The sequence below is a fragment of the Canis lupus genome, chromosome 27 (genome assembly GCF_003254725.2).
Source record: "Canis lupus dingo isolate Sandy chromosome 27, ASM325472v2, whole genome shotgun sequence".
NCBI classification, from domain to species: domain Eukaryota; kingdom Metazoa; phylum Chordata; class Mammalia; order Carnivora; family Canidae; genus Canis; species Canis lupus.
The window spans coordinates 35,321,135-35,393,223 of record NC_064269.1 but is presented as its reverse complement, the minus strand read 5'-3'; the positions used below and the strand labels follow the sequence as shown (position 1 = coordinate 35,393,223).

Genomic DNA, 72,089 nt, shown 5'->3' with positions numbered 1-72,089 from the left:
TTAGAATACTATTGATTCTTTCATAACAGAGAAGATAAATTCCTACCATATCTAAATGATATTAAATATGCAAAATCTTTTTGTAAACTCCAAACCTATACAAATATTTAATAGTTATAGATTAACCAGGTCAATTCATTCCACAATTTGCATAATAACAGATTTTATTATATGAGATTTAATATCTTATCTCTTGGATGTTTTTAATGGTTTTATTACAAAGAGTTCACAAACATTGACACTTGGGCAAAACTTGCAGAAGTACTGCAGAGAGCATATAGACTAAATATCTGAGGTCAAGGCAGAATGGAAATACACATTCAATTATCTTTACAGAAGCCTCCAAATCAAAGGCTTGTGCCCATTTTAGGCTGAGTATATTTTTACTAACAGCCTCCATATTCTTGTCAGCAACAAAGTGAGTGTCTAATTTGCTCACATAACCAAAATGATCCACATTTTCCAGGAAGCTGACAAACTATTTTACCTTCTGGGAGCAGTAGGAATGCAGGAACTGCCACTAATCTGAACACAGATCCTGGGGTCCCAGTCTCACATCTGACACAGGCAAACACAAATACTCATCTTACATCTATGAGATACAAATGAAAAGGTGTCAGGACACCTGGGTGGCTTAGGAGTTGAGCATCTGCCTTTAGCTCAGGGTGTGATCCCCAGATCCGGGATGGAGTCCCACATCAGGCTCCCTGCATGGAGCCTGCTTCTCCCTTTGCCTATGTCTCTGCTTCTCTCTCTCTCTCTCTCTCTCTGTCTCTCACGAATAAGTAAATAAAATCTTTAAAAAAAAAAATTAAAAGGTGTCTAGTAGACCTGATCACTAGCATATACCATAAGCCTGCCTATTAGGCCTCAAAGCTTCCGGAAGGTGAAGAAATAATAGTAAATCATGCAATCTTTCATTCAAGATTCTCTTCATACCTTTATTTTTGCTCTGAAACGTCCTATTTGTAAAGAGTAAATCCTGTTCCTTTTTCTGCTGAAGCATTTCATTTTTGAGAATGTTATATTCTAAACTCTTATTTGTCAAAAGTTGGTCCTTTAAGTAGCTGTCATTTTGCAAAATGTGGTACTCTTGAGTCAGGTTTCCTATCATTTCCCCCAGGTGATGGTTTTCTTGAATAAACTGAAAAACTAAAATAAATATCACAGATATAATACAAGAGTGCTCATAATGCTTCAATGTTAAAATTTAAGACAAAATAAAAAGTCTCACTTTGACAACCAACCCCTTCCATTACCTTAAATGGTTATTGTGACATTTAGAAAGTAACACCTCTATAAACCGACCATAGAAATGGAAACATCAAACCCCACACTATAAACAACTTACCTTCAATCGGAGAAGAAAAACATTATATGGTCTCATTCATATGGGGAATATGAAAAATAGTGAAAGGGAATAAAGGGGAAAGGAGGAAAAAATGAGCAGGAAATATCAGAGAGGGAGATAGAACATGAGAGACTCCTAACTCTGGGAAATGAACAAGGGGTGGTGGAAAGGGAGGTGGGCGGGGGTTGGTGGTGACTGGGTGACGGGCACTGAGGGGGGCACTTGATGGAATGAGCACTGGGTGTTATGCCATATGTTGGCAAATTGAACTCCAATTAAAAAAATCCCCCCCCAAAAATAAACAACTTACCTGTAGATTAAATAAAATAAGGTGTCTGAATAAAATTATGATGGTAACACCTTAGCATTCAGTTCAGCTTCTTTTTAATAGTTAGGACATTATTTATAAATAGGTACCAGAGTAAAAATGAGTCAACACTTAGCAATACATCTTCTAAGTATGAAAATCTGTACTAAGAAACATGAAATAATAGTATCATTGCTATTGGAGTAGATCAAATATCCACAGGAGAAAACAGAGGAATGCTTAAATATGTACATTTATCTTAGTGTCACACGTTAGTGATTTTCTCTAAAGATGTCAAGAAATTCAAATAAAAGATAAAAGTTGAATTCATCTTCATCTAAGATCCACAAATAGAATCAATCTTTTTACTAAACTATATTCACATTACATACTTGGAAAAAAATCAAGAGAACTTCATAATTTCTTTTGAAAAGTTGTTTCTCAAAGAATGTGTATGTAAGATTCACAATGATCTAAACTCAGAAGGCATTAAATGACTAAGTCCTGTACCTGAAGGAATGTTATCATGTATTATACAGAACGAGACAGCTCATTAAAGTACAGAGTCATTGGAATAGGCAAGTAAAATGAAGGTGACACCATGACATGTCTGGGACATTCCCTGATGATAGCCAGGGAACAAAAAATGGAGCGAGGTTAATATTTGCACAACTAGTGATCACTGCTATTACTCAAACTTGAAGCATGTATTTTAATTACTTACTCTTTGTCCCCAACACGGCAACAATGATCAGTAGTAGTAAACACAGGATCCCAAGAATCACTACAATGAGATGTCTTGGCACTGGAAACCCTTTAAGTAAAGAAAGAAAATCATCAGGAATAGAGCCTAGTCTACTACTAACCTTAACCTGAGATGCCATTTGAAACAAAGAGACAATCTTCTCTAAATTTTTACAAAAAAAATCATACAAATTGATATAAATTTGCAACCTAGTAATCACAGTTTTAAAGTCTCACATTTCTGACTGATACACACCCACTGTAGAAATCTACACAAGAACAGTCCTTTAGGATTTTAAAAGAACTTCCCCTACTAAAGCACAGATGGCATAATAGAATTGTCCAATCACTACGCTGTACACTTGAAATTTGTGTACATTGTGAATCAACTATAACTCAAAAAAGAATTCAACCAACTTTTTTTTTAAAAAAAAAGCACAAATGAGAATAAACATAATACTCATTTATAATAATTTACACTGATGTGTTTACTCTTCCCTGTGATTACAACTCATCATGAAGAAGAAGGAAAAAGCAGTCAAAATTCTTGAGGAATTGGTAGTCAATAGTGGGTATTGTGAGGCTGGAAATGTAACTGAAGTCCATCCTTAAAAGAATTAATAGAAATCAATTTTCCTTTCTTTTCCATCAATCCTATTTTTCCCTAGCCAATATTACATTTATCCTCATACTTTTGAAGTCTTGCACCTGAAAATTCTATTTTTGACTGTCACTAAATTAAGACAATAAATGCTATTCTCAATTTAGAGGTTGTGACAATATTTGAAGGTAGAAAGCTAGAATAGAAAAGACAACAGAGTGAATGCTCCTTTTGAATAATTTTCTATTTCGTCATTGCCAGTTAAGGATTGGTAAATAATTAAGACACTTGAAATTTTTTGTCTGAATTAAAACATTGTTTCTAATAAATATTTTCATTTTTCAAGAATTCTCTAAGACTTTTATTTCTCTAGGAAATTCAGTGTTTTCTTGAGACTCTAATCTGTCCTTTATTTCTAAAGGCCTCATGGATTCCTCTTTACCAAATTTAATTAAAAATTTTTATTGGCCTTGCAAATTTAAAGAATTTGTTAATTTCTCCATTTTCACACACACACACACACACACACACACACACACACACACACACAAAGAGGCTTGTTCTCCTACTCTACACCATTATGGCTTATTATTACCATTTAAGAACCTGAAAGACAGACAGGAACTTTTTTTGAAACATCAAAGTCTGACAATCCATAATAGATGCTTAAGACATATACCTTTGCCATCCTTTTTCCCAGGGCTTTGAGTCGTATCTGCCCTTAATCTATTTTGTGACTCTGGAGACTGAAGAAATCTCAGGGAAGAATAAATTACTTTCTCATTGCTCATCTTTACAGTAAGAAGGGAAATATGCTTGGCATTAAAACCTCACAATGGGATGACTTCTGAAAAAAGAAAAATTAAAATGTCAAGCAGTAGAAACATACCAGGGACAAGTCTAGAAGCATGTGTGTGTATCTGTATGTGTGAATGTGTGCTTAACTCCTTCAAATGCCTAAAGTATGTAGACTAACCCTGATTTATATAAGAAACGGGAAACCTTTCAATCTTTCTGTTAAACTCATTTATGTTCCTAGTGATTTTTTCCATGATTATTAGAAAATATAGAAATAATTTTTTAATATCTCAATGGATTGAATAGGCTGGGTCCTATTCACCCAGCCAACTTAGTTCAAAATGTTGAACATACGTATACAAATGTTGGGCAAATCTGGCACCAGTATAAATCACTGAGACACTTTTAAAATTATCAATTCAAACAACAAAAATTTTGTTGAAAATTTATAAATATATAAATTTTTATATAAATAAAATTATAAATTTTATATTAATATAAATACTGATTTATATTATAAAATATAAGTATCCTGGTTTTAAAAGCTTTACTGCACATGTTCAGATCTACATATAAATATTTAAAAGTTTTTGTATTCTTTTAAATTATGACATAACTCTACCAGAGTGTTTCCCAAAGTACAACCCGTACACCATCTATAAAAGAATTAGAGGTTAACGTCGCAGATTGGTCAACAACACAGATTCCAGTGCTCCATGCAAGATATGCTGAATAAAAATCTCTCAGTTGGAGCTAAAACATCTGTATTTGTAACCCGTAATGATACCATGTATATTTGAATTTTAGAAATAATTTTTAGTGTATAATGTTGCCAGAGAAGCCTCTGTGAAAATAAAATTTATCAGTAGGTAGTCATTTGTTAATATCCATAAAGGATTCCATCTCTGAATGGATATCAATATAAAAAGAAATTATTAAATAGTAAATCTTTAAAATTTACCTTCACTTTTACATTAATCAGTATGAAAAGATAATATCTGAGAAACAGAAGATAAAGAAAACAAATTGCAAATGTAACTATTCTCCCTAAATTTTTTTGTTAATTTTACAAAATGTTTTAAGCTTACCTACAATCTTCCCTAATTACCTAAGGAAAAGGAGTCTTTTCTATTATAAAATCCTTTAAGACAGATAATATGTAAGTCATACAACACAAAGTAAAAATCTTTTGAGAAATCTATTGAGAAAAAAAATAACTTTTCCTGAATGTTGCACTGCAGTTTTCACATCCTTTAGAGTTAATACAGTTCGAATGTAATCAATACAAAATGCTTTTCTATTAATCCCCATATTTACGCCAAGCCATTTGTAACAAAATATCTACTTCCTAGAATATTGTTTTCCTAGAATCTCTTTATAAGTGAGACTAGTAGGATACTCAGATAACAAAGATTTGGGGGCACAAAAGTAGATGTTACCTGTGTCTATGCCCTGCTGGGATACAGGCAGAGAAAGATGATCCAAAAAAGATATGGAAGAAGTTGGCTTTTCCAATCCTGGATTCCCTTACGTACCTGAGGGGCTGCTGTAAGAGAGAGAGCCGAAATGATTGTCTTTAATGGTACTCCTACTCAAAAATTTACTGCCCCTCCTCTTGACCAAAGTGGTGAAAGGAAATTCTATGAAAAGGCTGATATTGAGGTATATCTTCCTCCATTTCAAAATAACCAATCACTTCATACTCTTTGCAAAATAACATTCAAATTCAGTATTTGTGGACTGAAAATATAAATTAACAGAGCTTTGGAAAAAACAAGAACTAATATCTTTAACAAAAACTAGCATACTTAAAAGAAACTACTAGAGAAAACAAATGATTAAAATGTATAAGTATACATATTCATAAGAAATACTATAACTAAATTCTAAAACCCTTAAGGAGCCTGTCAGAAACTTTATCTTACATGTTGCTATTTGAAAAAAAGATTCATTTTTCTGTTTACTGGATACTACAGATATATGTATTTTAGAAATTATTTTAAAACACCCATAATCCCACTATAAAAATTTTGGTGTATATTATTCTATTTTTAAACCACACACTATGTTTACCCTCAAAATTGACATCATTCTATACATAATATTTTTGATCTATTATTTCCTAATAAATGTTTTCTCACTTAAAATATTCATCTAAAATGTGATTTTAAAAACACATATAGGGAAGCAAGATGGCAGAGGAGTAGGGGGTCCTCATTTCATCTGTTCCCCCAAATTTAGCTAGATAACTTTCAAACCATCCTGTATATCTATGAATTCAAGCTGAGATGTAAAGAAAGAATGCCTAGAATTCTACATATAGAAAAATGACTATATCTTGCAAGAGGTGTGGAAAGCCTCCAGGGAACAAAGACTTTCCCTGGCAAACAGTTTACACTAAGCCCAACCACCTGGCAAGGGGCAGTGCAACCCTGCCCAGATACAGACACCTGAGAATCAGTATAGCAGGACCCTTCCCTAGAAGACTACTAGAAGAATAAGGAAACATCAAGTGTACTGACCAAGCAGCACTGGAAAGGTCCAAGATGGGGGAAAATAGTATATAGAACTAGAGGTTTCTTTCTTATGATTCATTTATCTTTCAGGTTAAAATTCTCCAATATTATTTCTTTTTCCTGTCTTGACTATAATATTTTATCAACTCTTCCTTTTTAAGTTTTTTTTCTTTTTTTGACTTTAATATTTTACAATTACATGTTTTAGATATATTCTTCATTTTTGGTTTCTTTCACCATATTCAATTTTATTTTTGTGTATATATATATATATATATATGCTTTTTAAAATAATTTTGGAATTTAGTACCTTATAACATACAAAGCAAAATACACTCAGAACAAAGTGGATCACCACTTTGGTGAGATTATATTCTCTTGGTCCACTCTGTGAGATTATATTCTCTCTCCCACCATTCCCCTTCCTCCATTTTTTTAAAATTTCTTTTTCTTTTTCTTTGCCCTTTTTCTTTTATTTTCTGGTCCCTGATCTCTTCAGAATTATCTACTGTGTATTTTGCGTAAGTCGTGGTTGTTATTTTTTACTCTGCTCACTCATACAGCCATTCTGCACTGGAAAAAATGACTAGAAGGAAGAATTCACCACAAAAGAAAGAACTAGAGGTAATACTCTCTGCCACAGATCTACTGGATATGGATTTAAGTAAAATGTCAGATGGAGTTCACAATTACAATTATAAAGTTACTGGTTGTACTTGAAAAAAAGCTTAAAAGACTCTAGAGAATCTCTTAGTGTAGAAATGAGATCAGATTGAAATTAAAAGTCCTCTGAGATGTAGTCTAACTGGATGCTCTAACAAGTAGGGTAAATGAGGCACAAGAGAGAGTAAGTGACATAGAATACAAGTGGGTGGACAGAAGGAAGCTAAGGAAAAAAGAGAAAAACAACAAAAAGACCATAAGGAGAGGCTCCAGGAACTAAGTGATAGTTTGAAAAAAAAAATAACATTCATATTATTGGAATTCCAGAGGGCATGGAATCAGAGAGAGGACCATAAGATATGTTTGAACAAATCACATCTGAGAACTTCCTTAATCTAGGGGCAGGAATCCATCTCCAAGAGATGGAGAAGACACCTCCCCAAATCAACAAAAACTGAATCCACACTCTGACATAATATCGAAGCTTGCAAATTTCAGAGATAAAGAGAAAATCGTGAAAGCAGCTCAAGAGAAAAGATTCCTAACATATAGGGGAAGAAATATCAGATTAACAGCAGACCTATCCACAGAGACCTGAAAAGCCAGAAAGGGCTGCCATGATATATTCAGGGTACTAAACGAGAAAAATATGCATCCAAGAATATTTACTCCATCAAGGCTGTCATTCAGAATGGAAGGAGAGATAAAGAGCTTTCAGGACAGAGAGAAACTGAAAGAGTATGTGACCACCAAACCAGCTGCGCAAGAAATATTAAATGGGATCCAGTAAGTGAAGAAGGAGCCCAAAGAAAGAAAGACAATCTGCAGAAACAAGGACTGTATTGATAGGAAAATGGCACTAAATTCATATCTTTCAATAGTTACTCTGAACATGAACAGGCTAAATGTTCTAGACAAAAGACAGGGAGTATCAGACTGGATATTTTAAAAAAATGCTGTCTACAAGAGACTCATTTTAGACCTAAGGACACCTTGAGACTGAAAATGAGGGGGTGGACAACCATTTACCATGCAAATAAACCTCGAAAGAAAGCTAGGGTAGCAATCCTCATTTCAGATAAATTAAATTTTAAACCAAAGACTGTACTAAGAAATGAAGAGGGACATTATATCATACTTAAAGGGTCTATCCCTATTGGATTTATATAGAATTTATATAGAATGTAGAATATAATTTATATAGAATTACTATATAGAATGTAGTAAACTCAACACCCAAAAAAAACAATCTAGTCAAGAAATGAACAGATGACATGAACAGATATTTCTCCGAAGAAGACCTACACAAAGCCAACAAACACATGAAAAAGTGCTTCATATCACTTGTCAACAGGGAAATACAAATGAAAACCACAAAGAGATACCATCTTACACTGGTGAGAATGGCTAAAATTAACAAGACAGGAAACAACAAGTGTTGGTGAGTATGTGGAGCAAGATGAGTGTTATATCTTTATAAGATTAATCAGGCAATGGCTTGGATGGCAGATAGGCATAGAGAAAGCTGTGATTTAGTGGGATGGCACTGGTCTGGATGTGCAGTTACCAGGGCCCAGTGCAGAATGTCACCAGAAGTTTAACAATGTATTTCCATAGAACTACTCTATGACCCAGCAATTACACTACTGGGTATTTACCCCAAAGGTACAGATGTAGTGAAACAATGCAACACCTGCACCCCAGTGTTCATAGCTGGAATGCTCACAATAGCCAAACTGTGAAAGGAGTTAAGATGTCCTTCAACAGATGAATGGATAAACAAGTGATTACACACACACACACACACACACACACACACACACAATGGAATATCATTCAGCCATCAGAAAGAATGAATACCTACCATTTACATCAACATGGAAGGAACTGGAGAGTATCTTGCTGAGTGAAGTGAGCCAATTGGAGAAAGACAATTATCATATGGTTTCACTCATATGTGGAATATAAGAAACAGTGAAAGGGAGTATAAGGGAAAGGAGGGAAACTGAGTGGGGGGAAATTAGAGATGAAGACAAAGCAAACCATGAGAGACTCCTAACTCTGGGAAAGAAACAAAGGGTTGCAGAAGGGTAGGTGAGTGGGGGACTGGGGTAAACTGGGTGAAGGGCATTAAGGAGCGCACATGATGCGATGAGCAATGAGTATTATACTATATGTTAGCAAATTAAATTTAAAATAAAATATTGGGGGGATCCCTGGGTGGCTCAGCGGTTTGGCGCCTGCCTTCGGCTCAGGGCATGATCCTAGAGTCCCGGGATCGAGTCCCACATCAGGTTACCTGCATGGAGCCTGCTTCTCCCTCTGACTGTGTCTCTGCATCTCTCTCTCTCTCTCTCCCATCTCTCATGAATAAATAAGTAAAATATTTTTAAAAATAAATAAAATGAAATATTAAAAACAAAAATAAAATAAAGATATATATATATATATATATATATATATTCATTAATCATACAGATTGTAACAAAATTTACTTAGGCAATACCCTACTGTTGGACATCTGGGTTGTTTCCCAATTTTTTGCTAGTGTAAAAAATATTTCACCTACTTTTGAATGATGTCTTAGGAAAAATATTTAAACATGAAATTAGAGGGTCAATACAAAAAAATGTTAATATGTATTGCCCAGTGCCTTCCAGTGAAGCTGTTCCCATTTATATATGACCAATTGTGTGTGAAAATGTTCACATTTTATTTTTTAAAATAAGATACTGTTGAAGTATTCCTCTACTTAAATTTTACGTGAATCTTATTTCATGAAGATCCACAACCTTCCAGCTAGTGGAAATTGGTTTCTATAACTGCTTCTGAGGCAGGACTTATCATTATACACCCAAATCTCACTGAAGTTCATTTTCATATATACAGGCCTTGTCAATCTTCTGACATACAGCTCTGTGAAGTCAACTAAAGTACTCCTCAAAGCAGAGGATTAGGGTTAATATAGAGTATGGCAGAAGAGGAGTGAGGTGGGATGAGAAACAGAAATTGGTCATCTAGAGACAGCTCATCCTTCACCAGGCTCTAACCAAATTCCTTGCTTATTCTTTTCATCCCTTACCAACCTCCAGCTGCAACTAAACCATGGTACTTTAGAAGGCCTTCCCATTCTTCAGTTTGCTCATGTCCCCCACCTCTCATCCAAACTACTTTCCAAACAGAGCTACTGAATATTCTGACCACAGGGATCAGTCTAGGTAATGCTGCTGTTCCTTGGCCCTCCACTGACCCACTTCAGCCCCCAAAGCAGTCTTCCACTAATCATCATGTGCAAGCAATCATCTGAAATATTTCCCAGACTGATGTAATTCAATTATATAAGCAAAGTTTTATGAGTGGAGTCTGGACACTCAGTAAACCCATTGCACCATAATTAATTAATTAATTATTAATTATTATTAATTATTAATTATGTCTGCTGAGACAACATAGGAAGTGGGAATGGGAGAAATATTAATGGTCATTAACTGTAATTTATTGAAGGACCCACTGGATATAAAACCATATCAAAACCTCCCAACACTGATAGCTGTTTATTATGTCCCCATTTTACAAATGAAGAAACTAATGTTAAGAAGTTGACTTGCCAAAAGACACATTATTGCTAATTCTTGACCCATGTTTAAAATCAGGTTCATTGAATGTTAAATATTATTTTTTGAGGTCCAAGTTTCAAATTCTTTCTACCTGTAAAAATGTGAAGCAAGTCTCTCAATCTCCAAGACTATTTCCTCATATGTCTGTAAGAATATCATTCACTTCATAGGCTGGGAAAAATTCAATGAGATTAGCACTAGATATGATTTCCAGACTTCAAAATTAATAACTATTCATTTTTTCCCCTCTCTCCTAAGGTTCTATAAATAGTGGAAGAGCCAGGATGGCAGTCCAGAAATGCTGACAGGCTGAGCTACTTTCTCTCTCCTCACATGTCAGTTTTGCAGTGTAGATGCTTGGAAAAAAAGTGTGTGAGGAGGGGCAGGGGGCACATTAATACAATTTAGGAGCAGGGAACATATGGCAGTTCACTCCTGACTCCCTAGAAAAACCATTCTGTGACCTCAGGTCCAATTATTCCTATGTTGCTGTTCCATGCAGATACTAGTAATGCTGAGTCTTCATTCTGTTTTGATTTACATCCAGCGTCAGGGAGAGTGTGACTAGTTCTCACGATGGAGGCTAGACATGTACAGGATACTGTTTTACACTACCACAGTGGTCTGTCTTCTCTACGTAAACACTGTAAGCCAAGCATCATGTCGGTCTAGTTCCTTACTATAACTACAGCATAGACAAGAGATGTGATGCCTACATGTGCACATGATGAACAGGTTGTTCAAGTTCAGAGAAACTGACTATAAATCTAGATTTTTCAGTTGTAGAGAGTATAATTAAGATGAATGATTGGAGAGCCAAATTGTGTAGCTGCTCCCTCCAAACTAGGTGTTTGGCTTGTCTTATTACTAAGACATACTTTCTGGAAAGAAGCAAATTTATTCTTAAAAGAGAAGACAAGCAGCATCAGATAATAATGGCAGCGACTTCAGCGGGGACTAATTGAAACTCCTAGCATGGCCTTTTGATCAAAGCAACACAAAACTGGTAGCACCAAACCTCATCTGTCACAAATACTAGTTTATAAAACAGAAAGATGAAAATTTGAAGAATATTTTGAATGTTGATTGTACTGTCTTCCAAATTCACTTACGTGCAAACACATATACACACTAGGAATATATAAAGCATTCATTTATTTACTTCCTGGCTGCTTTGCTATAAAGCCTTTTTTCACTTGGGACACCAGATATTTTACAGCAGCCCTTACTGACCATATGAGCTTTGTCAGCTAGCTTAGTTCACAGCTTCTATCACACCAAGTTTTCTGGTCACACCTTCAAACCACAATGGCTTATCATTTCACAGCAGCTAGCTGTTGTTACACTTGTAGGCCAAAGTGAAGGATGTCTAGAAGAAACACTGGCTCCCAGGGAAAGATGGTCTGCATCCCTCTAAGTGAGAAGAGAACTTCACCTAGCCAGTTTCCCACTTCCACAGTTAGACTCAATGTCTAACCTTTATGACATGCTAAATTTCTGGTTCTTGCTGTAAACACTCAACAGCCCTTGTTTGAGTTTCCGGTTCCCCTAATTAGCTACTACATTTCTCCTTCCTTTTTACAATAAAAGCTTATCAAGTGCCCTAGAGCTAAAATCCTTTATAAGAGCCCAACTTCCTTTCAGGGGTCAATCAAATAGTATGCACCCTTCCTCCAATTTCTAAAGGCTATTTGGGCTCTCTGCCATTAAAAGAAAACCTGTCTATTCACAGGTTGAAAGGGAAAATAGGTCTGCAAAATAGAGCCATAATTAAGAATTTGATGATTCAATTAGTGTTCCCTCCACTATTTCAAACAGTTCAGACCCTTAAATCATTCATTTACCTTTGTTGTTTATCTTTTATTAAATTTTGTGGATTTTATCTTCTAGCTCATTACCATATAATGCTAGGAAGCCAATTATTAAAATAATCAACAAATTTGATGTTCACTCAAAAACCTACACATAGATGTTTATAGGAGCTTTACTTAAAATCTCCAAAACCTGGAAGCAACCAAAATGTCCTTCACTGGATAAATGAATAAAATAAGAAGAAATGAGCTATCAAGTCATGAAAAGACATGAAGGAAACTTAAATGTGTATTACCAATAAAAGAAGTAAATCTGAAAATCTACATATTGCAGATTTCCAACTATATAGCAGTGTGGAAAAGATAAAACTATGGAGACAATACAAAGAGCAGTGGTGATGATGAGGGTAGGGGATGAGGATAGGGAGAAATGGATGGAGCACAGAGGAATTTTAGTGTTGTGAAAATACTAGCCCTGATACCATAAGGATAGATACATATCATTACACATTTGCCCAAACCCATACAATGTACACTGCCAAGAGTGAACCCTAATGAAAACTATGGGCTTAAAGTGATTATGAAGTCAATAGAGCCTCATCAAATGTAACAAATATAACACTCTGGTGGGAAATGTTGGTAACAGGAGGTTATGGATGGGTGGCACTGGAGTATATGAGAAATCTCTGTCCCTTCCTCTCATTTTTCTATGAACCCAAAATTGCTCCTAAAAAAAGTCTTTGAAAAACATCACAGGGATTAGTGGTTGAATTTACAGTACAAGTTTCACAAGTTTCATGTATTTCAAAACAAAATAGTCTAGCAATAGGATATACAAAATAACAATTTAGCTATCATTTAAATTTATACTTAAAGTGATCATATGTATACCCTCAGCCTGGTATCAACGAAATACCCGCCTGCACTCTAAACTATAAGCAGCAGAGGCACAAAACCTGGAAACTCAAAATAAAATAAAATAGAATGGTAGAGGCTGACAGATCATCCCAATTCTCACCATTCCTCTTTGCCGTTGTCTATTGCTTTGGTTAAGCAACATTAAAGTGCTCTACTCAAGAAATTAGGATCACAGTTGGACCACATCCAAAAGACACAACCTTATCCAAAGTGTTTGAATATACAACTCTGTGGCAGGAGTATGTACATTTGCAAAGTTCAATGTAACTGAAAGGTTTTCCATTACGAAAGAAATTAATCTCCCAGATCAGACTAAGTTACAAAGGCAAATAATCTGATGGCAGTAAGTACAAAAGACAACCAGATGTCAACTTTTGCAAAGCACCTACTTCATGGAAAATATTGCGTTAAGTGATGGGAAGCAACACTCCATCCCATAAAGGAGCAAAGGAAGGATGGGGCACAGAACCAATACTTGGGAAATAAGTTTTGATTATTGCAAGAAGTCTCTTTATGATGGGGAGGAGGGGAAGGGAAAACGTATCTGCTGACCTGAGTGCTGTAGTATTCTAGTTTCACATAAAACTAGCATTATACAAAACTTGTTAGTGATCACTGTCCACAACAGCATAAAATCAAGTAAGAGCCAGTTCAATTAAGGTATAGGAATCAGAGACAGGGACACCTGGGTGGCTCATCAGTTAAGCATTCATTGCCTTTGGCTCAGCTCCATAATCTCTATGTCCTAGAATGGAGTCCTGCCTCAGGCTTCCTGCTCAGCAGGGAGTCTGCTTCTCTCTCTACCACTGCCCCTCTGCACCACTCATTCTCACTCTATCTCAAATAGTCTTTAGAAAAGAAAAAAGAAAGAAAGAAAAAGAAAGAGGAAAGAAAAAAGAAAAAGAAAGAAAGAAAGGAAAGAAAGAAAGAAAGAAAGAAGGAAGGAAGGAAGGAAGGAAGGAAGGAAGGAAGGAAGGAAAGAAAGAAAGAAAGAAAGAAAGAAAGAAAGAAAGAAAGAAAGAAAGAAAGAAAGAAAGAAAGAAAGAAAGAAAGAAAGAAAGAAAGAAAGAAAGAAAGAAAGAAAGAAAGAAAAAATAAATCAGAGACAATATAAAATATTTATCTTACTGACCTAGCCTCCAATCTTGGTTTGAATAGGAGAAACTCAGCAGACAGTGGGGACAGAGCATAACAAGTTAAGTCAGCACTGGAAGTGCTGAGAATGAAGACAAGGAGTAACATGTTAAAGATGTTTTGATCTAAGGACTATTACTCCCAACATTGTTGCAGCTTGATCATCTTATCAATGTCTTACTCAGGAGCCACAAAACAGTTATTTTGAGGAGCAACCAAACATTGTGGGCACACAGGTTAAAAGCGCACTTGTTTCTCCCTTTCTCCTTGAGGTTGGCACCTAAGTATAAGAAAATTACATGATTTTACACTGTATATCAATGTCTACAACTTGAACAGAAATGTTTCTTTTCATAAGAGACCTGGAGGTGATAACAGTATCATCTTGCACAGTGGAGATCAGGCAACTTTCCAGGGCAAACCTGGATGATGGCTATACATTTTCACTCAATGTGCAAGATCAAACAGGATTACATGGCAAACAGGATACCAAGAAATGCTCTACAGCTACAATGTCCAAAGGGTAGGCACAAGGCACACAAGCTATCTAAATTTGATCAAAACTACATAGCACTAAAAAGTGGCCTGTTGACACCAATTACACCAGTTATTTTATTCTTAAGTGAAAAATCAACAGGACAGGATTTAGAAGAGATTTACTTCAGTAAAATATTATTAAGTATAGAATCTAGAGTGGTTGTGAGTTTTACAATTCTTGTAACAAGTTTTATACTTGGGGATCCCTGGGTGGCGCAGCGGTTTGGCGCCTGCCTTTGGCCCGGGCGTGATCCTGGAGACCTGGGATCGAATCCCACGTCGGGCTCCCGGTGCATGGAGCCTGCTTCTCCCTCTGCCTATGTCTCTGCCTCTCTCTCTCTCTCTGTGACTATCATAAATAAATAATTAATTAATTAATTAATTAATTAAAAAAACAAGTTTTATACTTGAAATTTTTCATAATTTTGAAAAATATTTTTAATTGAATAGGGCTATAAATTCAGTTAGACTAACCACATCTCAAGTACTTATGTTGCTACCTTATTGGACTATAGATATAGAACATCTCTATTATCTCAAAGAAGTTGACTGGACAGTCACTAGAACAAAGCTCAGGAGTACTGGCAAACCTTCAGAGACCAATTCTACCAATGAGGTGACCCAGTAAGTCCTGACTGACCACAGGGCAAGTGAATTATCACTACCAGGATGGCACACTTTTAAAAAGTAGAGGTTCAGATGGAGGAAGAACAATACCAGGGGCATAGTTACTAACAGGGGAAGTAATTAAAGATCAAGTCTATCAGCAAGAGGTTGCAGGGAACTGAAAATCATGAGTTGAACCTATGCTCATTTATAATTAGAATACATAGACACGAACATGTGCATTAAAGTCTCAATTTTTAATAACTTATAATGCTGAGAACTTATTTCCTACAAAAATACAATATATTGTGAAATATCTTATTGATAAAATCTTTTGTGAAATAAGGAGGGGATCCTTGGGTGGCTTAGCGGTTAGGTGTCTGCCTTCGGCCCAGGGCGTGATCCTGGAGTCCCAGGATCAAGTCCCACAACAGGCTCCCTGCATGGAGCCTGCTTCTCCCTCTGCCTGTGTCTCTGCTTCTCTCTGTGTGTCTCTCATGAATAAATAAATAAAATCTTAAAAAAAAAAGGAATAAAGGCATAATAAAAGATATGTTTAACTTGGAGTGCTGACTTCACTGTTGTAATCCTGTAGGCAATTACTGACTATGCCAAAAATATTTAAATTCTAATAATTTCTGTAAGGTTGTGATAAATGTAAAAACCTGATGTAAACAACTACTAGGGCAGCCCCAGTGGCGCAGCGGTTTGGCGCCGCCTGCAGCTTGGGGTGTGATCCTGGAGACCCAGGATCGAGTCCCATATCGGGCTCCCCGTGTGGAGCCTGCTTCTCCCTCTGCCTGTGTCTTTGCCTCTCTCTCTCTCTGTGTCTATGAATAAATACATAAAATCTTTTAAAAACAAAAACAAAACAAAACAAAAAAACAACTACTAGAGGCACCAAAAATTAAGTCCCATTAGGTATGGAAGAAATAAAGGAAGATTACAATTGCCTTTAATGAATGAAAATCTAGCAAAATATTTCTGCCTGAAAGAACTTCTGGCATAGGATGTACCTACTAAAACAACTCTTTATTATCTTACACTGAATAAACAGACTTGGCCTTGTGAAAAAAAGAACAAAAGCAAAAAAATCACTCTCCATTCAGGCTTTGATATGTTTTATTAGAGCAAACTCTCAACAAAAGGTTGCTTTTATTTACAGAATTTCATGTGTAAGGACTGTCTAACCACTTGGACCCAAGTGAGAATAACCATTAGCCTATTTATGTATTTTCTTATTTTTAGTTGGCATACAAAAAAAAGTTTCACATTTATAAAAATCCCAATAGTGTAAATGACAAACCCCTAATTAAATATAAAAACAGCTTCAAAAACATACAATTTAGATTGGTTTAATCTTGAAATGTAATCCAATAAGACTAAATACTAAACATTTCAGGTCCTGTACCAAATAGTAAAATACTCGAAGGCCTTCAGGATCCCTAAAATTTAAAAAGATAAAAATTATTATTTCGTTCCTAAAATAAAACGCTTAATTTTAAAGTTAATTCCCAAAACAAAACAAAAACCAAAACAAAGGCATTCAGGAGAAAGGAAGGATCTGTCTCAACGAAAATGAACAAACTAAACAATTATCTCTGGATTTTCTACAAAAAATATAAATTTTCTTCACCAGTATTCATTACATATTTAAGTATTTATTTTCTTATAAAAGTAATAGCTATACATATCAAGAACAGAGAAAGTATATAAAATTATAAAGATAGAAAAAATAATATTCATAATACTATTAAATGTCACTCCTCACAGAATAACTATAAATATTTTGGCATTTCTCTATTTTCATAACTAAAATCATTCCCTGTGCTCTTTTTAACATTACTTTTTTGGTTACATTAAAAACAATTCACAAATGACTTTTAATTAACAATTCTTTGTTAAGACCTTTTGATTTCTTCCCAATTTTAAGACTTTAGTGACCATTTTCTTGAATAATAAAGCCTTTTCATTACTTTGACAGTATATCCATAAAATAGATGTTCAGAAATGAAATTACTAAGTCAAAGATGAGTTTACAATCTTAACAGTTTTTCATGTATAATCATCACACTGCTTTCCAAAGAAAACTGTACCAATTTAAGATCCCAGTTAGGGTATGAATACCACATCCTCCCTAACTGTGGGAAAATCAATGGATAGTTCAAAAATCTGGTTGGTCTTGATGAACCTAGCCTTTTGTATGTAATAGTTATTATGCATTCATTCTTTTCTCCTTTCCTCTAATTATTTTCTCCCTTCCTCTAATTAATTAATTTATTAATTAAATTTCTTTCAAATATTAAACTCAAGAAGAAAAGTGATATGATATTAAGCTACTGAGGTGATATAATCAATAAGGATTTCTTTAAAAGATTATGAAACTTTATCCAGATTTTTACCAAAAACAGTTATTAAAATTTGGTCACTGTTATACATAGTGATCAAATTAAGATTTTTTTTTTTAATCAGAAAAATACACTGTTAGTCACTGTCAAAGTGGTTAGGCAAAGCAAGTCTTTAATGACATAAAAGTCAGAATTATATCTGGAGAATAAACTGGTAAGTTACTATTGAAATAATTCCAGATTATGGCTACCATTTCCTTCTAAAATGAGCCTGTCAAATAAATTACATCAATTTAGTCAAAATACTTTAGCATACTCACTTTGACTGATTTACATCAATAAGAGAACCTATTTTTGATGTGGTAAAAGAAATGTGTTCATCTCCAATTACAATCTCAAGCTCCTGAAAAAAATAAAACAGATTAATGTAGTTAATATAAAACTCCATTTCAGAGACATCTGAATTCTTGTTGTCAAGAGATCCCAATTTTAGCTGCAAGTTTTCTAGCAGAGGAGAAAAAAAAAAAAAACAGAAAAAAAAAAGAAACTTGACCTGATAGACATAAACTATGTAAAATAAAAACTCTGTAAAATAAAAATCCCATTGACTGCTCAGGAGTCCCCAATATTAGGATCAACTAAGACTGTTTTCCACAGATATTATAAATAAGACACTATACATATAAATGATGTATGTAAGAGTGACGCATAAACGACTCATAAAGCTTATGAAAACAGTGATATTTACAAGCAAATGATGGTACTGATATCTGAGTCCTGGGCTGTTAAGACTGAGAGACTCATAGTTGTTTGACTTCACAAAGCATGTAAAATTAATACCTACTAAAGCAAATGTAACATATTACAGACATTCTTAGTGTGCCCCAATTATTGTATAAATTTTTCCCTAGATTTTATCTGCAAATCTAAAATCAATAATTAAGAGGCTATGTGTGTAGTGATTTATCAAGTAAAATTAAAGAACATTTTAGCTATGTTTTGACCAAGAAACCTAATTATACACAGTTTATGACATGCACAAAATGGAGAATTAACTAAGGCTCTCAAACTATCATAGAATCTTTGACTTAAAGATCCAATTGATAGGGATACCTGGGTGGCTCAGCAGTTGTTGAGCGCCTGCCTTTGGCTCAGGTTGTGATCCCCAAGGTCCTACGATCAAGTCCCACATCAGGTTCCCCCAGGGAGCCTGCTTCTCCCTCTGCCTATCTCTGCCTCTCTCTGTGTCTTTCATGAATAAATTAATTAATTTTTTAAAAATCCAATAAATGATTTCTGGAACATGCCTACCCCTCCCTACTAACCAAAACACATAAACCCATCATCAAGTGGGTAGATGAAAATACTGAGTTCTCTCTGAGTCTAAAAGAGATAAATGATTTGCTGTTATGGTGTCTGTTTTTTAGTACATAAGTACCTATTGCATAAAAGAAACCAAGATTTAGGGGATCCCTGGGTGGCGCAGTGGTTTGGCGCCTGCCTTTGGCCCAGGGTGCGATCCTGGAGACCCAGGATCGAATCCCACATCGGGCTCCCAGTGCATGGAGCCTGCTTCTCCCTCTGCCTATGTCTCTGCCTCTCTCTCTCTCTCTCTGTGACTATCATAAATAAATTAAAAAAAAAAAAAGAAAGAAAGAAACCAAGATTTAAAAAGTTACTTTTCAAAACTGTTTACAATATGTCACATAAATACTATTAACTATGACCTTTGCTTTCCTAAAAAATGCCTGTTTAAATAGAAGAGTTAAGTGATTGCACAGAACATCAGCATTTGATTTCTCCATATTTTCTTCCAGTCAAGGAAGGGGATATAAAGTATAATCCTCAGGAATATACAAAAATGAAATTAACTGTTTCTTCCTCCAGGATTTGTATTTCAATTCTCCAAGAGTTGAAAAGACCCAATCAAACTGTCTTTCTACAGAGGGAAATTAAGCCTTCAAACTTCTCCAGAAAAAAAAAAAAAAGAAGAAAAAAAAAAACAAACTTCTCCAGAAGCCCTTTGAGAAACATTAATTACTCCAAAGGGAACAACAGGAGGCAAATGCGGTAGTCAGTTTGCACAAAGACGCAATCAAATCCCTCTCTTGGGCCTAAGAGTTCTCAAAGTTATAAAAATGAAGAAAGTGAATTTTATAGTCAATAAGAATCTTGTCTTGAATTTCACACTGTACTTTTTCTTAATAGAATTAATATACAATAGCAATTATTCATAACAGTGTGAAAACATCATAACTTTAACTCGTGAAGCTACATAGAAGACTCGTCAGGAAGATGTCTAAATTCAGAGCTCTGCACTGACTCCTTTACTATTCAGAAGTAGGACAGAAAATGAGACTAAGTGAAATAAAATCAAAGAGTATTGATCAGATGCCTACTAAATAAATGGAAAACCAAAGAATCAATGAGGATCTATTCTAAATAAATAAGTAGAAACACAACATTTATATTACCAGTTTCTACTACCATGCCTAAAGAACCACTGAACACAAACCTGTCGGCCAACTCTGTCAGGGGGAGGCCACAATGCATCATCTTCTTTTGTAATTTCACTGTCATCAATAATCCTCTTCAGTTCTTCCATTACACTCTTGTGTACATAAGCCTGAAAACAAGTTACAATAAAAATTCCACAATGTCTATTTCTTCCCACAACTCAGGATGAAATGATAATACAAAGTTACAAAACCTAAATATTCAAAGAGAGTATCACAGGAAAATCTAATACTGATTCCAAAAGTACAAGTTGGGAGGGAATCACTCATCTTACAACTTTATTAACTCTCTTGCCCTTTCCTTTAATATATATCTGTTACTAAATTAAAATAAATAAATTAATAACTTCCACTAGCCCCTTTTTAAAACTTTGGATCTGCCTTTGTAACACGGAACTCAAATACATCTGAATGGTTAATGGTGATTTGGAAAATCTGTGGTGAACAGAGACAAATACAAGTACATATCCCAGTTACTGCTCTGAACTTTTTCTTACTTAGCCCTAACTTTTGAGCCTTTCATGTAAAATTCACTGTGTTTAAATCTTGACTATCCATTAGTTTAATAAGGAGTGGGATAAGGAGACATAACTAATTATAAAATGAATGAAATTATATGTTCAAAAGTGGGACTACAACTTAATATACTCAGATTGCATCTTCTTCTGTTACACATGCTACCGTTATATCTAATTTAAAGACTCCCTTTTCAACCTATAAATTGGCTTCTTTACAGCAATACAGCCTTAGGTGTATTTTTGTAAATTCAAAAATGACATGAAGAAAATGGTCTAAATGTAGAAAATTAGACATTCAAAAAGAACTTACCTCCTTTCTGATCATGACATCATTTTTGTAATTGCTGTTGTTCGCGTATCTAAGCTTTCCTGTGGGGAATACAAAAAAATTCAATTTATAACTGCAAAAACTGCTATAAATAAATAAACAAATAAATAAATAAATGACAATGAAAGCAATTTTGAAGGTAAAGATGATTTATACTATTTTCATTAATATTTCTGCCCTTTCAGCATAAGATCAATGCTAGACCTGTAAACACTCAAATATTTGTTGGTAAAAAGTTGGCTAAAGGTGAAGCCAGTCATTTTCAAAACTTTCACGCCTTCAATAGATTTTTAAAGTATTTAACATAATTTTTAAATATTTCATGCCTTCAATATAATTCAATATAATAGAGGGGTCATTTTTAAGGCTCATTTGCCTAAGCTGTCATGAACTAAACAGGGACTCTGAAAAAGGAATTAACATTTTTTTTAAAGCCTATGTAATAGGTCTCTATTGGCCCTAAGTCATTTACCCAGAGCATTAGATCTAATCGGTAAAACAACCCTTAAAAGGTTTTATTCTCTCAACTATTCATAGTTGAGAAAACAGAGTTAAATAACTTGCCCAGGGTCACAAAGATTCAGTTCTAGGTCTACCTTCTTCCAATACTCCTGCTTTCCCCACTACTCCAAAGTGTTCTTTTAATTATCTCCTTCAAATTAATCTATGCATGGCAATGCTACTATTTAACACTGTGGCTAAGATACAAAACTATGTACTGCTTCTAGATAAAAGTCGGCCAGTTTGTTAGCTGACCTACACTTAACTTTAATCCATGACTTTTGTACTCCCTGATGCATGCTTCTCCTCATAGCTATAGTCAGTTGTTCATATACATATGTAATGTGGTCCTGATCTCTAAAATGATAGGTTACCCTAGTGCAGTGACCCTTGATCACTGAAGGAAGTATATGGAATGGTGTGGTGGCAGACAACTGGATGAAAACCACTGTTCTGGCATGAACTCTCCCTGATAAATGAGACTACTTAATTTATGTGACTAAACATGATCTAGGCAAGCTGAAAGCTGTTTACAGGCAAAAGCACTAAAAGGAGTATCACCTAAGAAAAGATTAGATGGAGAATTCAGGTAAATTTGGCTCCTTAGCTAAATTTAGAAGAGACATGGCAAGAACATAGGAGAATAGTGATTAAGGTTTCTGAACTGCAGGGCTGTAGTTACTTTGAGTTTCTTTTTATGTCTGATACTATTCCCCCTTCTCTAATATGTGATGATGCTTCTGTGCTTTATCTTTCACTCTCACAGAACTCTGTCCAAAGCATAACACATCATTTAATATCCACACTGTTTTATGGCTAGTTTTACATCTTTGTTACCCAAAGCAAAACTCCTTCAGAGAAGTTGAAGAGACTTGCTCATTATTGTACCCTCAATTTTTGTATTTTACATGTTGCCCAGCATATAACGGGCATTCAAAGACAGAAAAATCTATGCAGGTGGACTGTCCTGGTTCTAAGGAGAGTTCAATATACAATAACTCTCTAAAGAGAATTAGGGCTCTCAAAACATAAAATATGCTGCACCTACAAGGCAGCAGTTTCCACCTTATCCTTTGTTCATGCTGCTTCCCACGGTCTGAATGTTTGTTGTTGTTTTTCCCTCACAGGCCAAGAAAATAGCTATTCTCGAGATGCCTGGGTAGCTCAGCGGTTGCGCGTCGGCCTTCAGCTCAGGTCGTGATCCCGGAGTCCCGGGATCAAGTCCCACGTCGGGCTCCCTGCATGGAGCCTGCTTCTCCCTCTGCCTGTGTCTCTGCCTCTCTGTGTCTCTCAGGAATAAATAAATAAAAGCTTAAAAAAAAAAAAAAGTCTATTCTCATTTCAAGACTCATCTTGAAAGAGGTTTTGGGCTACCTCCACCATGATCTCAAACCCACCTTTGCCCCACATTTTTTTTTTTTTTTGGCATGTATTTTTGGCATTTTGGCATGTAGAGCGAGTGTTTGAGACTCTAGTCCATGGTCTCCTTGGTGCCGGCCTCTCTGAACTAAATTCCTTTCTTGTTTCACCAACAGTAGATTCTCTGCCTTTGGATGTTATCAGCGGCTGCGCCCCCAATCTGGTCTGTTTGGGAACCCCAGAATAGCCCTGCATACCAGCTACAATTTCAAACGTTACCTTCTCTAGGAAGCTTTCCTCGACGCCTACATGTAGCCCTAACCATTCCCCTCGTTTGTATTCTTAACGCATCCTATGGGAACAACTATATTTAATCACCCAAACCACATCATTATACCCATTCTTCCATACGTGGAGCTTCCTTCTTCAGAGTGTCTCATTCCTATTCCTAGACACGTGGCCTTACAGACAGCGCCTGAACGAATACAATGGTTGAATGGGGAGTCCGAGAATCACCGGTCCCGGAAAGATTTTAAGCATCCGTTGGGCCAGTGCGTGGTGGGATGTTCTTTAAAATGTTCAAGGATGACGTCAAGTAAACTAGATGGCATTAGGGTCTCTTCCGGTGCGCTGAACGTGGGATTCTCATTATCCTATGTTCAAGTTTTCAGTACCTGGCAGGATTCGATTTTCTGAATTCATCTACACCCGTGAATTTTCTTTTATGCAGAGAACCAACTTCTGCTTCTGAAGAGTCTTCAGTTCGTATTTACTCCGGCTCTAGCCGTGACCTCGGCCCCCACGACAGACTCGCAAGCCCCCCGACGCTGGCTCACCGCACCCCGCCTCCTCCGAGTCCTCTCCGCCCCGCTTCCCCCAGCCGCGCATCGCGCTAGGCTGCGGCGGCGGCGGCGGCGGCGCCCCGCTCCGCTGCTCACCGTCTGGCCGAAACTCGAACTCCAGAAACTCGTGTCCAAACTTGCCCTTGTGCCCTACGTAGTAGCGCAGGTAGAAATCGCTGGCCATAGCCATGTTTGCGCCCCCTGAAGCCCGCCCAAGGCCTGGCCAACGTGCCGCCGGGCGCCTGGCAGCCACGTCATCGCGCGGGATAAATGCGTCACTGCGGGCGCGCCTTTCCGCTCCCGGGTCCCTGGAGGACCGTGGGGGGAGGCGGACTCTAGCTGCTCAGAGGCGCCCGGGCGATAGGAACTTTGCGTAATTAAGGTTGGAAGACCATTTCCCCCCCCAAAATTAAGTAGCTCATATTGTATTGGCAAAACTAATAATGATTACTTATGGGTTTAGAATGAAGGTTTGCAAGTCGCTTTTCCTCCTCGAATCCCTAATCCTCGCGGCATCCCGTCCTCACGAGGTGGGTGTGGCCTCATTCCCCTTTAACTGGTGCAAAAAGAAACAGCCCGGAATCAGAATGGTAGACCCGGACTACCGCCCTTTCCTGAAGTTAGCTTCTTCACCGGGGCTTTCCCCTTTGTACAATGATGGAACCTAGAATAGAGGCGAAGTAGAAAGAATCCATCAGACAAGAGGTCTGAAATTTGAAAAGCGCTTTGAAACTAAAAATCTCTGACATTTACCGTATTAAGAGAGTTCCTCTTAATAGTAAAACTTCCATCATTCAGTAAGGGTTGATCTTTGGTAGCCTGTGGAGTTTGGGGAATGTGACTTAAGATCAAATGGTTTAGCCCACATTTTTTTTTTTAATTTTATTTCTCCAGGGGGAGGGGCAGAGGTAGAAACAGACTCCCCGCTGAGCAGGGAGCCCAACTTGGGGCTGCATCCCGGACTTGAGGATCGTGACCTGAACAGTAGGCAGATGCCCAACTGGCTGAGTCACCCAGGCGCCCCAGCCCACGATTCTTACCAGAAAGAATTAAATTGGGGAGGTTAAAGTAGTGTCCCAGTATAGAATGGGTTTTGGAGGAAGTGGAAAGAAACTTTATACACAGTCTGCTTTTCGAATATTATTGATCACCCTTGTTTTTACCATCAGCGTAATTCTGTTGGGTGACCTTTAACCTTCAGCAGGATATAGAGGAAAGAGTGGCAGTCAGAAGACCTGGGATTCATTCCCATCACTTACCTCTACTAACCGTGGTTTGCTTAGTCACTGTTGACGCCTGTTTGTTCACCAACCGAGTGAATATCCTACAATCAACTTTGCCAAGCTCAGGAATTACTGAGAAGATCAAATGAGATAATAAATGTATAATAAGTTTTAAAATTTGTAAAACACATAATGACTTTAACATTTAGCATTTCTTATGTGCCAGAAATGGACAGACACTGGTAATAATAATAGACCCCTTTATACTGTTAGTCCAGAGAAGAAAGCAATCATGTAGACATGTATTAACACGAGGAGGCAAACCTTAAAAGAAAGAATATTTTTAGCTCTTTGAAGAAGATACAGGTGCAATAATAGCAGAACTTTGTACACCCAGCTTCAGCTCCTGACTCACTGCTGTTCCCTGTCCCAGAGGAACAAGTTCATCAGGGAGCCAAGCTGCAGCCATGGCTTTTAAAGACATCGGGAAAACACCCGTGGAACCAGAGGTAGCAATTCACAGAATTAGAATTACCTAACCAGCTGCAACCTAAAGTCTTTGGAGAAGGTATGTACTGACTTGATCAGAGGCACAAAGGAAAAGAATCTCAAAGTGAAAGGACCAGTTTAGATGCCTACCAAGGCTCTGAGAATCACTATAAGAAAAATTCCTTATGGTCAAGGTTCTAAGACTTGGGATCATTTTCAGATGAGGATCCACAAGCGATTCATTGATTTGCACAGCCCTTCTAAAATTATTAAGCAAATTACTTCCATCAGTATTGAGCTAGAAGGTGAGGTTGAAGTCACCAGTGCAGATGCTTACATCAACCTTTTTAATAAATTGGTTATCAGTTATTAAAAAAGAAAAGAAAGGATATTCTTAAATGCTGGTAGTACAGCAGAAGCAAGTCATTTTATTGGGGAGTAGGGGAAACTGAAGAAAGGGAAGTATCAAGGAAGGCTTATGACCAGACCTACTATTTAAATTAGACATCCTTGAATAAATTTGGTATATGTTCAAAGGGAAAGAAAGCATTCCAGGCAGAAAACACCCTAAGCAAAAAACAGCCTAAGCAAAGGCATAGTGTGTGATTTGGGAAAGCGAAGAAATTCACTATAGTTAACACATAAGATTCATGCGAGTAGAAAAACTAGAAAGGCAGACTGGGCCAGATTATGTTGAATCTGTATTAACACATATATCGTCAATATAGAAATCTATATTAATCATTGTATAAATGTTAATATAGAAATTATTCAGTCCCTGTTATATGCTGCCATTATGGAAAATAAACAAGACACATAAAGCACTATCCCTTATCGTTAAGGTGAATAACCATTCGGTTTGACCAGGATTTGAGAGTTTCCTGGGATGTGGAACTTTCAGTTTTAAAGCCCGCAAAGTCCCAGGCAAACTGGGATGAGTTGGTCAGTGTACTTACTACAAGAATAGCCCACAGAAATTTGGCCACAATATTCCATAGTAGCTCTGAAAATACAAGCAGTAATCCATTTGGCCTGTTTTTTGCAGGGAGCATCATTCAATATCTTTAGATTCCCTAGTGCATGTTCTTCAGATATTTGGCACACATGCCAGTGTTCATCTTCATGCTTACGTAAGAGAGCTACAGGTACTAGAACTAAGACTATGTAGGTAGCATGTGTGGAATGCACAGTGTTAAGATCTTTATAGGCCGCTTACTGTTTTTATCCCCTATAAAGACTTCTGAGGCAAAGACTAATCCTCTCTAACCCTCTCTGTTTTTAAGATGAAATGTGAAAAACAGAGAGGGTTAGAGATGTGAAAATATATATACTTAATCCTTTATATATATAAAAATAAAATAAAATAAGCCTTGAGGCACCCGGGTGGCTCAGTGATTGAGCATCTGCCTTTGGCTCAGGGCGTGATCCCAGAGTCCCAGGATTGAGTCCCACATCGAGTTCCCCACAGGGAGCCTGCTTCTCCCTCTGCCTGTGTGTCTCTGTCTCTCTTTGTGTCTCTCATGAATAAATAAATAAAATCTTTAAAAAATAATAATAAGCCTTACTATCTCTTGTATCTTATAAGGATTGCAAAGTGATAAAGCATTTGTTTTTTGTGGTCTTCTTGGGTGTTACACAACAGAGATGTGGAAATGTTCTGAATAGCTCTTAAGCACTTGAAATGTGGCTGGTGAGATCAGGAACTGAATTTTAAGTTCAATGAAATATTTCATTTGTAAGAACCATTTCATATACTTTAACTTGGGCTGGAAACAGAAAATATTTTTCAAACTGAGAAATCTCAATCTCAGTTGCTGTAGGGTTCAAATTAGAGCATATTTACTAATATTACCAGAGTTTATTTAGGAAAATAAATGTTTGGGCAGCTTAAATGAAGCCAAATAAAGAACTACTTCTGTCTTCGCTAAGGCAACCTATCTGTGGTTAGCTTTAAAATATCCTGCAATTGGGATGCCTTGGTGGCTCTGCAGTTGGGCACCTGCCTACAGCTCAGGTCATGATCCCGGGATCAAATTCTGCATTGGGCTCCCTGCGAGGAGCCTGCTTCTCCTTCTTCCTGTGTCTGTGCCTCTCTCTCTCAGTCTGTGCCTCTCATGAATAAATAAATAAATCTTTTAAAAATATAATAGCCAAGAAATGCGCATTTGATTTCCAACTCTAGCTGAAATTAAGGCTTAATGATTTAATCAAATACACAATATTCATTGAAAAAATAATGATTTTCCCCTGAGATTTTAAGTTTATTGCTTTCAGCTTCACAGTAATGAATCAAGTCAGAGGGCTATGGTCAGAGATGATTATTATAAGTGTTAGTCTGTTAAAATATTCTGATTTTACCTGCATCTAAAATTCTCTTTTTCTTTGATCTCTCAGGTCTCTGTCCTCAGATTTTTCTTTTGCCTTTTGCCTCACTATTTAAAATTATCGAATCGTTCCTACTTAAAATTTTCAGAAATAAGTTCTGAATTTCCTGAGATAAATACTGGAGAGGATAGGTTTTGTTCTATTTTATCAGTAGCTTTTGAAAAGTTTGAATTTTTATTTACAGAACAAAAGCTGCCAGGGCTATCTCATTCCATTAAATGGATCAGAGTAATAAATCAAGAATATTATATAATCTAAAACCACATTCTAATTTAAAAATTAGATTTAATTAAAAAATTTTTATTGTCAGAATGAGATGGTCTGTTTCAGCCTTTATGCCATCCACCCACCTTTCTCTTCTTTCTTCTAAAATAGACTTCTCCAGAAGCCAGGTAGCTCAGCCGGTTAAGTGTCTGACTCGACTTCAGGTCAGGTCATAGGATCAAGTCCTGTCTGGGCTCCATGCTTAGCGTGGAGTCTGCTTGTCCCTCTCCCTCTTCTCCTCCCCCTGCTCATGCGCATGCCCTCTGTCTCTCAAATAAATAAGCTCTCAAATATATAAATAAATAAAATCTTTAAAAAATAAAATAAATTAGACTTCTCTATGAAATTTTAACCATAATGTCTTTTTAACCACTCGATGATATTACTTTTTTAAAACACCGTCATGCAGAAACACCAAAATTTTCACACCATTTTTTCCCAGATATGTTCATATGTAGTGAACACTATTGCTAGATTATTATGATATGATGATATATTTAATTCCAGTATTCAAAGTAATGATTTTTTCCAGTATATGACAATGCTATACACTTCTAACACATAGCATGACTACTAACTCTCCCAAAACAAGTAAAAACAGTCTCTAAATTAAGGCTATCCTCCCAGTTTTCCATAGCATTTGCCATACGTATTTGTTTAAATGAGCTATGATAAAGCAAAAATTTAATAAAAATTATTATAGCAAGGTAAAGATTAAGAAGATTCTATCCGGGCAGATAGACAATTGCTATCTCAGAGGTTGGCTCAGTGGTTTAGCGGATCAGCTCAGGGCATGATCCTGGAGACCCAGGATGGAGTCCCATGTTGGGCTCCCTGCATGGAGCCTGCTTCTCCCTCTGCCTGTCTCTGCCTCTCTGTGTGTGTGTGTGTCTCTCATGAATAAATAAATTTAAAAATCTTTTTAAAAAAACATTCTATCCATTAGCTTACTTTTCTTCAAAACTAGTGAAAAAAATTATTCAGTTTTATTAACAAAACACCTAAATCTACCATGGAAAACCCTAGTGTTCTGCATAAGCATGATTTGAAACTACTAGTTCATACTATTCTAAGTTACACTACATTTTCAACTTTCAATTAGACACTTTTTCCAGATGGGTGTTTGCTCAGTTCCTAGCTATGTTAGAACTTTTTTTAACCAATAAAGGATAAATTGGAAAAAAGATCTGGGGAGAGGGGAATCAAAACTATGAAACAAATGCTAGCCCAGATTCAACTTAATTGAGTGGTAAATATTTGAATTCTCTTTTCCACTCCTTAGCTCAGAAACACCTGGTTTGGCTGACCAGTTAAAATGCCAAAAATATAATCCCGCTTTTGGAGAAAGCCTGGCCAAATAAGGGAAAGACCCAGTTTTCTTAGATTAAACAATTACTGTACCCATTTTTCTCAGCCTAAATCCAGGACAACAAAATTAAGGGCAAAAATATTTATTTTTTAAGGGCAAAAATATTTAAATAGCAATTGTCTACTGCTTTCCCTCCTACCAAGATAACTAGTAACATACAGTATGAAAGAGCAATGCTCTGATTCATTATGCATCATTTTCTTCCTAACCTCACTATGCCCCCACCTACTTCCCTACTTGCAGTTCCTCAAATAAATTATGCTTTTTTCCTTGCCCCAGAGTTTTCACACACATAGTCCATCTCCCCTCTCCCAGATGGCTCTTCTCACTCTTTATGAGGCTCACTTACCTACCCATAAGGTGTGAGTTTAAATGCCATTTCTTCAGGGAGGTCTTCATTTTACATTTTACATTTCCTTCTACTATAGTTTTTCTTCATAGCACTTACCACTATTTGTATTATACCCACTCAAATATATAAGTAAAATCTCTTTCTAGGCTGTAATCAAAAGCTCTCTGTTTTGCCCAACACCTAGAACAGTGTCTGGCACAGTTGGCCCTAATGTTAACTCACCTTTCTTAAAATATTTGAATTAATACATAAATATTTTGTAAATTTAATCAAACAGCCAAGCAACAAAAATGAGATTCTATAGGACTTGATTGTTTTGTACCAAGCCACTCTACCTCCCTTCTCCCTATTGCCACTTAACACCCACACATTTAAATCCTTACTAGTGTGGTATTCCTACAGGAGCAAGAATCATTATTCAGTTGGATGATTAATCATGACCTCATTAGGATTCTAATGTCTACAAATTTTTCAACTACCAGTCATCTTTCCTACAGAAGCCTTAGGTGTCTCCCAGAGCACTCAGAGTATTCTTTAAAATCACATGTCCAAGTAAATTGTCATCGTCATGGTATTTTCAGTATGTTTAAATAGTAGGAGGCTACTATCATCATCCAGGAGCTCATATAAAATGATGAGCTTATTTTTTTAGTCATGTGGTACTTGTCCCATACCATCCTTCAGTATGTGGCTGACAGACTGAGATTCTCTTTTTGGCTACAGTATACATTTTTTAAAGATTTTATTTAAGATTTTATTTATTTATTTATTCATGAGAGACACACAAGGGGAGAGAGAGAGGCAGAGACACAGGCAGAGGGAGAAGCAAGCTCCATGCAGGGAGCCTGATGCGGGACTCGATCCCAGGAATTGATCCCAGAACTCCAGGATCATCCCCTGAGCCAATGGCAGGTGCTAAACCACTGAGCCACCCAAAGATTTTATTTATTCTTGAGAGACTCTTAAGAGAGAGGCAGAAGCATAGGCCGAGGGAGAAGCAGGCTCCCTGCGGGGAGCCTGATGTGGGACTCAATCCCAGGACCCCAGGATCACGACCTGAAGACAGAAACTCAACCAACTGAGCTACCCAGGCATCCTGGCTACAGTAGATTCTAAATGTAAAAGATATGAAATATTCTAGGAGAGGAAGGGAAAAAGAAAGAAAATCGCCATTTATTGAGCACATATGAGCCAAATATATACCAATATATATTCTTGTTCAGTCCTCACAACAACCCTGTGAGGTAGGTATTATCTCCATTTTACACATAAGGAATCAGTTTTCTGACAATGTAGATTGTCTTGAATTTTTCTGTTGACATGAACTTCCATTTGTTTACTTCTCTCCTCCTTGTTGTAGAGATTTGGGCAGCTGTATACTAGAAAATCCAACTTTTACTCAATAAATATTAATTTAACAAAATAAGTTTCACAATACATTAATGAGTGTTTGAATCAGAAACTACCAGCCTTCTGTCTCAGATTACATCATTTTCTAACCCTTTTAAAGGCTTTCTGGACAACTAAGCATTCTTGCTTGGCTTTCACATTTCTTACTTATTAAATCCATATGTAGTACAGGTGACCCTTGAACAATACAGGGATTAAGTGTGCCTATCTGTGCACAGTCAAAACTCTGCATATGACTTTTGACTCCAGAGCTTAACTAGTAATAGCGACTGTTTACCAGAAGCCTTACCAAAAACAGTCAACACATATTTTGTATGTTCTATGTATTATATACTGTATTCATACAGTAAAGTAATCTAGAAAATAGAAAATCATAAGGAAGAGAAAATATATTTACAGAATTGCACTGTATTTATCAAGAAAAAAATCCATGTATAAGTGGACCCACACAGTCCAAACCCATGTTGTTCAAAGGTCAACTGTATATTCATTACCAGCCTAATAATGAAGCTAATCTCTAGCTTCTAAAGTAGTACCAGCAGAGTTCACTTGTCTCATAATTAGATGAAAAAAGAGACCACCTATCTCTTAATCTATACCCAAAAGGAAACTCGTAAGTTTTCTTTCATGGTCCTCCTCCTGGCCTGCATGAACAGACCAGGACTGAAGAACTTTATCTCCTTCCTCCACCTTCTGTTTGAAGGATGACCTTGATCCATGTCTATACTCCTGAGCAAAAATAACTTTTGATTTTCTTTTTCATCAACTTCTTTATCAGCTCTCTATTCCCTCAGTTGATTCCAACTTCTCTGGACCCAATAATAATCTAGATAAAAATATGCTTCAAGAGGAAACCAGCCTGTGTGGGAAGATCAGCTTATTTAGCAATGCCAGACACATAGATTTCTAAACTTTCTTTGCATTGATACTCTCCACCACATCTACTCTGGGTCTTCAGGATTGGGGTAGCAGAAATGAAACTGGACTTCTCAGTCTCCAGGGCATGTATATGGAGTATGTTTCCTGATCTAGCACCATTTTGGATAACTAGGGAAATGTGTAGGGGAATATCCTATTTTTCCCTTTATGTCTCACTAGAAAGCTATTCTCTGTTCTCAGAGGAACTCATTCCAATAGTATATGATCACACATAAATATTCTTTCCCCAGGATCTTCAAAGGATGCTGTAGCTATAGGAGAGGCTGTCCATGCTGATACCAGCCACAGCTGCATACAGTTCAGGCACCACCAACTCTGGTACTTGCAACACAGCTTTGTCATCTGCAGTTTGAGCAGCAGTTTCTAGGCGTGAGTGTAGCTCTTGAAGTGAGGGGCGGCTCTCCTCACTCCAGCGCCAGCAGGACTTCATAAGACTATACCTGAAAGGGGAACAAGAGAAACTAACTTCCTTGATAAGACAAATGTTTGAGGAATATGTCTCTTCTCCTAACAAACCTTAACAACACAACAAACCCTTGCAGTTCTTTAATCTACTTCTCATTGTCCTCTCAGAGTCTTCCCAGATAATAATATTCCTTCTTATCCTCAGAGACCTTGCCTAACTGAACCCCTTTCCCCCAGCCAAGTCAGTGTCTTGCTATGCCTAAGATGTGGCTGTTAACACCCAACTCTGTCTTTGCTCATGCTATGCTCAATTGCCTGAGTATCTTCCCCATGGTTGTCATTTCCTACAGCTTTGTTTTAGATCTAAATCCTTCTCTGCAACCTTCCCTTGTAAGCCTCAGCCCACACTGTGTCTCCCACACTCTTTTCTGCAGTAAAGAGTACAGTGAGACAGTGTAAGAGATGCTAATTTAACAACACTGATAACATTTAGCAAGAACTTATTTTATAAGGCATGGTGGTGAAACTGAGCATGCATTATTTTATTTTAGCCTCACAATAACTTTGAGGTAGGATTATCATCATTATACCTATTTTAAGATAAGCAAACAATGTCCCATAAAGTAGCAGGACTAGGAGTGTCTTTTTAACCCTATCATGTGAGTCTGAGCTTTTCAAAATCTTTCTTTTATGTTGCTTCCCACTTTATGTTGATTTTTCAAGGTTTATGTCCTCATCCAAATATTAAATTCTCCAAAATCCAGTAATAATCCTATAAATCTGTGCATGTCAGATTGATGGGGTGAAATTAGGCAGATGCTCAGCTGAACAGGATTGGAGTAAACCGAGGCTACCCCAGGTTTTCGCAGATACTTTATTGGTTAAATGTCTCCCCTCCCCTAATATAAAGGACAGATTATCTATGTATTTTTATACATAGATAATAAAGCCTATAAAAAATATGTTTCAACAATCATTCTAGTATACCCAGGCAGTATTATATTGTATATATGCATGTGTGTGTATATATATATGTATGTATATAGTTATGATATTTGACATTTATAATCTGCTCAATACAGTAACTATTGGAGGGAAACTCAGTTGATGGAAATCTACCCTTTCAAGGCTGAAAAATTATAACAAAAGTCTTATCAGAAATTTATATTAATATACTCTCCTCTGACTTCTTACATTTTATTTAACTTTTTCTTATATTCTATAACAATCCCTTTTTGTAATTTATAGGTTACAAAATTCTGTGTATAATTTTTAACTTTTTCCATTTTCTGCCTCTGCACTGACTCATCAGCTGTCCCCTTCTGCTGATATTATTGGATGCTCCTCCCATCCTTCTAATTTCTTCTACCCCTCCTTCTTTTGGTTGGCTTCTAATTTGCTCAGAACTGGGAAAAACAGTCAATATTTTATAAAAGCTATACACCAAATACGAGTCAGTGAGTTACTCTAGAATAATGGATTTTATAGCAGCTATATTAGAACTGAGGCTGGCAGTCTCTGACTGATAACATTTAGACAAAACACTAATGTATTTGCATTGGATTTGGTCCACTTCTTACCTATTTTAGAAGCTTCTAGAAGAACTAAATTTTATCAACTTAGATTGCTGATATAGTTTTCAGTAGTTGCCTCAACACTGTGTGTGTGTGTGTGTGTGTGTGTACACATACATATATATAGAGATTTAAGGACATATATATATGATATATGAGCAGATGTATTTTACTGCATAGGTTTGTCTAAGGCTTTATATTAGCACATAAAGGTGGGCTAGGGATCATCTGAGCCACTTTAAAAGGGCATGGTTGATGGAGATCAAAAAAGGAGTTGTTGGGCAGCCCCAGTGGCTCAGCGGTTTAGCACTGCCTTCAGCCTGGGGTGTGATCCTGAAGACCCAGGATGGAGTCCCACATCAGGCTCCCTGCATGGAGCCTGCTTCTCCCTCTGCCTGTGTCTCTGCATCTCTCTCTCTCTCTCTCTCTCTCTCTCTCTGTGTGTGTGTGTGTGTCTCTAATGAATAAATAAAATCTTAAAAAAAAAGGAGTCATAATGAGAGAAGAGTAGGCCCTAAAAGCCACTTACATGGTATGTGTGCAACTACTGGGTTTCTTCATGATTTTCCTTCTCTGGAGATGCTGTAGGATGCTGGTAGGAGGGACTTCAGGATATGGTGGTGCCCCTGTTTGGATGGAAAAAAATGAGAGTAGGAAAGGAACTTTAAGTCCTCTAGAATATGAACTATATCATGACACTTCATCCACCAAGCTAATTGCTTGCAAAAGGTAGAGCCAAAGGAAAGATACTAGATACAATAAAGCTATTCCCTAGTGATCAAGGAAGAAAATAACTTAGAGAATTTGGGGGATGAAAAAAGGTGTTTGAGAGGAAAAAAACTGATAATTCAAGAAAATGTTGAGTCTTTATGAAAGTAATAACGCAAAGTGAGAAATGAGAACAGCCCTCCACTCCCCAAACATGGAAAAGTACTGCATTTTCTCCATCAAATAGATTAATAAATCTAAGGACAATGTGTTTAAACAAAATCACTCTTGGAATTATTCTTAGGATTTTAAAACATCTTTGGAATTGGTAAAGTGTTGAGGAAAAGAAAGAAAAAGAAAGCAAAAATTAAAAAGGTAAATAGAGGAGAGGGATTTCATGTAAGCCCAGTTTAAACCTCTTTCCATAGCATATGCCCTCCCCCAAACATCCCCCAAACATACTTGTTTATTTGCATACAGGTACTACTTTAGGGATCCGCCTTACCTAGAGTCACCATCTCATAAAGCAGGATCCCAAAAGACCAGCTGTGAAAGAAACAAAGCCATTTACTTAATTTCTATTTCTGCCTTTTTTCCTAAAGAGAGCTCACTTAAACTATCAGGGTCCTTCAGTAAGAATAATATAAAGGCAATGAAGGGGAATTGAAAGTGTCTCGTAACATAAGCAAAGTAATTAGAAAGCATTTCTGTTCAATACCCTTCAAGTTTAATCTCCTTAAAGACTGGATTTATGTCTCTTTTCTTCTATATTTCACATTCATAGATGTTTACTATCATTTGCTAAATTGTATGTGTATGTGTTCATGCAAACACACAAGCACATCTACCCAAAGAAATTACCTTCTGCATCTTTTTCATCCTTTCCATTCACTCCTGCTGAAATTTTAGCCCTTATTCTTAGCACAAGTCCCAGAGAGGTTTATCATTTATCTATTTCCTCAATAGATCTAACTGCCCAACCTAGGAAAAACACTAACAGAATAAGCTTTACACATAACAGGGCTAGATATTTGCCAGAGCAGTATGATTTAAGGCATACTTATTTCACTCTTCTATCATATCACCACTAAACCATCAACATTTCCTAGTTATGCTTATTACTCTCAGACCTCTACTGAAAAGCAGATGTCAGTGAAGCAGCAATGAAAGTCTCTTAATTGACTCACCATATTAACTGATATTCTAAATTTCCTCTGCTGCTCATGACATTTATGCTAGTAAGATATTATGTTATATCCATGTGCTTCTCCAAGCTGCTAAATCACATGGTTACCAAAAGTCAATTGTGATTCTTTACAATACTATTTACACTATCAGATGTAACAATGCTATTATGTAATCAATTAAATATAAATGTAAAAAAGTACTAGCTCCTGAAAACTAGGCTGAATGCTTTGAAAGTATTCTATAACAATACACTACTGAAAAAGAAAGTGTTGTCAAATTGCATGGGTAAGCCAACAGTAGAAAATTGGAAAAAATAATAATAAATGTCTGCAGTTAAATTGCTTCACAGCTGTTGTTTTTTTTTTTTTTTAATTTTTCACTCAGAATCATCACAAGCTGAAACTCAAACATAATGTGTTATGAATGCTATTTATACAAGAAATACAATGTATTAGCTCACTTAGCGGGTCAACCCTCATAAAAAAAGGCCTTGGCCCTCCCCCAAAGATCAACAAATAATTGTATATTTATATGTTTGAAGTCAAAATAAATTACTTGAAGTATGTATATTACTTTTTAATTTTAATAATCCCTGGTTTAACTGAACTTTTGATTAAGTGGACCCACCTCCTTCAGGTAAAAAGGACTGTACTATCTAGTCCTTTAGATATTGGTATGAATAATCTTTTCATTTTTCTTTTGTCTTTCCTAATGAAGACTGCTAATCTAATACAGAAAGAATATTTTAAAAGGCACTAAAAGGAATTGCAGCCAGATGCCAAATATGAGCTCTGTCACAAAACACACATTTCTCCTGGAGAGTCTGACTTCTGAGATTTCACATCACACAGAATTTACAACAGATGCAGTCATGGTCAGGAACCAGAGGACACCTAGGTCAAGAAGGGACGAAGTCTAAAGGGCAGAAACAAACCGTACACATCTCCTCTGATGCCAGCTGGTCTCAGCAGAAGCCGTTCTGGGGCGAGCCACTTGAGAGGTACCATGTGAGTAGCCGGGATGGCCCCTCGGGCATGGACTTCATAAGCCAGGCCCAGTCCACAGAGCTTAGCAGTAAGATCACTTTGGATCAGGATATTTCTAGCTGCCACATCCCCATGGAACAGATGCTTATCCTGGAGAAATTCCTGTCAGCATAAGATCAAATATGGGTCAGCTATCTGAGGTTGTGGCTGGAGTCACAGACAAGGAGAAGCTGTCCTAGGAATCCTCAAAAAGACAAGGACATTTTTGACTGAACAAATCTCACTGATAATGACATAACACTTCCAAGTCACCATAATGAATCAGACATTTTTGCATTGTTTAGGACTACTAAACTGAGCAAATAATCCAAACAGCATTAATACTGAGTTTGGAAAGTATGATCACCCACTGTGTCAAGCCCTGACCCCTGCCTGAGTTTACATTTCTCTCAGTTAGGATCCAGCTAGACCCTGCAAAAGGAAGCAGGTTTCAAGTTTCTAGCCACAGTCCCCCAAACAAGATAATATATATATATATATATAGTGAAATTGTGTGTCATAATAATAAATTTATATCATCCCATTTTGTCCCTAAAATAACTAGGTCAGATAAGATAGGGAAGTATCGTTTAGATAAATCTAAATGATTATATAAGGTCACACAGTTTTGAGTGGTATATCAAATACTTAAAATAGCTTCAAAGAGCCTAATTTTTCTAAATAGCAAATGTTAATTTTAAACACAGTTATCTAAATAACTTCAAAGAAATTGCCATCTATATTTCCTTATTCTGGTAAAGGTACATTTTTTTTCTCTTAAACACTGAATTATTTCTCCTACATCTTTATTTAATTTAAAATGAATGAATGATCTTGCTGTTGTCCCTCTTATTTCTTCTCTTCCACTTGTTCCTTGTTCTTTTTAAAGTCTGTTTTCCATCACATTCAGTATCAAAGCAAGTCTCCAGCCAAACGTGTTCTGAACTCGTCTTTCTTGTTTTTCAGGCATAATATTGTGCACTTCCTTCTAGCTCTGCAGCCTTTCACCTATTTGATTTCTTTTCCCACATCTCCTCCCAACTCGCTTGCTATTTGCCATTTTACATCTCTTAATATTAGTACATGTGGGAAAGTAAGAGTGTCAAGCGTTTAACTCTTGGCCATGGTTTTTGAACTTTAAGACTGAGAAACCTTTTAAAACCCTTCCTGTTCCTTCTATAAACCCTAAGTTGATGACTTTCAGTCTAGAATTACCAATGTTATAGTGTCTTATCTAAATAATTTCATAAAGAATAGAAAAGCTTATTAGTGCTTGAATTTCTGCCCCTTAACTTCCATCTGAGTCTCTTTATAATATATACCCCATTTGGAAATAGAAATATGAGAAATATGATGTCAAATATCAAGCTAACAAGAAAAATCCATACCATCTGTTGGCATTTTGCTCAGCCTTACCAAAGCCAGGAGAACCTGACTCCCAATGTGATATACTTGTTTTTCTGTAAGATCATAGAGAAGGCTGTTCATGGTCATTACATCCTAAAAAGACAAAGAAAGAAGCATTATGTCAAAATGACATGAACCGATTTGAAAAAATAGGGGCAGAGATATTCTTAAATGTAGATATCAAGGCTAAAGAAAAGATGCAAAACATAGGAACTAAGATTCAAGGAGAGGCTAATATGAGAGATTCTCAGATATGCAAAGTACAATGATTTATTGTCCTGGAAAGACAATAAAGAAGGTAGATGAATTATAGGATAAAGGAAAAGCAGAATAGCAGGAAAGAAAGACAAATATATATGACTATATATAGTCCCTGAATAAAGCAATAATTTTCCTGGCGCACTGTGTGTGTGTGATATTAATTAAACATGTTAACTCAACACATTGAATGACTACTATGTGCCAGGTTCCAGTACTAGGGATTCAGAACACAAGAGTAAGCAAAATAAACATGTCCGCTGCCTTCTGCGACTTAAAGTGTGACACTGGAATCAAATAATCATACATAAATATATGGTTACATATCTACAAGCCCCATGAAGGAAATGGAAAAGAGAGCATATGATGGTGACAAAAAAAAAAAAAAGATTGGAAGGATGAGTAGACAATGACTATGCAAAAAAAGAAAGAGAAGTTTGGTGTGATGAAAAAAGCATGCAGATGGTCTAAAATAGAGAAGCAAAGTGGTGCCTGGGTGGCTCAGTCAGTTATGCATCTGCCTTTGGCTCGGGTCATGATCACAGAGTCCCAGGATCAAGCCCCACAATGGGCTCTCTGCTCAGCAGAGAGCCTGATTCTTCCTCTCCCTCTGTCAAATAAATAAATCTTTAAAAAAAAGTCTGAATAGATCTATAACAAGTAAAGGTGGAATTTGAAAATAGAATAGTGAAGTTAAAGTCGAGAACAAGTTATAGATGGATAACCTCTTACAAAGGTATAAATGCCTAAAGACTTGCACATCGTCCTATTTGCACCACTGGATGGAAGGCATTAACAGGGTCTTTTTATCATACACATTTAGTAGCAAAATAATCAGTCTACTGAGGAGGCTTGATTAATATTGAACTTATTCATTAGTAAGTGACAACTAACTAGGGAAACGTGCAATACTTCAAAAAGCAATATGTAGAGAAGTAGGAAGATTGTAAGGAAAAGGACTTGCACTATAGTCTAGAAATTTCTAAACATTTAAATTTTTTTAAAAATGAATTTGAAGTACAAAAAACATTCAAGCTGAATTTCTCCTCAAGACTGGCATACTAGAGTGATGTTACAGAATAGAGGACACACTTAAGGCTAACAGCAATGAAATTACAATAAGTACTAACAATAGTTTTTACATACATAGTTTCTGTTAATTTTAATAATAACTTATTATTATTCCCATTTTACAGATTCAGAAAATTCAGGCTCAGAGAGGTGACTCGCCCAAAGTCACATAGCTAGTAGAATATAAAGCCTGAAGTTCATACTCTAAATCTGTCTGCCCAATATGGTAGCCACATGTGGCTAATTAAAAGTTTATTATTTAACATTAAGTAAAATTTAAAATTCAGTTTCTCAATCACATCAGCCACATTTCAACTGCTCCATAGCCACAAGTGATTAGTGGCTACTATTGTGGACAGAGCGGATACAGAGCATTCCTGTCATCATAAAAAGTTCTATTGGATGGTGATACTCAATCATTGTTATTTTATTACAATAATGTCTCTCTGCTGTGTCATTAGCAGGCTATTTGACATGTGAACAACTATCAGCCAGGTCAAGCCTTTCCTTCCTAACACCTCTGCCCTGCTCACCCGCCGACAGGTCCAGAGAAAGCTGAGCAGGTCCCCTTGGGCCACATCCTCCAGCACCATATAGAGTGGCAGCCTTTCTGTGCAGCAGCCTTCCAGTTGTACCAGGTTCTTGTGCTTCCCCAGGTACTGATAGAATTGGATTCTCCCTAAGAAATCCTGCACCTCGTGGAGCCCAGCTGGTTCTGTAGAGGACAGATGAGCCATGGGAAACAGTCAGAACATTACCAATAAAATGGGAGGTATGAGGGAAGAAGCAACCTCAGATGGTAATTCTCAAGGCTCCAAAGGAGAGTAAGTATAGGCAAAAAGTAGAGAAAGGGAGCTGATTAGAAGATAATTCTCAATGTCACTGATTTATTTTTTTGTTTTTTTTTCAAAGCAACATAGAATCATAGGCATTAGAACTGGATAGACTTTAATCTGCCTAAATAGACAAGAGTTCACATTCAAATATTATCACTGCCTAGGCCTTTTGAATAGTATTCTTGCTTATCCCAGCTTTGTGCTGTTTTGTATCCTCTACTACTGGTCCATATAAAGAGAAAAAAAAAAAGAAAAGAGGGAGGGAGGGAGAGAAGAGGAAGGAAGGAAGGAAGGAAGGAAGGAAGGAAGGAAGGAAGGAAGGAAGGAAGGAAGGAAGGAAGGAAATAGTTGCAATAATTATTGCATATTAGGGAAAGTGATAGTGCAGACAAATGAAGAAACAACCTCAAATCCTCATGCACTAATACCCAGTTTTTATATCAACCTCAATAGACAACACTGAGCTACTGAAAGACCCCCAAGAAAAACATTTCTGCCTCAAGTTTTCACTTTCTATTCCCATCTTGCTCTGCATGCGATTGTGATCACAGCTATCTATTGATTAACATCTAAGTGTCTGCAAGCTTGACAACCACCCAGGCTTGGGGCTGCCAGTGGAAAAGTAAAAAAGAGAAAGAAAGGGAAATCAAACACCTCTCCCTTTACCTTTCAAAGCCTTGAGGATAACACTCTTTGGCTTATCAGTGTCCCCACTGTGCATCTTGGTTCGATAGATAGCTCCATAACTACCCTTGTGAATCTGCTCCAGAACTTCAGAGAGTTGCTCTCGGGGCACTTGCAGCTTAGCCAGAGCATGAGTGGTAGTTTGTAGGACACTTTCCATTGATTTCTCCGTAAGTGGCACAAACACACTTCCTCCATGTCCTGCTGCCTCCCAGCTTCGGCCCCTAGATGGAGGCACAGGGCCAGTGCCTAGAACAACGATCATACCAGTCATCTATTCCCTACCCTAGGTAGGGACTCCAGGAGAGCAGAGCCTGGAACACACTGGCAAGGAAGTTCCTCTAGCAATTTTCTCTCTGGCCAATGCTTCTGTGAACTTCTGATGCTTCTCTATGAACCAGCACCAATACCAACCTTGTAAAACATTTATAATATAACCCTATTACTTCTAAGACAACTCAGGATGGACCTCTGGAAAGTGGTAATGACATTTCCTCTCTTTCTTAGGATTATATGTATAATATGGAGACAAGCAAGTTCCTGGGTAGGTACTCAAACCACAGACACCTAAAAGGTGGTGGTAATGGGGATCCCTGGGTGGCGCAGTGGTTTAGCGCCTACCTTTGGCCCAGGGCGCGATCCTGGAGACCCGGGATCGAATCCCACGTCGGGCTCCCGGTGCATGGAGCCTGCTTCTCCCTCTGCCTGTGTCTCTGCCTCTCTCTCTCAGTGTGACTATCATAAATTAAAAAATTTTAAAAAATTTTTAAAAAAATAATAAAAAAAAAGGTGGTGGTAACTACCCACAGGAACTAATGTTTAAATCAATCAAATGGCTTTTAAAGGTGGAGGGAAGGTATGGATAACTATTCAACTCTAATTCATGATTATTTTCCCTCCTTTATGATGTTCCCAAAGTCAAATTATTACATATTTCCTAGAATCTCAGTCCAAAAAAAAATTTGGTACTTTTCTCTTTTCAATTTTCCTCCACTGGAAAAGATAAATTCATTCTTCTCATTAAATCTCCATTCATTCATTAACCTATCCACTTATTTGACAAATATCATATCCTACATGCCAGGAATTGTTCTAGGTGTTGGGAATAGGCAAAGTCTAGGTTCTGATGGTTATTTTCTAGTGGTAGGAGAGAGAAAGCGATAACATACCAGGTGATGAGTGTTATAAAGGAAAATAGAATTAGAGGCATCAGTGATGCTATTTTATATGTGAAGGTCAGGAAAGGCCTTTCTGATAGGATGACATTTGAAAAATGCCTGGAAGCAATTACAGAACAAACCGTCTGGAATCAGGAAGGATATTACAAACAGAGGGAACAGGAAGAGCAAAGGTATTGAGGAAGAAGCATATTTGGCATATTTGAGGAAGAAAAATGAAGTTAGTACAGCTGGAACTATGTGGCATAGTTGGAGAATTATAAGAGATGAGGCCAGAGAAGGTCCAGATCATGGAAGGTGATTGAAAGAAATTTGTCTTCTTTTGTTCCAAGAAATAAAAATATTGTTATTTTATTTAATTCCAAGCAGAGAATAGCCAGGACTGATGTGGGCCTTAAAAGAATCATTCTGCTGCCCTGTGGAGAACAGACCATAAAGGGATAGGGAGAGAAGTAGGGAAACCAGATAGGAGCGTATTTCAATGATCTCTGAAAAATGAGAGTGGCTTGAGTTTATTCTGAAGATAGAGATAACAGGATTTGCTAATGGATTGGATACAAAGTATGAGAGAAAGAGGAGTCAAGGACATCTTCAAGATTTTAGACTGAACCCTAGAAAGCCAGAGGACATGTGTGAGGGAATTTCAGAACCTTTGCTGTGGGCATATTACGTATAAGATGTGTATGGGATCCAAACTGCCAAATAGGTGGTTTAGTATATGAATCTGAAGTTCAAGGGAGACTACAATCAGAATAGAGAAAGTATTTGAATCCATAAGACTTAAGGGAGTGACTGTAGATTTAAAAGGAAAATAAAGTGTTTCAATAAGGAGAAGGGGCAAAATTGTTTCAAATGCTTTTGACAGGCTAAGATGAGGACTCAGTATAGCTATCATTGGCAATCTTGGAAAGAATTGTTTTGGTGGAGTGGTAGGGAGAAGAGCTTTATTTTAGAATGTTCAAAAGAGAATGTGACAAGCAGAAGTCATGAGAGTGAGTTTAGATACCTCAGAAGTTTTTCTGTAAGTAAATTAGAAGAGAATTGGGATCTTTAAATTTTTTTTATTTAAATTCAATTTAGTTGACATATAGTGTATTATTAGTTTCAGTGGTAGAATTTAGTGACCTATCAGTTGCTTATAATTCCCAGTGTTCATTACATCATGTGCCCTCCTTAATGGCCATCACCCGGTTACCATTTTGAGAGGGAATGGGGATCAGTCACTATAGAGTTTCTGATCACTGTCAGGCTTTTTTTTTTTTTTTTTTTTTTTTCCTTCTTTTAACTCTTAGTTTCATGAGAGCTAATTCACTTTCATTATATGCTCAGTGGTACTTCAGAACAGGACATCATCTCCTACTTAATGCTTCAAAGACTGTCATGAAGGCTACTCCTTTTCATTATAGAGTCCAGGAGCACAGAGGATGGCTGGAATGTATTACAGAGTAAAATGTCATCCTTCAAAGCTGGTAACAAAGCCTTAGGCCTTAACCACTAATCTTCCTCCCCAATACATTGACACTCACATGGCCAAATGTTTGATAATGCAGTAGGAAAAAGAAGACAGAAACAGGCCACATGAGGCCTCTCTTGCCTACTTCTGTTTCAACTAACAAGCATATACTGAGTTTCAAAGAGCTCACCTCGCCTCAACTCCACAAGAGGGGGGGCCTCACCCTCCCGTAGCAGGAACCTCACCTTCTAGACTTGAGCTCACTGAGACTTGGATCTTACTCCATTTTCCCTGGACTTCTCCCCAGCTCCAGCTTAAGTTTTACCTCGGAGTCCAGGAGAAGGCTGTTGAGCTCTTTGTCCTCTGATAAAAAGCCACAGGATGACCGCAAGAAGGATGAGGAAGATGCCTACCAGAATGGTTGGGATGATGATGATCTCATACTGCTGCTCCCGGACAACTGGGTAGGAAATCAAGCAGGAAGATATTGAAGAATTTCAATCTGATGTTCACACAACTTCCCCTATCCACCAGTCCTCAGCTCCTCATACATGAAATGATCATCTCGGGGATCCCTGGGTGGCGCAGCGGTTTAGCGCCTGCCTTTGGCCCAGGGCACGATCTTGGAGACCCGGGATCGAATCCCACGTCAGGCTCCCGGTGCATGGAGCCTGCTTCTCCCTCTCCCTCTGCCTATGTCTCTGCCTCTCTCTCTCTCTGTGTGACTATCATAAATAAATAAAAATTTTAAAAAAATGAAATGATCATCTCTTTTTTCTTCCCCTCCACTTCCATGCAGTGGAGCCAGTATTGGGAGCACCTCTCTAATCAGAAACCCCAGTGTCCCTACATATTAGCCTATCAAGCATGCTCTGTGTCTCATCATTTTTCCTACTGAGGTGAAGAATGCAGCATCTGGATCTCTGATTGGCAATTATCACTCTTCAAAGACAATGACCTTTAGTGCTCAACCCTTTATTAATGCTGTCTTCATTTCTATTAGAAGTCAACTCATCGGCCTTCTAGAATCTATGCAGATCTTAGTCTCTGTCATCCTAAAATCAGTAGATAGTTATGTGATGATCAGTAGATAGGTCCTTACCACACAGCTTGTCACTGAGACTGCATTCCAGTAGCTTTCGTGCCATGCTCCTCTCATCTCCCAGGCCAACACAGCTGTCTGCTCCTTTGCTTGGCCCTTAGAGAATGCACAGAGCACCACTGAGAATAATTCCCAAGGACTGAGGTACTCTGAAAAAAATAAAATGGAGCATACAGAGAATTTTAAGATCCCACAAAAGATCATTAGGTATTAAGTACATGGCTGCCTGGAATTTTCTGAGTCAACCATTCATCTCTTTCCATCTACCTGATATTCAAGTGTGAAGAATTTTGTTTTGTCCTGGCATTTTTCTCTTTTCTATTATACAGAAAGTATAGCCCTGATCCAGTCTTACCTTTCATGCCATTGTTTCTCAAATTATTTTAAAGGTTCCCCTCCTACCCAAGACCCCTGCTCCAATGTTTAAGTTCATGTTCACAGCACCTGTTTGAGCAATTGTGGTCTGTGGGTTATATGGAAATGATCTAACTACCCTATAATCCCAAGCAGGTTTAATTTTTTTCTATGTATTACTTATTTTTTAATTGGAGCTTCCCCTGATCATTATATATAGGCAGACAAAAGGCATTCATTCCTACCAGCATACAGGTTAAAGGGAATATCAGAACCAAGCCATCTTCTTTCTCTCTCTTAAACTAGATAGATAGATGATAGATAGATAGATAGATAGATAGATAGATAGATAGATGATAGATCATCAAGAGAGAAGGGGGCATGGAAGCATACACAAGAAACCTGACTACCTTTAGAGCCCACCAAAGCCCTTAGAAGATGCTCATATTCACTCATATATATTCTTAAGTTTCAAAAATAAAAAACTAAAGTGATATACCATAAAAAATCTTTCTCCCACCCCATCCTTCTCCATGTATTCAGTTCCCAATTCTCCAAGTAAGGTATTTTCTTGCTTACTGGGCCAGAGATTCTTTATGTACATCACCGTAATTCTATATGATCAGCATATATTTGAAATTACACCTCCCCAAAACTGGTTATTTCTTTCTGAAGAGAACTTCAGAGAGATATAGATAGATAGATAGATAGATAGATAGATAGATAGATAGATAGATAGATATACATAATATAATATATATAATCATGTACATAAATTATATATGATTATATATGTGTGTGTATATGATTATATATGTAGCATATATGTTATATTTATATAACATATATATTTTTTATAACTTTTATATTTTATAACTTTATTTTTCCCTTAGTTCACAAGAGTCTTCCCTGGTTCTAATTAATTCTGACTGATCTGAAAAAAAATTGTGATTTTTTTTTTCACTATCTAGGTGATCCTAAGTATGTGATCTAGTTTTGTAGTAATTTGATAACATGCTAAAATTTTACAAATCAGAATTACAGTTTGTATGATATTGTACATATGTGCTATCTACCATATTATGTGGTCTTCTATCATATGTTATGCTCTGTTGTTGATACTAATAACCATAATGTGACTTAATGAGACAGAGTCTCTTAGTTCCTGAAACACATATAGAGAAACCTTCCAGTTCTAGCTTCATCCCCTTTTCACTATTCCTGGAGCTCCATGTATGGAGAGATAAAAATTAGACAATTTTCTTATAACTCAGGAGAAAGACAGGTGGTTGGTTGACAGAAGCTCATGTATACAAAGGAGTAGCCAAGAGGAAAACTGGGGAGAGGAGAGGCACCTTCTTATTTGTGGGTTTGTACATAACAAGGGATCTATGAAGTCAATGAATTATAACAAAGTCCATCTAGTTTATAAGCCAAAGAAGGCAAGGCAAAAGATAATTGAGAAAGTTTCCACAATTCCATAAGACTACATAGAAGGAAAAGCACTGGTGCTAGGGCAAGAATCAGAAAGCCTTGAGAGGGTGGAGAAGGAGAAGATCTTAAATAATAAAACACCAGCATAGTCAGGAGAATTCAAAAGCTGTTTGAAAATTTCTCACTGCCATTCTCATTCTCGTTTTCCTTTCCTCTTACTTCCTTTTCAGTGCATTATCAGATGTAATTGTGTTCATTCAGGGAGCAGCCAGTTGAACGAGTTTGGCTCTCTGGGGTGTGTTCAGTGAGCATAATCTCTCTTAACCACAGTACAAGTGGAAGAAAAAGTCAGTCAGCAGCCAGCTCCAACTTGGTAGCTCTGCCCAGAAACCAAACTACACACCCACTAATACATTCTGAAGGAAGAAATTTAAAGGCCTGTGTGCACATGTATCCTCACTTAGAACTGCTCATTGTGAGCCAAATGCAACTATGAGCACATGGCCAAAGACTCAAATCCATGCTTATTCCCTTGCACTTACACATCATACTTATTAGAGCACAATGTAATCATTTAGATACAGTATGACCTTCTATTACATTTCCTGAACAAGGTTCATTTGTGCATGGATACTTTAAAGAATCTAGGTTTATTAACAACTAGAAGCCCAATGTAATCGGATGCTGGAGCAAGGAAACAAATGTATAGGGCTATGGTGAGGACCACTCAGTAGATCACTTTCCAGGCATTTGTACAATAAGCTCTTTCCAACTATCACAGTTTGACTAGAGTCGTATGGAATATACCAAATGAGTCTAGAATTTTTAAGGTAAACACACCAGGCATACCCACCCACATAGGCATGGAAACCTACACAGGAAACCTTACTACCTTTAGAGCCCACCAAAGCACATTTGTCAGATGTTCAGATTCACTCATAGCAACGATATTCCTCTCAACATCACGTTTCTCTCTGCAGTTAATATTCAATTACCACATGACCTCACCTGCTCACTGTGTCAGCCTGAGAAAAGACATGCCTTGATGCCAAAACCTTCTAAAATGACTCTTCCTATCAATGTTCTTGACCAACACTTCTTTACAATATGACCAATACTCTATCCCTCTTAATTATATCTAGACAGTTTTCTCACTGTGTTAAGACAAAAATGTAGGGGTGCCTGGCTGCCTCAATAAGTAAAGCATGCGACTCTTGATCTCAAAGTTGTGAGTTTGGGCCCCATGTTGAGTGTAGAGATTACCTAAAAAATAAAATCTTCAAAAAGAAAAAAAAATGTATATTGGTCACTGCTGCTTCTCTTACCTAGACTGTAAAGTCCTTACATATATAAAACATTACCCCACACTTCTCTCCTTGATGCCATATATTACTAGATTCAAGCCATTGGAATCAAGGATCCAGTAAAGTTAGGAAATTGTTTATTCTGATAATTCTATCCAACTGGTTGGAAAATATGTACACAGTTCACCTATAGTTTACACATACCTACATCTAACAGTGCCAAATCTCCTCAGGCAGGGCTCTAATTAAAACAATATCATTGCCATTTGCTTCAACGTGGATGGAACTGGAGGGTATTATGCTGAGTGAAGTAAGTCAGTCGGAGAAGGACAAACATTATATGTTCTCATTCATTTGGGGAATATAAATAATAGTGAAAGGGAATATAAGGGAAGGGAGAAGAAATGTGTGGGAAATATCAGAAAGGGAGACAGAACATAAAGACTGCTAACTCTGGGAAACGAACTAGGGGTGGTAGAAGGGGAGGAGGGCGGGGGGTGGGAGTGAATGGGTGACGGGCACTGGGGGTTATTCTGTATGTTAGTAAATTGAACACCAATAAAAAATAAATTTAAAAAAAGGAAAAAAAAAGGAAAAAAAAACAATATCATTGCCTCATTTGTGGTTATCATTCCTTATTTTCTCTCTTCTCAATCTCTTCTTTCTGTTGGCATACTGAGAAGTTTAGCTTCCTTCTAGAACTGAGAATCTAGAGGAGGAAATAACACAATGAAGAAGGAATGATAGTAAAATGGGAGCAGGGGTAAAGTCCAGCCCAAATCTTTGCAAGATTGTAGTCTGGAGACCAGACAGGTGAATGATTCTAACTAAAATTAAGCTAACTATGAACATAAACTCACCAAACTCTCACACATAAGCACAATGCAAGCATAATTCCATGCCACATCTTTGTATCTGTTTCATTACACACAAAATAGCTTCATTGCAAGAATAACACAACCCTGGGATCCCTGGGTGGCTCAGCGGTTTAGCGCCTGCCTTCAGCCTGGTGTGATTCTGGAGTCCCGGGATCGAGTCCCACATCGGGCTCCCTGTGTGGAGCCTGCTTCTCCCTCTGCCTCTCTCTCTCTCTGGTCTCTCATGAATAAATAAATAAAATCTTTAAAAAAAAAAGAATAACACAACCCTCGCTAGCAACACTTCTGTAAAGTGAGCACAATATAGTCTCATAGAGCAGCAAGTTACCCAGGAGTGTCCAGAAGAAATTCTTCATACCAAAATACATCTACAAATAGAACATTAAAAATGAGGTCCCCTCTCCTGTATTCCATACTATACATTGTGAGAAATTCCTTCATTGACCTCTAACACCTGGTCCCATTCCCATAAGATATGACTAAATATTACACCAGCCTCACCCTCAACCTTACCGCCTGTGTATCAACACAAGTAGGTCTGCCAGCATGTTCTTTTTATGAAGACAAATGACCCATCTGCCCAGATAGATGCCATATCAGGTAAGGGAGTTATTAATAACTATGGGCTACGGGGCAAAGGACTCAAAGACTTCAGGTGAGGAGGGTAAAATATATGGAGGTAGCAGCCCCCAGACTGAGGCAGTCTGCCTTCTAGCTCACCTTACCTTCTCCTCCCCTCCCTTTCATCTTTATCCTTGAGCTGTTTAGCAAAATGAACAAACAAAACAAAAACCAAAAACCATTTAATGGAACAAACATGTTAAATTGGAAATGAGATAGAAAACTGTTCAGATCTATCTACAGGATTCCAAAATTACTTAATCTTCAACATTCTGAGAAGCAATTTGTCCTTCCTATTTTCAGCTCTAATAAACATATGTTGAGCAACTACAATGTGCCAGGTATTGTGCTAGGCACCTTCACACAAAAGAGGAAACAGGCTCAGAAAGATTAAGTTCTGAATAAGCCAGGGTTAAAAAAAATTAAAAACATAAAAAGCAAGTAAACAACAGCAAGGTTTCGTACCCCTGTCTCTCAATTACAAACCCAATATTCCTTAAACTACTACACATCTGTACTTGTCACTCAAATGGACAAGACCAATAGTGTCAAGAAGGAATTACGTCAGAATCCAAAAGAACCATAGAAAGCATAATGCTGAAACCAAACTTCACCAACAAATACAACGCAACTTGGGAAGGACAGAATCTGCCTGTACGTGTGTTCTCCAGGATCTTAAAGGAGCACAATGTCTGCATGTCTGTCTTCAAACTGTATTAAAAAAATAATGGTAAAATCAGAAACTTTTCCCAGTACTCACCAGATCGTGGAATCTTGGATCATTTTCTTTGTTTGGTCATTTTCCTGGGTCTGATCTCAATCCTATTTCTACCTTCTGCTTTTTGAGGGAAAGGGTCTAGTTTCCAGGACCAGCAATCTTTCACTGTGAGCATGAGGGTCAGGAAAGGGATAGAATTCCCAAGAGATAGGGCACAGGCTAAAGAAGTAGGATCACTATGCAACACCCAAGGCTCCACCTTTCTCCTGAAGCACACTTGTCAGAGGACAAAGAGTAAAGGGAAAGGCACACTGAAGAGATGACCATCTTTCAATCCAGAAAACCTGACTAATGTAGATAACTTGCCTTGTGCAGGGTGATAGCTCCTGGTGTGGATGAGGCAGAGAGAAGAGGAGGTTACCCAGAGGGAATCTCTTGTCCTCCTGTTCTTCTCAGATATTGAAGAATTGTGGTTGTTCTGATCTTCATCCTCCCCCACCTTCCTAGAAACCCAGAGCTTCAAATGCACTTTGAAATGGTTGGAAGAGAGTCTCCTGTGGTGCCTGAGAATCCTGACCTTGTTTAAACAAGTGTCTTTCAACAATGAGACTGTTATCAGCTTTTCTTGTTTCTTATTTTTACATATCTACAGGAATTCCTAAAACACATGCTACACAAGAGAGATGAATTGAAGAATCTTACTTTCTATCCTAGCACCTCCTGAAAAGTTTGCTTTATAGAGGAGCATTGTGATTGCAAGACAGGCCCCCTAACATCTAGATAAGAATTGCAGTAACACTACATAGCCCATCAGATTTTGAATATGATCACAGAGATTAATTTTATTTCCTTTGAGATGTTATACAAATTCAAGACATTTTTATATTATTATAATTACCATTCTATTTTTCATGTTCTTGATAACATAATTCTCCATCTACCATGTTCAAACCTAAAAAGCTCAGAAATAACATATATCTCAAATTATCCTCCCACTGATTGTTTTCTCTTCCCAAGATCACTAATCAACAGCAGTTTTCCCAGCCCAGAAAAAGTATTCTCAATAAGGAAAAAGCCAAAGACACACAACTACTACCCTCCTCTAAACACAGAATTGTTCCTGATGCATCTGTGTCTCCTTTCCTACCTTATGGAAACACCAGAAGACACCTGCTTGGGGCTTCTCTCAAACAACTCGCTGCTATTGTTCAGTCACATTGTATTTCCAAGGATCAGTCCCCCACTTTGCTACTCATTCTGCCAGGCTTTTCATTCAGGGATGGTGGGGAGATTCTGGTACTTCAAAAATCTTGGCAGTTTCCCCCATAAATGAGGAACTCTATGTTGTCCTGCCACTCCTCCAGCCTATTCTAGCACATTGCCCTCTGGCAGAGAGGAAAGCCATACTGAAAATGACAGAAGGAAGATATTCTGCGAAAGATTGCAAGAACACACACACACACACACACACAAACACACACACACACACATTTTCTCATACTCTGATAAATGAGTCCCAGATCCAGGCAGACCCATTTGAGAGACAAATGGGCAGGAGATTTCACAATCAGGAAATCAGCTCAATTGCCTTTACCTCAGTACTGTGTCTTACAGGGTGTGTCCCTGTAAAGATTCTATACACAGAAGGTAATCCTAGGTAAACAACAACAAACACCTGGCAAGACGAAAAAGACGCCTCTGGGAATGTCATTCTGCACAACAAGGAACAAGCAGCCCATCCCCTTGTTAGAAGTGGGTCCCTGTGCTTCAGAGCTGAGCAGTCTGGAAATTGGGAGAAGTGGATCAGCAGGGAGCTGGTACTATGATAACAGCACCAGCTCCCTGCTATTAAAGAGAAGTTTTGAAGTTCTACTTTGGGTTTAATAGGTGATTTAGCAAGCATCCAGAGGCAGAACACCTGACCTTGCCGTGCCTTCCTGTCCTAGTTTAGGGAGCAGGACACCTCTTTCTCTCCTGAGAGCAGAGAAGAACCACAGAGCACAGCAGAAAATGAATCTCACTGGAAGAGGGTCAGGGCAATGAGCAAGCCCCTCAACCAGCCATCCCACCTTACCACTCAAATTCTAAAGGCTCCTTCATATCTGTATCTTCCTACCCATATCATAGCAGCCCAAGGAACTCTCCATTTTCATTCCTATCCCTACCCTGCCTATAATTTCCTATGGGCTAGTGGTAAGAGAAGGAGATTTGGAGGCAGACTTCCATTTGAATCTCAGGTCCACCATCCATCATGCCTGTGGATAACTTATTCTAACTTTTCTGAGCCTCTGTTTTTCCATGTGTAGGTAGAGACAATATCTGCCTATTGAGGCAGTTGAAAGCCCTGTGGGATAACTGATGTAAGATACCTACTATAGTGCCAGGCCCATGACGGACGATCAATATATGATAATCTCTCCCCACCTCCCTCCTTCCTGTGCCAATCTCCAGGGAGATTGGGAGGTTGTCAGATAGCTGTACCAATCAGTAAATGTAAATAACCCCAAATAAGAAAACAAAACACCCATTGTCAAAATATTTATAATATTTGTAGATCTAACTATATTTTTGTCTTGTGTGTAAAGAGGAAGTTAAAGTAATCATAAAGTTAATGTGGGTTTTAAAACTCTTCATATCAACTAGAGATGATTTGACAGTCTAAGTATCATACCTGTTAGGAGGTCTCTGAATTTGACAAACATGTTGAGGAAGGGATATTTAAATAAGACTGATCAAAGAGCATAATGCTGTAAACTAAGGTATAAAACAGAATGTCAGATAGTGATATATTATTAATTAGTTAGTTAATTCACCTTCTGTCCCTAAATTTCTTTTTTTTTTTTTTTTTTTTTTTTTTTGTCCCTAAATTTCTCAACTCCTTCTAGCTGGTTCTGTTGATACCACCTATCTGCTGGCTACATTTTTACCCAGTTCCTGAACCAATCTTGATAGAGGCAGTAAGGAGACCAATAGTCTCAGCTTCTTCTCCCCATTATTCTTACTGTACTCCCCAATCTGAGAAAATGTATGATTGATTATTATTCACAAGGGGTGTCCAGTTAGTCATGCTTAGTACATAAGTACTGTCAATATACATTCACATAGGAAAAGAGAATTCAGAGTTTTTCTTTATCCTTTTAAAAAATTTAATACCTTCTATCATCCCCTCAAAATGACTATGTGACCTAGTCCTTCTTTGCTATATGTTGACAGAAAGAGTCAGATCTACAGAAAAGTTAGGAATAGTAAATGCACCCTGCAAAGATGCAGAGAGCAGTTTAAAACAAAGGCATGGGGGATCCCTGGGTGGCGCAGCGGTTTGGCGCCTGCCTTTGGCCCAGGGCGCAATCCTGGAGACCCGGGATCGAATCCCACGTCGGGCTCCCTGTGCATGGAGCCTGCTTCTCCCTCTGCCTGTGTCTCTGCCTCTCTCTCTCTCTCTCTCTATGTGACTATCATTAATAAAAAAAAAAATCTTTAAAACAAAGGCATGTGTTGAGACACCTGGGTGGCTCAGCAGTTGAGCATCTGTCTGCCTTTGGCTCAGGGCGTGGTCCTGGGGTCCTGAGATAGAGTCTTGGATCAGATTCCCAGCGAGGAGCATGCTTCTCCCTCTGCCTATGTCTCTCCCTCTCTCTCTGTCCCTCATGAATAAATAAATAAAATCTTTTAAAAAATAAAAACTAAAATAAAACAAAGGGATGTGAATATTGCTAGAAATACCAGTCACGGTCCTGGTTTCTTGATTTGTCCTGGGAATAAAAATGTGGCAGGGAAATGAACTTTAAAGCTTTCTTTGGGGGTGCCTGGGTGGTTCAGTCAGTTAAGCATCCGACTTGTGATTCAGCTCAGGTCATGATCTCGAGGTCATGAGATGGAACCCCATGTTGTGCTCCACTTGAGATTCTCTCTCTGCCTTTCCCCTTACACTCAATAAATAAATAAATAAATAAATAAATAAATAAATAAATAAATAAATAAATAAATAAATAAAATCTTTAAAGATTTGTTTGATTTTATTTTGAAATGAAAGAGGCAACAAGATCCCAGTAGAGATAGGAAGAGAACAAAGATCATAAGTTTATTGTCCAAATCCAGAGGAAAACCCTCAAGATTTTTGCCTAATATATATTTAAATTGAACAATGAAAGTTTATTTGGTACTTTCCACCATCCCTTACTCTGGTTCCCTCTCTCCTAACATAGGTTTGGATCTTTTTCAGGACCCAGGAAAGGTTAGATATAGGTATTGTATCCTGGACCCATATTCTCTCTCCCTCCTCTTCCATTAAACTCAGTTTCCTTCCATGAGTCACCATGGAACAGAGTTCAGCCAATAAACCAAGTGAAACAATCTGCTTTGGACTCTGCCCTGCTCTGCTCCTCCTTAACAGTCATTTACGGGTAGCACAGCTTCCTTGATATTGGTTTTTGCCTCCCACTACAGCCTAGCACATTTTATGGCATACAATTACAATAACAAACATCCATATAGTGCTCCCCATGTGTTAGAAACTGTTCTAAGCACTTTACATACACATAAAGAAACGGGGCCACAGAGAAGTTAAATAACTTGCTCCAGATCACGTAGCTAGTAGTAGAGATTTGAAATTTCCAGGTTGTGTGGGTTTGGAATCCGTTTTCTTCAGTTATACCATCTTCGTAGCAAATTCTTGAAAATCTTTTTCTTCTTTTCTTTTTTTTTTTGAAAAACTAGAATTACCTTCAATATTGCCTTTCTTTTACCAAGATATAATTCACATACCATAGAATTCACTCTTTTTAAAGTTTTTTAGTGGTTTTTATATCCACAAAGTTGTACAACCATCATAGCTATCTAATATTAGAATATTTTCATCATCCCCCAAAAGAAATTTATACCAGTAGCAGTCACTACCCAATACCCACTCTCCCCAGCCCTTGCCGGTCACTAACATTTTTGCTGTCTCTGTGGATGTGCCTTCTTGAACATTTCATATGAATAGAATCATACGATTTGTAGCTTTCTCTCTGGTTTCTTTCACTTAGCATATTTTTAAGGTCACTCATTGTAATACTTAGGGTTCTCTAGAGAAATAAAATTAATAAGATATATAGATGTATATATGTAGATATACATGAATATGCAGATGTATAAGAGGAGACTTATTATAGGAATTGGCTTATGAGGTTATGGAAGCCAAGAAGTCCCACAGTCTGCAATCCGCAAGCTGAAAAGTCAGGAAAGCTGGTGGTACAATTCAGTGTGAAGCTGAAGCCCTGAGAACTGGGGACCACTGGTAGAAGTCCTAGAGCTTGAAGACCAGACCACCAGAAGCTCCAATGTTGAAGGGCAGGATGTCCTATCTCAAGAGAGAGAAAGTCACCCTTCCTCCACCTCTTTGCTCTATTCAGGCCCTCAACAGGATGGATGATGATCACCCACACTGGTGAGAACAGATCTTTACAAAGTCCACTGAATCATATGCTAATCTTTTCCAGAAACATCCTCACAGAGACACCCAGAAAGAATGTCTCCCAGCTATGTGAGCATTCCTCAGCCCAAATTGACACATCAAATTAACCAACACAGTCTGCCATCCAAGAGATTTTATTCTTGTGAAAACCTGACCCCACATCTTTCAATTTTCTCTCTCAGCCATTTCTCTCCCTAAGCATTTTCTCTCCCTGCAGAAAGTGTTCCTGCTTCTCCCCAACACAGAAGCTCTTCTCTCCCCCAATTCATGTCCATGCACCTTACACCAGCCTCCAACTGTGAAAATCCTTCTTCCAAACCTCAGATCTATTTCTTGGGTGTGATCTGACCTCAGTACAGCTGTGTTGAGTGATGAGGAAAGCCCCATATTTGTCCACCATCTTAAGTCCACCTCCTAACGATCACATCCATGTTGTAGCATAAATCAGTACTTTATTCTTTTTTGTGGCTGAATGATGGTTTTAGTTCTTATATTTAGGTCTTTGACTTATTTTGGGTTGATTTCTGCATGTTATGAAGTAAGCATTCAATTTCATTCCTTTGCAAATGGATATCCAGTTGTTTCAAGGCAATTTCAGTGTTTCAGTGTTGTACATGAATATCCAGTGTGTCCATACAATTAATTGTTTTGGCACTACGTAGAAAATCAAATGGCCATAGGTATGAGTTTATTTCAAGACTCTCAACTCTGCTCCATTGGTCTATATGTCTATCCTATGCTAGTAGTACACAGTCTAAAGTACTTAACTTTGCAATGAGTTTTAAAGTCATTAAATTCGAATCCTCCAATATTGTTCTCTTTCTAATGTTTGACCCTTATGTTCCACCATGAATTTTAGAATCAGCCTGACCATTCCTGTAAAGAAGGCCATCTGGAATTTTGGTAGAGATTACATTAACTATGTGGATCAACTTTGGGAATACTGCCATCTTAACAATATTAAGTCTTCCTACCTAAGAATACAGACTGTCTTTCCATTTATTTAGATCTTTAATTTTTTAATGATATTTTGTAGTTTTCAGTGTACAAGTCTCATTTGTTGTCACTGCTAACATTTACAGTTCCATGGCCTCTAAAGGTTAAGCCAAAATTTGTGTATGACTTGGCAATACCACAGAATGTTCTGTCTCTGAGAAAATTCATTCTAGAACAGGTTGGACAGTGAATGCCTCTTATAGGTTGACCAGACAAGCTACATATATCTAATACCATAGCATAATAAAAGGCCACGACTGGTCCTTCTCATATTTGGATAAATGCACAGACCATAGAGCAGCACGTTTTCCACCTCTTAGTGTCAGAACTCAGTTTCTTTTCTTTTTTTCTAAGATTTTATTTATTTATTCATGAGAGACACACAGAGAAAGGCAGACACATAGGCAGAGGGAGAAGTAGGCTTCCCAAGGGGAGCCCAATGCAGGACTCCATCGCCAGACCCGTGATTCATACCCTGAGCCGAAGGCAGATGCTTAACCTCTGAACCACCCAGGTGTCCTCCAGTTTATTTTCTTTCAGGAGCCTGAGTTAATCTAATTTCTCAGGTTGTCACAAATTTGTGGTACTAGAGATGATATCCAAATAAACACATCTCTCTAGATTGCTATCAACATAAATGCTTCTTCATGTCTAACCTATGGAGAACACTGCTCTCTGGGCACCCAAAATATGTTTGATTGAGGTTTGAATAAAAGCCACAAAGGAGCAGCCCCCAATATCACAGTTTAATCCTACATCTCATGTGTAAAAATACAAGAATTTCTATCTAGCACAGATAATTCTATCCCAGGGTTCAAAGAACTTCTTTTCGTGAGTGACTTACCTCACATGCTATCTGAATATCTATAAATCCACAACCTGTGGCCTTGCTGATACTATCAAATCTTTATTGGCCGTTGATTTGTAGTTAACATAAGCTTGTACTTCCATTTTTAAGTCAGCTTGCGTCCATTCCCCAGTCAATGCTAACTCAGTGAGTTAAAAATAATCAATTTTAATATCAGCCCAAGAAGAGCAACCTTGGGAAGATAAATGTGGTGGTGGTGAGGGGGTGGTACTTTATAGATAATTATAAAATCACATGTGGTTTATTTGTATTTCTTTTTTCCCAACCCTACAGAATCAGAATATTCCTCAAAGTTATCTTCATTTTTATAATAGAAAGCCACTTCAGAATACTCCACGACTGTCTTAACAACTTCACATGTGGAAACTAAGTTCTGAGTGATAAAATGACTTACCCAGGGTCAGAAGATCTAATCAGAAGTGAAAGCTCCTGATCCTGAATTCCTGATTAGACCATCCTAAGAATGGAATGTGGGTGAGGACAAGAACTACAGGGAATGAAATCAAAGTCACCTGGTGATATGGGAGATGCTTAGGCTTCAAGAAAGGATGCAAATACAACAGGTTCAACTTTCAATATCAAAAAGCCATTTGATTCCTGTGCTATAAATGAGGTAACCATAGCTGTACCTTCTGGGCTGCTATAGCCACACCTCCCTGCTAAAGAAATAATAAAAACAGCAACCCTGCCTTCCATCTCTTATTCTATCTGACGAGCATGCTATGAAGTGCAACACCTTCTCCACAAATGCATAGAATCCTAAACAACCAGAGAGCCCTCCAAAAGCAACAAAAAAACCTCACCTCCTTAATTTACCAATGAGGAAACTCAGGCACACAATTGAAGGGTATCTTCCAACAGTTAATTAGCCCTTAAGCTAAGACTACTAGTGTGAGTCTTGAATCTCCACCTGGTGCTCTTTCACTATCATTTGCCACCATTCATAAAGCTAACTAGAGGTCTAATCCCTTTTTATTCAGTTAAGTTTTATAGGGATGAGGATAAGGAAAAAGATCCTAGTTTTTAGAATTCATTATGTATGTGTACTTTCATAGTTTCTTCTTCCTGCCAGGTCTTTGGGTTGTTTATGCGTCTGGACTAGCCCCTGGAAATCTATCTCATACCTGCCCAAGATTTTAATAAAAGAATGAAGGACACTGAGGTAAGTCCCTTGCTCTTTGCTCATGAAAAGAGTGCCAGAGTTTAAAAATAGATTTCAGGTCCCAGCACTCAGGACAGGATTCTTTCCATTCCACACTGATCCCTGTACAAGTAGCTGCTTTGTGTCTGTGTGTGTGCACTCATTTCCTTCTACTTTCATTCTCTCCAGTTAGAAACTGTGTCCAAGAGATGACATGCTAATATAGAGCATTGAATACTCAACATGCTTACTCAGTGTTTAATTGGTTTTCCTGTTATTATCTGTGTCTTCCCAACCAGATGGTAATTTCCTTGAGGGCATGGTTAGCTTCTTAGCACCTCCATTAGCCCAGCCCAGAAGTAGGCAGAGGGCAGTAGCCACATCTGAAGTCAGAGGTATGGTGTGGAATTGAAACTGGCTAAATCTAGGCTGGTTGGGAAGGACAAGAATGAAGTGAGAGAGACAACTTCATGCGAACAAGAATTTAAGGACCTCGGCTACTTTCTTCATTGCTGTATCCCTTCTACCTAGAGCAGTGTCTGGCACATATCAAAATTCATATGCTTGTTTAATAAATAAATAGCCAAATTACCTATAAAAATAGCTTGGGGGGTACCTGGGTGGATCAGTCAGATAAGGGTCTGACTCTTGATTTCAGCTCATGTCATGATCTCAGAGTCATGGGATCGAACCCTGCATCAGGCTCCCCACTTGGCATGGCGGGGCATATGCCTGAGATTCCCTCTCTCCCTCTCCCTCTGCCCCTCCTCTCTCTCTCTCTCTCTCTCAAATAAGTTAATAAATCTTTTTAAAAAATAAAAATAGCATCGGATCCAAAAGAAATTTTTATAGAAAAATAACCTATACAAATTAATTAGATATAAGAATTAAACTATAATGCTAAAAGTACAAGTAGGGTTGGGGAGTCATTTTTAAGTGTTAGATAGGAAGTATCAAGGTACCCAGGTCTCTACTCAATGGAAACACATTTGTAGTTCTATCAATAGGCAGGGTACTGGTTTTCTCTATAAAAGGGATACAAAATTCTTTGCTACACGTAGAAAGCAAAATATTGATCCCTCAGAGTGAAAAGAGAATGATAAATCCAATAAAGAAAACCCAGTCATTTGAAAGCTCTGTGTGACTGGTAGTAAATGGCCCCTCAAAGACATCTCTGTCCAAATCTCCAGAACTGTGAATCTGTTAGTTTTTAATAGTGTTAAAGTAGCAAAGGGGAATTAGATTGCAGTTGGAATTAATCAACACAAAGATTGTTCCGGATTATCCAGTGAGTCTGACATAGTCACAAAGACCATAAATGTGGAAGAAAAGGCACAAGTGTCATTCCCAGCATAGGGAATGTGTGAAAACCTTGATATGGCTTTGAAGATGGAGGAGTCGTGAGCCAAGGAATGCAAGCAGTCTCTATAAGCTGAAAAAAGGCAAAAAAAAGGGATTTTCCCCTAAGGTCTCCAGAAGGAATCTGATACCCATTTTAAACTTCTGATTTCTAGAACCTATAAGGTAAAAATCTGTGTTGGTTTAAACCATCTAATGTGTGGTGATTTGTTACAGCAGCAACAGGAAACTAACAGGGTTCCTGGGTGGCTCAGTCAGTTAAGGATCTGAATCTTAATTTTGGCTCCTGTCATGATCTCAGGGTTGTGTGATCAAGCCCCATGTCAAGGTCTGCACTAGGCGTGGAATCTGCTTAATACTCTCTCTCCCTCCCTCTGCCCCTACCCCTGTCACCCCCACTCAGTATACATGCCGTCTCCTCCTCTGTCTTCTTTGAAAAAAAAAAAAAAAGGAAACTAACATACTCAGTTTAAAAACAGAGCTGCAGAACCACAAAACTCCCCCCAGTAGGAGTTTGGAGCACCTGCTTGTGGAAGCTGGTTGTGAGGTGAGTTGGGAAAGGTGGAAAACACAGTTTCTACAGAAGACAACTGAAATAGATGTGCTCAACTAACTTTGAGTGTGTACATAATTCAAGAACAAGGAACTGTTACGGGTTGAAGTGTGCCACCCCAAAATTCATATGCTGTACCACAGAATGTGACCTTATTTGGAAATAGTCTTTACAGAGGCAATTGAGATAAAAGGAGGACATTAAAGTGGACCTTTACTCAATATAACTAGTGTCCTTTTAAAAGAGGAGAATTTGTTATGCCTGGGTGCCTCAGCAGTTAAGCATCTGCCTTTGGCTCAGGGCATGATCCTAGGATCCGAGATCGGATCCCACATCGGGCTCCCTGCATGGAGTCTGCTGCGCCCTCTGCCTGTGTCTCTGCCTTTCTTTCTCTCTCTCTCTCTGTCTCTCTCTCTCTGTTTCTCTCTCTCTCTCCCTCTCTCTCTCCCCCTGTATTTCTCTCAAGAATAAATAAATAAATCTTTAAAAATAAAAAAATAAAGGGGGGGATTTGAAGAAAGCCACGTATGCAGAAAGGATACCATATGAACATAAATAAAGACAGCCATCTCCAAGCCAAAAAAAAAGGGGGGGGGGCGGGCGCTGGGACAGAACTTTCCCTCCTAGCAATCAGAAAGAAACCTTGATCTGCCAACAGCTTGATTTTAGACTTCTAGCTTCCAGAACTGTGAGAGAATGAAGTTATGTTGCCACTCAGTTTGTGGTACTTCATTAGAGCAGCCCTAGCAAACTAATAGTGATTAAGGCTCTAAAGAAAAAGTGTATGATTTTCACTGAAGCAAAACAGGTGTTTTGTCCTATTGCCTTTTGCTTTCTTGTGCTTCACAGATCATGTGTTTCTTACAAATTGCAGGTGTGTATCAAGCTTGCATTTTTTTCCTTTTTCTTTTTCTTTTTAAGATTTTATTTATTTGAGAGAGAGAGAGCACAGCAAGGGGGAAGACTGGGGGAGAAGCAGACCCCCCTCCCCTGCTGAGTGGGAGCCCTACTCAGAGCTTGATCCAGGGACTCTGGGATCATGACCTGAGCCAAAGGCAGATGCTTAACTGACTGAGCCATCCAGGTGCCCCTAACCTTATATTTTTTTTCAACAGCATTTGTTCACTTTGTGTCTCTGTTGGTTATTCTCACAATGTTTCAAACTTTATTATTATTGTTGTTAGATTTGTTACAGTGGTCTGCAATCTGATTATGACTCCCTAAAACCTCAGATGACAGTTAACATGTTTTTAGTAATAAAATATTTTTTAATATTTATTTAATTATTTTAGAGGAGGGAGGGAAAGTTTTTTTTTTTTAATTCTATTTATTTCTTTGAGAGAGAGCATGAGCTCCAGTGAGAGAGAGAGCAAGAGTGGTGGGGAGGGGCAGAGGGAAAGAGCTAAACAGACTCCCTGCTGGGCGTAGAGCCCAATGAAGTGCTGGACACCCATCCCAGGATCCCAGGATCATGACCTGAGCTCAAGGCAGATGCTTAACCCACTAAGCCAGCCAGGCACCCCAAGAGAAATATAGTTTTAAGCAGACTCCATGCCGAGCATGGAACCTGGTGCCTGGCTCAATCTCACAACCCTGAGATCACATCCTGAGCTGAAAACAAGAGTCGAACACTTTGCCCGTACCACCCAAGCACCAGAGCAATAAAGCATTTTTAATTAAGATATGCACATTGTCTTTTTAGACATAGTGCTATTCCACACTTAATGTACTACAGTACAATGCAAACATAACTTTTGTTTGCACCAGAATCAAAAATTTCATTTGACTCACTTCATTACAATATTCGCTTTATTATAGTGGTCTGAAACCACACCCACAATACCTCTGAAGTATGCCTGTATAATTTACTCTTGAACAATGTAGGGTTTAGGGACATGGATCCCCTGAGCAGTAGAAAATAAGCATACAACTTTTGACTCCTCCAAAACTTAACTACTAATAGCCTATTCACCGGAACCCTTGCGAATAACATAAACAATCCAGCAGTATTTATTTTGTAGATTATATGTATTACATGCTGTATTCTTACAATAAAGCAAGCTAGAGAAAAGGAAACACTATTAAGAAAATCATAAGGAAGAGAAAATATATTTATAGTACTGTAATGTATTGAAAAAAAAATCCAGGTATAAGGGCACCCACACAACTCAAACCCCGGTTGTTCAAGGGTCAACTGTACCTCCCCGTGCCTCCCTGAAAGGCCTAGCTAGCCCCTCGCTGGCTGTAAGGACTGCTGAGGAGGGTCAGTCAGGTCAAGGGCACCGGGTCCAGATGCATTTTCAGTGTGTGTGCTGCACGTTACAGGAGCTTTAGTGCGTGATTTCCACACTACAGATGGCTCTCCCTAAGTAGCAGGAAGACAGCTTGGTCTGAAACGTCTGAGAAACTCAGCCGGCGAGGGGGTTCCTAGCAGAAAGGGGCCACACTCCTAGAAATGAAAGGAAAGGCAAGAGACAAAACAGGGATGAGGTTGACAGGGAGAAGGGAAAGGAGCACAGCAAAAGAGAAGACAAATTAAGAAAACAGAAATCCGGTCACCAAGGAACAGCATATCACTGCACAGTCATAAAAACCTAAAAGTCGAAACTCACAAGATGTTTTTACCAAAGAAATACAGGTTCGTTCACCTGGTGATTATTGTTCGTTTGCATAAAATTCGCACCACCGCTCACAACCGTTCCACTCTCCCTCTTGTCCTCCCTCTTTTCTTCCCAAACGTCCGAGTCTACCCCTACCCCTCCAGCTGCATCACTGCCATCCGGCCTCCACCCTTACTGCCCCCAAAGCCCAGTTCACTACCGGTAGTGTCCCTCCTCCGGCCACTCTGCTTTCGGATGCAACGGGACCAGCCAGAGGGGGAAAAGAATCATCGGTTTGGGTACGACAAGGTGTGCCAGTCTCAAGGAAATGCTTCTCGGTCCCTCCTTCCCACTGGTGGGGCGTGGCTGCCAGCAAAGGATGGAGTCGGGGCGGGCTCCCCGCAAAGGGAAATCTGCGGGCACTGAGGTTTCCGGGACTCACCACACACTGGCCAGCAGGAAAGCTGCTGAAACGGTAAAACCTCGTCGCTGATCTACTCACTGAGTGCCTCCCCTCGAGACTGCTCCGGGGTCAGGTCAGGAGACGTCAGTCCAAGTGAAACGTGCAAAGGCCTGGTAAAGCGCAACAGCACCACCTACTGTCCGACCTGATCCCAGCGGCCTTCGTTGGTGCTCCAAAGGGCTCCAAAGGGCTGGTCAGGGTTTAGCCTGATGAGTCCCCTCCTGGGGTAATTGCAACCTCAAGCCTTGGCTGGGGATGCCCTAAGGAATAAATGGAAATAAAAGTATTAGCAGGTAATCATTCATTAGCATATGCTTTCTAAATACACTCTGGGCTCTCTTCTGGGATATAGCATTAACGGAAGTAGTTGTCCCTGACCTGCCCCCATGGAATTTACAATCATAGGAAACACAAAAGAGAATACACGGCTGAAAGAATTCCAAATTAGATGCTAACACTTCATACAAATTCTATTAAAGAAATGCGGGCCGCGGATAACTTAAATAGGTGGCTGGTTTGTTCAGCACTGATAGCTCGCATACCAAACAGAAAGGAGCACCTATTAGAACAGAAAGAATTTAGGTGCAGTGTAATGTGGAGTATTTAGCAATTGAGGTACTTTGGTTCTCTAGAGGCTTCTCTATTAGAGTTTTTCTTCCTTTGGAGCTCTTAAGATCGGATGAACTGTACTAAATGTCACTGAATTGTACATTTAAAATGGTTAATGGGTGATTTATTTTACATTAATTTTTTTTAAAGGGATGAGGTCTCATCGGCCAGTTGTTCTTCCTACCTTTTCTGACATGATTGATTAATAAAAGCCAAGTGAGGGATGCCTGGGTGGCTCAGCGGTTAAGCTCGGGTGGTGATCCTGGAGTCCCGGGATCGAGTCCCGCATCGGGCTCCCTGCATAGAGCCTGCTTCTCCCTCTGCCTGTGTCTCTGCCTCTCGCTGTGTGTGTCTCTCATGAATAAACAAATAAATTCTTAAAAAAAAAAAAAAAAAAAAAAGCCAAGTGAACTGACCTGACTTCGTATTATGCCATCTTCTACTCTGCTTCCCCAAGCGTCCAAATCTCCTGAGGCAGAGGCTGTAGCTTATTCATTTGTAATTTCTGCAGCATCCTATTAGACTGCTACATCTCTATTCTAGTATACAGAATTTTGTTTAAAAATCTCATTACTGGGCACCCCGGGGTGGCTCAGCAGTTTAGCGCCACCTTCAGCCCAGGGCGTGATCCTGGAGTCTCGGGATCGAGTCCCACATCAGGCTCCCTGAGAGGAGCCTGCTTCTCCCTCTGCCTATGTCTCTGCTTCTCTGTGTGTCTCTCATGAATAAATAAGTAGAATCTTGGGCAGCCCGGGTGGCGCAGCGGTTTAGCACCGCCTGCAGCCCAGGGCGTGATCCTGGAGACCCTGGATGGAGTCCCACGTCAGGCTCCCTGCATGGAGCCTGCTTCTTCTCCCTCTGCCTGTGTCTCTGCCTCTCTCTGTCTCTATGAATAAATAAATAAAATCTTTAAAAATAAATAAATAAATAAATAAATAAATAAATAAATAAATAATAAAATCTTAAAAAATATATCATTATTGTGAAGGAACCACTGATGGGAGTTACAATCTCTAGAACATAGGGATTGGAAAAAAAAATACAACAGAGGAAGAGGCCAGAATTTATCCTCCAATTTTATTGAGCAATTCAAACAAAAGAAGAACTTACGAACAAAGTGGCTAGATATCTGTTATTTCTTTTTTTTCTCCCCAAGTGTTCATTCCCTTATAAATTTTATTATTACCTCTTTCTCGAATTCCTGGTCCTCTGGCTCATTTTCAGCAATGCTGCAGTCCCGCCATTCCTACCAGGTGGTTATTTCTGCCTCAAAATTCAATCAATTAGCATTTGTTTGAGTTCTCATTATCTGCTCTGCTCATGTGAAGTGTTGAACTGTAGGAATTCACACTGAAATATCCACTGGGGACCTCTTCATTCTGCAGTTTACTCCAGACGACACTTTCCTAGATTCTGCTCTCCTCAGAACTCCTGCAACAGCCAGCTGTTCCTGTGTTACTTGGGGCATTCTCTTTTTGTAGGATTCTGCAATCATGAGGGATCCCAGCTTGAAATCTGGTGCGGTGGATGCTTCTGAAATCTATTTACACGAGGCACAGAGAAACTCCTGGGAAAGCATTCATTTTTAAGGAAAAAGAGAGTTGGGTCAGGACTTATAACTGAGATCTAGGGAAAGGAGACTGTACCTGTGACTCATAGAGTTATTTCCCCAAGCAGCAACAACAACAAACTGTATTAAACCTTGGGTAGCAGCTGCTTTGGAATTGTTTCAAAGGCATTTAACACAGAAGGGGAAAAAAATAAAAATAATAAAAATAAAAAATAAAAAAAAAAAAAAACACAGAAGGGAGGCAGACAGATTCTCTGACTTTCTCTGAAAATGCAGTCCAGCGTCATTATAAGAGGGCAGCAGGATGCTGACGCCTACCTGGAAACTTGCACCACAGGGAAACAGAGCAATCCTCACAGAGACTGTGAATAGAGTCAGCAGAAGAGTCACTGCAGCCACATCTGGAAGCTAGCTGGGCCTTCTCAGGCCTCCAGAGTTCAGTAACATCAGCAGAGAGAATCCAAGGCGGAGAAGGAAACTGGTAGACTCGCGAAGAAGCTGGCTGGGATTTGGGTTGGTGAGAATTGACGAGGTGTCCCACTGCCCTGAGGACTCCCTGGGCCAGGTGAGGAACTAGCTTTTTGAGATGTATCTGAGGTTCTGCAACTGACTAAAGACAAGATGAAAGAACACAGGTGATCACTATCAACATGACCTCATGTTTAACCCAGGTCGGTGTGTCCTAGGGAATGTGGATTGTGGGTATCTAACTCCGCATGTATATGTTGTTTCTTTATCTAGTTGCTGATGTAACAAATTACCACACACCTAGTGCTAAAACAATACAAAATCCCTATTTTACAGTTCTCTATGCCAGAAGTCAAACTCTGACCTCTTTGGGCTAAAGCCAAGGTGTTGGCAGGACCGTGTTCCTCCCTGGAAGTTTTTAAAGAAAATCTGTTTCCTTGGCTTTCCCAGCTTCTAGACACCTCCCACCTTTCTCGGTTGATCCAGCAACGGCCAGTCTAGCCCTTCCCACATCACATGTGTTTTTCTCTGACCCCTATTCTATCACTATCTCTGACCACAACTGGGAAAGTTTCTCTGCTTGTAAGGACTCCTGTGATGTTTAGATTGGGCTCACAGGATAATTGCCCATCTAAAAGTCTATAATCTTTGTCACATCTGTAGAGTCCCTTCCGTTGTGTAAAATGACATAATCCCAGCTTCCAAGGATTAGATCGTGAACTCTCTGGGGGTGTTACTCTGCCCATCACACATTGCTTGGATGAGATTTTAGCATGAGCTCCGTATCTCCTGCCTCTTTGTACTACCCATTTCCTGCACACAGTGAGAGATGAGTAAGTGTTGTTGACCACAAAAGAAGCATCTCCCTTGCCAATTACTTTTATGCTGGGAAAGAATATTCCTATTCCCCATGGGGAAAAATGTGATGATGTGAGGCATTATGCCAACCATATGCTCCACTTATTTCTTTCTTCCCCTTTTCTCCCAAGATTCCCAAGGTTCTCATAAAATCATTCAGTGTAGTTTTGAGATCGGTGACCTATAGCTAACTTCCATAGCTTATGCCAACTTGGACGGGTTGACCTTCCTGGGTCTCAGTTTTCTTACTCGTGAAGAGGATGATGTAAATTAGCTCCAAGGTTTGCCAAGTTTTGCATCCCGTGATTCCCTAACCCTTGAACACAAAAAAATCCTCCACGCCAAACTCTTGCCCACTGAAGCCTTTCCCACAGGACGACATCTCTGGCAGGTACTCACTCATCCAGTTCTTTCTAAACATCCTCGTATGAGGACCTGCTGCCAGGTTCTTCACTGCGTCCATAATAGCTCTGATTGTCAGAAAAATTTCCCTCATACTACGTAAAAAATGTTAACTTAGCTTCACTAATCCCCCAATTTATTTATTTGTGAAATGAGAGTAAAGATATCTATCTCATCAAGCTGAGTTCATATAAGAAAATATACTTGAAAGTATTTGAAAATCAAAAGCATTTATATATGTTGTCATATGATTATCTGACACTATTAATAATAACACTCTATGATTAACCTCTACTTATACAATCTATGATGAGTTGTACGTTTAATTTTTTTTCATTTTATCTTGTTTATTTCAGGACCATTTAGGCAAAACATTAAAGATAATCTGGGATCAAATCTCTGACTTACACTTTTCTAGCTATATTATTGAGACATGGTCAACTATAAGTTGGTTAAAAAATACATATTTAAAAAACTATCCAGGGATCCCTGGGTGGCGCAGCGGTTTGGCGCCTGCCTTTGGCCCAGGGCGCGATCCTGGAGACCCGGGATCGAATCCCACGTCAGGCTCCCGGTGCATGGAGCCTGCTTCTCCCTCTGCCTGTGTCTCTGCCTCTCTCTCTCTCTCTCTCTGTGACTATCCTAAATAAATAAATAAAATATTAAAAAAAATCTATCCATAACCCATAGGGAACCTGGCTGGCTCAGTCAGTAGAGAGAGTGTGCAACCCTTGATCTTGGGGTCGTGAGTTCAAGCCCTATGTTCGGTGTATAGCCTACTTAAAAAAAAAAAAAGCCTATGATAACAGTAAAAAGAACAGTTTTAATATATGCCATTGAATAATTCTCTAAATATTGGTACTAATTAGTTGAAAATACCCTCTAGATATGACTTTGCAGAAAGCTACTTGTCTCCCAAAAGGGCTATATGATTCAAGTTGAGAGTACCGCATTCATTTAACTATGCAAATTGAAAAGCTGGAAAGCTCTGCATTAAGGCTTATCACTCTTTTCACCTGGTTTCATCATGACTTCACTCTACCAAGTGCAGCATGAAGAACCAACTAGTCTTTTTGTAGGTCCTTCCTTTGCCTTGCGCTACAATGTAGTATAATGAGAAAAGCATAAATCCTATAGCCAGACCAGGACTGGAAGCCCAGATTCACCTCCTAACACTTCATGCTTTGGAATTGTGAAGACTGGAGAGGAGGGGCAGGATGGCTGAAGAGCAGGGTCCCCAAGTCACCTGTCTCCACCAAATTACCTAGATAACCTTCAAATCATCCTGAAAATCTACGAATATTCAGCCTGAGATTTAAAGAGAGAACAGCTGACACGCTACAGTGAGAAGAGTTCGCGCTTCTATCAAGGTAGGAAGACGGGGGAAAAAGAAATAAAGAAACAAAAGGTCTCCAAGGGGGAGGGGCCCCGCGAGGAGCCGGGCTGAGGCCGGGGCGAGTGTCCCCAGGACAGGAGAGCCCCGTCCCGGAGACGCAGGAGCTGCACCAACCTTCCCGGTGGAAATGGGCTCGCGGGGAGGTGGAGCAGGACCCAGGAGGGCGGGGATGCCCTCGGGCTCCCGGGGACAGTAACAGACACCTGCGCCCCGGGAGAGTGCGCCGAGCTCCCTAAGGGCTGCAGCGCGCACGGCGGGACCCGGAGCAGCTCGGGGGGCTCGGGGGCGGCTCCGCGGAGGGGGCTGCGGGGCGGGAGCAGCTCGGGGGGGCTCGGGGGCGGCTCCGCGGAGGGGGCTGCGGGGCGGGAGCAGCTCGGAGGGCTCGGGGGCGGCTCCACGGAGGGGGCTGCGGGGCGGGAGCGCGACTCCACCAGCGCAGGCTCCGGAGCACAGGGCGCCGGGACACAACCCAGGATCCGGCCTCCCCCGGGACAGGCAGAGGCCGGGAGGGCCCAGGACAGCGAGGACGCTCCTGCCCCGAGCTGAGCAGATCAGCGGCCCCGCCCAGGAGCCTCCAGGCTCTGCAGACGGAGAGCTCTGGACCTACTGCAGGAGCTGACTCCAGGGCTCCAGAGCTGGCCCCGCCACTGGGGCTGTTCCTCCTGCGGCCTCACGGGGTAAACAACCCCCACTGAGCCCTGCACCAGGCAGGGGGCACAGCAGCTCCCCCAAGTGCTAACACCTGAAAATCACAGCAGGCCCCTCCCCCAGAAGACCAGCTAGACGGACAAGTTCCAGGGGAAGTCAAGGGACTTAAAGTACACAGAATAAGAAGATACTCCCCGTGGGTTTTTTTTTTGTTTTTTGTTTTTTGTTTTGTTTTGTTTTGCTTTTTGATTTGTTTGCTTACCCCACCCCCTTTTTTTCCTTTCTTTTTCTTTCTCTTTTTCTTCTTTTTTTTCTTTTTTCTCCTTTTTTCTTTTTTCTTTTTCTCTTTTCTTTCCTTCTTTCTCTCCTCTCTTTTTCTCCTTTTCCCAATACAACTTGCTTTTGGCCACTCTGCACTGAGCAAAATGACTAGAAGGAAAACCTCACCTCAAAAGAGAGAATCAGAAACAGTCCTCTCTCCCACAGAGTTACAAAATCTGGATTACAATTCAATGTCAGAAAGCCAATTCAGAAGCACTATTATACAGCTCCTGGTGGCTCTAGATAAAAGCATTAAGGACTCAAGAGACTTCATGACTGCAGAATTTGGATACAATCAGGCAGAAATTAAAAATCAATTGAATGAGATGCAATCCAAACTAGAAGTCCTAACGACAAGGGTTAATGAGGTGGAAGAAGGAATGAGTGACATAGAAGACAAGTTGATGACAAAGAGGCAAACTGAGGAAAAAGGAGACAATTAAAAGACCATGAAGATATATTAAGGGAAATAAATGAGAGCCTGAGGAAGAAAAACCTACGTTTAATTGGGGTTCCCGAGGGCGCCAAAAGGGACAGAGGGCCAGAATATGTATTTGAACAAATCCTAGCTGAAAACTTTCCTAATCTGGGAAGGGAAACAGGCATTCAGATCCAGGAAATAGAGAGATCCCCCCCCTAAAATCAATAAAAACCGTTCAACACCTCGACATTTAATAGTTAAGCTCAGAAATTCCAAAGATAAAGAGAAGATCCTTAAAGCAGCAAGAGACAAGAAATCCCTGACTTTTATGGGGAGGAGTATTAGGGTAACAGCAGACCTCTCCACAGAGGCCTGGCAGGCCAGAAAGGACTGGCAGGATATATTCAGGGTCCTAAATGAGAAGAACATGCAACCAAGAATCCTTTATCCAGCAAGGCTCTCATTCAAAATGGAAGGAGAGATAAAGAGCTTCCAAGACAGGAACTGAAAGAATATGTGACCTCCAAACCAGCTCTGCAAGAAATTTTAAGGGGGACTCTTAAAATTCCCATTTAAGAAGAAGTTCAGTGGAACAATCCACAAAAACAAGGACTGAATAGATATCATGATGACACTAAACTCATATCTGTCGATAGTAACTCTGAACGTGAACGGGCTTAATGATCCCATCAAAAGGTGCAGGGTTTCAGACTGGATAAAAAAGCAGGACCCATCTATTTGCTGTCTACAAGAGACTCATCTTAGACAGAAGGACACCTACAGCCTGAAAAAAAAATGTTGGAAAACCATGTACCATTCAAATGGTCCTCAAAGGAAAGCAGGGGTTGCCATCCTTATATCAGATAAAATAAAATTTACCCCGAAGACTGTAGTGAGAGATGAAGAGGGACACTATATCATACTTCAAGGATCTATCCAACAAGAAGACTTAATAATCATCAATATATATGCCCCAATTGTGGGAGCTGCCAAATATATCAATTAACAATCAAAATTAAGACATACTTAGATAATAATATACTTGGTGACTTCAATCTAGTGCTTTCTATACTCGATAGGTCTTCTAAACACAACATCTCCAAGAAACGAGAGCTTTAAATGATACACTGGACCAGATGGATTTCACAGATATCTACAGAACTTTACATCCAAACTCAACTGAATACACATTCTTCTCAAGTGCACATGGAACTTTCTCCAGAATAGACCACATACTGGGTCACAAATCGGGTCTGAACCGATACCAAAAGATTGGGATCGTCCCCTGCATATTCTCAGACCATAATGCCTTGAAAT

The 72,089-nt window shown here is 38.7% G+C and overlaps 3 protein-coding genes and 1 long non-coding RNA gene across 10 annotated transcripts in view; 1 reads left to right on the top strand and 3 right to left on the bottom strand.

Annotated features, from left to right (window-relative positions):
* The window catches only part of LOC112665389 (killer cell lectin-like receptor 2), a 10,822-nt gene extending 5,150 nt beyond the window's left edge, over window positions 1-5,672 (bottom strand). Inside the window, exons 1-4 of the mRNA XM_025455090.3 lie at window positions 5,241-5,672; window positions 3,683-3,850; window positions 2,383-2,472; window positions 940-1,152 (exon numbers count right to left, since the gene is read on the bottom strand). Of these exons, the coding sequence (XP_025310875.3) occupies window positions 940-1,152; window positions 2,383-2,472; window positions 3,683-3,794 (415 nt within the window). The 5' untranslated portion in view covers window positions 3,795-3,850; window positions 5,241-5,672. The remainder of the gene's footprint in view (window positions 1-939; window positions 1,153-2,382; window positions 2,473-3,682; window positions 3,851-5,240) is intronic.
* An 11,035-nt stretch (window positions 5,673-16,707) lies between these two features.
* MAGOHB (mago homolog B, exon junction complex subunit) lies at window positions 16,708-24,287 on the bottom strand. 2 transcript variants are annotated; one of them, XM_025455092.2, is made up of 5 exons: window positions 24,112-24,287; window positions 21,296-21,354; window positions 20,467-20,577; window positions 18,272-18,354; window positions 16,708-17,048 (listed from the first exon to the last, which is right to left on the bottom strand). In XM_025455092.2, the coding sequence occupies exons 1-5, from the start codon at window positions 24,203-24,205 to the stop codon at window positions 16,949-16,951; spliced, it is 447 nt and encodes a 148-aa protein (XP_025310877.1). In that variant the 5' UTR covers window positions 24,206-24,287; the 3' UTR covers window positions 16,708-16,948. The 2 variants fall into 2 exon arrangements, with proteins under 2 accessions (XP_025310877.1, XP_048958659.1); XM_049102702.1 differs by lacking the exon at window positions 24,112-24,287 and adding an exon at window positions 23,848-23,915.
* A 13-nt stretch (window positions 24,288-24,300) lies between these two features.
* Window positions 24,301-44,671, top strand: LOC112665392 (uncharacterized). Of its 5 annotated transcripts, none has more exons than XR_007406493.1 (5): window positions 24,301-24,397; window positions 24,479-24,545; window positions 25,672-25,806; window positions 40,626-40,738; window positions 44,541-44,671. It is a non-coding gene; the product is annotated as an uncharacterized LOC112665392 (long non-coding RNA). The 5 variants fall into 5 exon arrangements; XR_003140347.3 differs by having other exon boundaries at window positions 25,636-25,806; XR_003140345.3 differs by having other exon boundaries at window positions 25,636-25,806; window positions 40,544-40,738.
* On the bottom strand, window positions 31,251-64,089 carry STYK1 (serine/threonine/tyrosine kinase 1). 2 transcript variants are annotated; one of them, XM_025455091.3, is made up of 10 exons: window positions 63,837-64,089; window positions 45,336-45,484; window positions 44,559-44,693; window positions 41,585-41,851; window positions 40,616-40,797; window positions 38,763-38,846; window positions 37,261-37,469; window positions 35,639-35,679; window positions 34,955-35,051; window positions 31,251-32,886 (listed from the first exon to the last, which is right to left on the bottom strand). In XM_025455091.3, exons 2-10 carry the CDS (start codon window positions 45,379-45,381, stop codon window positions 32,682-32,684), a joined length of 1,266 nt encoding a protein of 421 aa, XP_025310876.3. In that variant the 5' UTR covers window positions 45,382-45,484; window positions 63,837-64,089; the 3' UTR covers window positions 31,251-32,681. The 2 variants fall into 2 exon arrangements, with proteins under 2 accessions (XP_025310876.3, XP_035562938.2); XM_035707045.2 differs by lacking the exon at window positions 63,837-64,089 and adding an exon at window positions 50,687-51,062.
* Window positions 64,090-72,089: the final 8,000 nt, after the last annotated feature.

Coding starts and splice junctions, on each gene's coding strand:
- MAGOHB (XM_025455092.2), bottom strand. CDS start 24,205: ATGGCTATGGCCAGCGATTTCTACCTGCGCTACTACGTAGGGCACAAG. Junction 18,355..20,466: donor CTGACAGAGTTGGCCGACAG/GTTTGTGTTCAG, acceptor TATTTTTTTCAG/GAGCTTGAGATTGTAATTGG. Junction 17,049..18,271: donor ATTGATGTAAATCAGTCAAA/GTGAGTATGCTA, acceptor TTTAAATTTTAG/GGATCCTGAAGGCCTTCGAG.
- STYK1 (XM_025455091.3), bottom strand. CDS start 45,381: ATGGCACGAAAGCTACTGGAATGCAGTCTCAGTGACAAGCTGTGTG. Junction 37,470..38,762: donor GTCAGGTTCTCCTGGCTTTG/GTAAGGCTGAGC, acceptor TTATGCTGACAG/GAATTTCTCCAGGATAAGCA. Junction 35,680..37,260: donor GCTGGCATCAGAGGAGATGT/GTACGGTTTGTT, acceptor TTTCTTTCACAG/CTGGTCTTTTGGGATCCTGC.